Genomic DNA, 72,089 nt, shown 5'->3' with positions numbered 1-72,089 from the left:
TATGAGAATACGTGAACTAATACAAAGTCTGCAAATGGTCTCAGTAAAGCATATAAGAGATGTTTTTGTTTGTTGTCTGTGTTCGTATCCATGAAAATGCTAAAGGATCTCTTCATGCCAAATATTCAACAGAACGATTAGAAATTATTCAAAGTGTCCATAAAATTTCTGGCTTCTAGACGATTATTTTATGATGACTATTTGAAAGACTGTTAGTTGTCGTAAAGAAGACGAGAAAATGTTCATTTCATGCGTCAAACAAATGAATAAGCAATGATATCTTAACGTGAATTTTATTTATCGTTTTATAATACAAGTATATGTAGCTATAGTCTAATTGTAAAACAACGGGTTTTCAAAATTTCATAGCTAAATCGGTGTAAAAATTGAGCGAAAAGACCGGTCAGGCTAGGTACAAATTTTATCGAGAATAAAGATGTACAATGGGCAGGTTCAGGGATTGAAATTAGGGGGCGCCATTACAGGGAAAATTGGACATTTTTTAATTTCAATCTCTAAGGTGGTTCCTTGCCTTCTTTTTAAAATAGTAGTAGTGTAGTGGAAATATAATCATCATATTAACCGATGAATTGAAATAAAGGATCAACAATTATCCCCTTACCCCAAAAACTTAGGATTTAAAGGTTTGATTTCATTTCTAAATTTTCCAAGATAAGAATTGTCCCCCTACAATAAACGATGCGATGCAATGTGCCTGATTATATTTATATCACATGATCTTTCCAGGTGTCTGTTGTTGTTTTTATAGATTACTTCTAAAATTCTCGGGATTCATTGTATTACAACTTGGACAGAAATAATCATTGAATACGGCTGTAACCCCCTCCCCCCTTTCCCCAAACCTACCATATGACGAAAATCTTAACAAAATTTTACGATACTCAATGTAATGATCAAGTTTGACATCAGTTCTCGTGCAATCCGTGTACGTACAGATCGATGGCGTGGGACACCCCGCATTTTCTGTCTTCTAATTATAGAATGTCTCACTGTGCGGAATGTATACTGCAAAAGTCTCGATATTTAAAATTCTTCTCGGAAGTTTTACATATACCATGGGTTTTTGGGTTTTTTTTATCGTTGTCATAATAATTCTTGTCCAAAAAAAAATTAAATAAAAAAAAGAAAGAGATAATTAAAAGACGGTCATTCTTTATCAATAAGAAAACACTCCTCTCCCGCAGAAACGCGTGCGGCGTCTCCGATTTTATATCATAGAATGTTCGTGCCGGCCCATAATCAATTTACAATTTGGATATCACACACACACACACAAACACACACACACACACACACACACACAAACACACACGTACATTTGTCTTTGTGTACGTGTAACGCGTGCCAAATGAAATCTAATCTGTTTATGAAATGGCTATCAACTGTTTTCAAATCTTCTCGCTCGAGGTCGCATATGACGTCACAGATAATGGCGCGTAAAATATCGAAGAAAATATGCATATCGCAAGATTTGAATTTCATCGCTTTCAAACTCGAAAACTACGCAAACTGTTTCATTTAAAACACATGTAAAGTAGTTTTAGGCATGAAATGAATTAATTTTGCTGAAAAAATTAAAAAGTTTAAAAACATGCAATGTGTCCTTTAACTTCCCACCTGCAACTAAACACTTTAGAAATACATTGTACTGATATTTTTGTACGAAAATTTTATATTTTGTACTCAAAACAAAATTGGAGACATTACTCCTTGAATTTTTGCTTATCAAGTGAACACCCAACAGATTGATATCCAAGTGAACACCCAACAGATTGATATCCAAGTGAACACCCAACAGATTGATATCCAAGTGAACACCCAACAGATTGATATCCAAGTGAACACCCAACAGATTGATATTCAAGTGAACACCCAACAGATTGATATCCAAGTGAACACCCAACAGATTGATATCCAAGTGAACACCCAACAGATTGATATCCAAGTGAACACCCAACAGATTGATATCCAAGCGAACACTTTTCTTTCAACGCGCGATCAATTGAACACTCTGAAACAAACGGGCAATGGCAGTTGAACACTCTAACACACACGCCGTAATGGGCAAACACACGGGCAATTACAATTGAACACTGATGCACATGGGTAATTGAGCACTCTGACACACACGGATAATTGAACACTGACACACACGGACAATTGAACACTCTGACACACACGGAAAATTGAACACTCTGACACACACGGACAGTTGAACACTCTGACACACACGGAAAATTGAACACTCTGACACACACGGACAGTTGAACACTCTGACACACACGGGGGCAATTGAACACTCGGATACACACGGTCAATCAAACACTCTGACACACGGGGACAATTAAACACTCTGACACATGGGGGCACTTAAACACTCTGACACACAGAGTCATTAAACACTCTGACACACATAGTCAATTAAACACTCTAACACACACAGACAATTGAACACTCTGACACACACGGACAGTTGAACACTCTGACACACACGGAAAATTGAACACTCTGACACACACGGAAAATTGAACACTCTGACACACACGGACAATTGAACACTCTGACACACACGGTTAATCAACACTCTGACACACACGGTCAATCAACACTCTGACACACACGGTCAATCAATACTCTAACACACACGGTCAATCAACACTCTGACACACATGGGTAATAAAACACTCTGACACACACGGGTAATAAAACACTCTGACACACACGGACAGTTGAACACTCTGACACACACGGACAGTTGAACACTCTGACACACACGGACAGTTGAACACTCTGACACACACGGACAGTTGAACACTCTGACACACACGGACAGTTGAACACTCTGACACACACGGACAGTTGAACACTCTGACACACACAGACAATTGAACACTCTGACACACACGGACAGTTGAACACTCTGACACACACGGACAATTGAACACTCTGACACACACGGACAATTGAACACTCTGACACACACGGACAATTGAACACTCTGACACACACGGACAATTGAACACTCTGACACACACGGACAATTGAACACTCTGACACACACGGTCAATCAACACTCTGACACACACGGTCAATCAACACTCTGACACACACGGTCAATCAACACTCTGACACACACGGTCAATCAATACTCTAACACACACGGTCAATCAACACTCTGACACACACGGGTAATAAAACACTCTGACACACACGGGTAATCAAACCCTCCGACACACATAGTCAATTAAACAATTTGATACACACAGTCAAGTAAAGACTCTAACTCACATGGTCTCCATGTTAACACGTTTTTGTCTTTTATTTCTAGGGTGAGTGGGTGGGTAAACGTTTTCAGGCTTTTGTTTTGTAAGTCCTGTATTGGTGTCTTTTTCAATGCATTACTCTGTATTGCAAGAAATAAAGCATTGACTATATAAGTCTCGTCCATCAGTGTTCTTGAAATTTACTAGTCCGAAAGATTTGACTGGTTAACATTTCCTCGGACCGGAAAAAAATCAGTGTGTTTCATTATTCAACTTGATAAAAATCTTGAAATGTCTAATATCACAGAAATAAATTAAATTTTCAAGAACTCTGGTCAATCAAAAACTCTGAAACACACGGTCAACCAAACATTCTGACTATGCTGTTAACAAACCACTTTGTTGCAGAAAACAACCAGGAACGACAACAACAAACCAACAACAACAAAAATCAACACCAACAAAACAAACCGAAAACCAACAACAAACAAACCTTTTAATCAAACATGACCGATATATACAGGCTACCAAACAATTAGCACGGTAGACAAACAATTAGCACGGTAGACAAACAATTAGCACGGTAGACAAACAATTAGCACGGTAGACAACCAATTAGCACGGTAGACAACCAAACAGGCGAGACAAGTATTGTATTACAGATGAACGGTCTACGTAAACAATTAGCACGGTAGACAACCAAACAGGCGAGACCAGGATTGTATTACAGATGAACGGTCTACGTAAGGGGGTAGATGTGAACTTGCACCCAAATCGTTTTTGGTTTTTTCTATTTGTAATGATTATATTTAATATTTGATTTCAATATTATATTGTTTCCTAAGATTTACTCTAAAACCAGGTACGTAGAACCGGGGGGGGGGGGGGGGGGGGGGCACTTTTTTAACAACGTTCAATTTTCCTTTGTTTTTACTTACAAACTTAGTGATTTTCAAATGTAAAGTAAAACATATTGGCTGACTGGCCCTCCAATTTTGAATAGTAAGAACTGATTAATCTAACACAAGACGAACGCTCGCCCTCCCCCCAAAATTAAGATTTTGAATTCTAAGTTAAGGCAAGGCAATATATAGGTTTCCTTTCTTTATTTGCTTGATGTCACCTCCCTCCTCATAATTAGAATGGATTTGGGGGGGGGGGGGGGGTTGATGTTTTTTATTCTTTGTCATTTTTTTCTCTCGAAAATTGAGAAGTCGGATTCTCCGATTGTTTCGAAAATTGAGTAGTCAGCTTCTCCTCCAGCTTAGTATAGGTAATTGCGAGAATAGCTTGAATATAATCACTGACATTGTCCAGTAGATTTGCCCACGCGTAAACATGTTTGCGTGATATTCACCTCGTGAAGATACCAACTAAATTTCCCTACAAGCTTTTATACATCATTGGAACCAGGGGAAACATCCTTTGATGTCTGATTGAAGTTTTGATGTAAATAATGTTGTCGTTTACAAAAATTAGTGAATGCACAGAAAGATAATTCAAATTTAGTTTTCAGTGAGAGAGACATTTTACTAGTGCGATAGGAGATCTATATACTTAACTCCCTTTTTAACCAGTTCGATTGGATACAAGGTTCTGTTACCTCAACTCATCATGAACCACACAAGACATTTTAGGCTTCATAAAACTTACTGCTGCTGCTGGGTGAGTCGAGTGGGTAAGTCTTTCCTTGTCAGTTCATAGCCTCTACACTACCAAGACTCCTACAGTGCCTCCTCGTAGGCCAATCGGCGTATGGATATGCCCTAGCACCAATCAACGGTGCCTTAGCCCAGTTATGGGGAAATAGCTCTACTGCGTTGTAGATAGCTTTGGAAAGTCAAAGGCTATGGGAATAAAATCGGACAGAAAATCCGGGCAGATGGAACTCGTGAGTATTGGTAGTGCAATCATCCATGGGAAGGACAACCCAGAAAGAAACCCAGTCAAATAGAGTGGAGGTTTGGCGCAGGGCAAACTACCCTACCCAGTAAAAAGAGCCAGTTACAGAAACAACAAGTGTCATAAATGTTAACTCTGTCTGCGAAAACTAGCCAATATACAGGCGATATGACATCTTATAGGAGATCGAATCAGAGTCTCTTACAGAAAAACTTTGTGTTGGAACATGGAATGTTTGCACAATGTATGGAACATCAAAGACAGCACAAGTTGCTGATGAAATGCAGAGATATAAGTTGGACATACTTGGAATAACTGAATGTCGATGGGTAAAGTCAGGCAAGATCAGAATAAACAGTGGTCAAACCATCTTGTACTCTGGGCAATATGTCAAACATAATGATAAGCAAAGATAAGATCAGAACACTGCTATAGAATGGGAACCAATCAATGACAGATTAGAGAAAGATTCAATTCCAAGAAATGTAAACTTACAATCCCACAGTGCTATGTGCCAACAAATGATGAAGAAAAGGTGAAAGACGATTTCTATGAACAACTTCAGATACTTGTCTCTTAAGTTCCTCAGCATGACATGCTGCTGATAATGGGTGGCATGAATGAAAAAGTGGATGCTGACAACACTGACTGCGAATAATCTATGGGCAAACATGGTTATGGAACTAAAAATGGCAATGGGGGACGCCTAATTGACCTCTGCCTCAACAACAACCAAAATGATAGGTGGCACCATGTTTCCACACAAAGACACATAAACTAACTTGGAAATCCCCAAATCGTAGGACAACTAACCAGAACGATCACATTACTGTAAACAAGAAACTGCGTAACTCTTTACAAGATGTAAAAATATTCAATGGAGCAGATGTCAACAGTGACCACTACCTGTTGAAAGCTACTATAAAACTTAAGCTTCGCAGAAATCCTCAACAACAAGAAACAACACGAAGGCTTGATGTAGGAAAATTAAAGATTCCAGACATAAAAAAGCAATTCAACCTGGAATTGAAAAACAGATTTATGGCGCTTGAAGATATCTCTGATGAGACTGAGGATATTAAAGGAAAGTAGGACACCATCAAGAAAACATATGTTGAAATAGCTGTATAAACTGTTGGTTACATAACACAAAAAAAGAACAAAGAATGGCTAACTTCTGGTACATGGGGAAAATAGGCGAAAGAAAGACATTGAAGCAAAAAATTACCAACACTAAGTCTACAAGAGTGCAAGAACAACTACAAGTTGCGTATAAATAAAAAGACAAAGAGGTAAAAAGAAGTGCTAGGAGTAACAAAAGAAGGTATGTCAACATGCTAGCCAAAGAAGCGGAACAAGCAGCTTTACATGGAGAAATGAGCACTGTATACAAGATAACAAAACAACCATGTGAGAGAACTACAACCCATCCAGCTCTTGTTAAGGACAACGAAGGTCATCCACTGTCAACAGTGCATGAAAAAGCCAAACGATAGGTTCAGTATTTCCAGGAGGTATTGAATTGTTCAGAAGTTGATGAACCAGCTAGCCCTGAACCTGCTGAGAAAGACCTAGAAATAAACATAGATCCAGTTCGTCAGTACAACCTATCATTGTGTCAAATGCTGTCTGACGTGTTTCATACCGATTGTTAAGCCGTTCTTGGCACATTGATTTTGACTACGGATAACTCCGTTTACCTGATCAGGATATAGGGCTCACGGCGGGTGTGACCGGTCGACAGGGGATGCTTACTCCTCCTAGATACCTGATTCCACCCCTGGTGGTCCATGGGCCCGTGTTTGCCCAACTATCTATTTTGTATTGCTTATAGGAGTTATGAGATTGATCACTGTTCGTTATCTTCGCCTTTCATCCACCAACCTTAGAGGACGTACAAAACTCCATCAAATCACTAAAGAATGGTAAACCTCCATACAATGACTCCATCCATGCTGAGATGCTGAAGTAAGATATTGTAAGCTTATCAAAAATACTACTGAACTTATTCTTGTACATTTGAGAAAATGAAATCTTACTACATGACTGGAGTAAAGGACTAATTGTAAAACTTTAGAAAAAAGGATATCTCCAAATCTGTGTTAACTGGAGAGGAATAACACTTCTGGAGAGGAATAACACTTCTTTCAGTCCCAAGTAAAGTTTTCTGTAGAATACTTCTGAACAGAATAGAGAAAATGGTTGACATGAAACTGAGAGAGGAACAGGCTGGATTTAGGAGAGGAGGGGGATGTATAGACCCAGATTTTTGCCATTCGTAACATTAAAGAATAGTGCATTGAATGGCGAATGCCACTATACATCAAGTTCATAGATTTCAAGAAAGCATTTGACAGTGTGCACAGGGAAACATTGTGGAAAATAGTAAGATCATATGGAATGTAATCTTATGAGGGCATTCTACTCAAACTTTGAATGCAGTGTCATTTTGGAAAATACAATATCAGATTCATTCAGTGTCAAATCAGGAGAGAGACAGGGATGTATACTATTACCTATTCTCTTTTTAATGGTCATTGATTGGATTAAAAGACAAACAACACATGACAAAAAGAGAGGTATTCAATGGACCATGTCCAGTCATCTAGAAGACCTGAACTTTGCAGACGATCTTGCAGAAGTTTCAGGAAACGTCACTCATTTACAAGAGAAGACAAATAAACTGAATATCCTTTCCAAACAAAGTGGACTTAATATCATTACCAAAAAGACCAATGTGATGACAATCAATGCACCAGGAGAGCCTGTCATCTAAAATGGAGAACCTCCAGAGGAAGTAGATTATTTTGCCTACCTGGGAAGTATTATTAGTAAAGATAACGGAACTGAGAAAGACATAAAGACAATGCTCAGTAAAGCACACTGAGCATTTAATCAACTCCGGCCCATCTGGAAGTCAAACAAATAAAGTCTGAGGACCAAACTTCAACCTTACAACAGTAATGTCAAATCAGTCCTCCTGCGTGGGTCCGAATGCTGGCGTGGTATTGACAGTGATATGAGGAAAGTAGAGGCATTTCACAACAACTGTCTTAGAAAAATCAACAATATCTTCTGACCAAATAAGATCAGCAACGAAGACATGCACCTCTCACTAAGGGAGAGGGCTAAATAGGTTGTGCCTGCTGCCCAATCCTATTCATTTTTTAATAAAATATTGTTTAAATTGAAGACCTGCACCAGAAATGCAAAAGTAAGAGCATTGCATTAGAAATTAAGCAAAGAAGAATGAGATGACTTGGACATGTAATGAGAATGTCCCACAGCAGAACACCGGGGATAGCCCTCTATTGGACACCACCTGGAAAGAGAAAGAGTGGTAAGACCATACACCACCTGACGAAGAACTGTAACATCTGAGTTAGAGGAGATGGGCTACTCATGGTGACAAGCGCAGTTTGTGACAAAAGACAGGTAGATTGTGGCTACTTGTTGAAGCCTTATATCCCATCCGGGACGAAGAGGATAAGAAGAAATTTATGAACAATATACTAACAATTAACTGCTCAATGGAGGAGAGGATGTATAATGACCTATAAATATGTAAAAAGGAGTAGTAGACTTTGGCATTAAATTAAGGGTATTAAAAGATAAAGTCGAATACTTGATCAAATATTTTAGAGAAAAATTAGACCTTGACCTAATAAAAGAAAAAGAAGTTTTACTAACCTAGCATTAAGCAAAGGTTAAAGAAAAAGCTACAGTTTTTCCGAACATTGCCACCGATCAACGAAAGTGTTCGAGTATATATATAGATATATATAAACACACACACACACACACACACACATATATATATATTTTGCTGAGAATTTAACGAAATATACTTACAGATAAATAATCCAATATTTAAACAATCATGAAATATATATTAAATTCTCGTTTATAATTCCTTTAGAGCTTTTAAAACCATTTTGATCCACCTCAATGTTTTAAAATAGTCTCGAAACCAAAAACACATAGCAATTGCGCATGCTCAAAATCTGGTGTTAGGTAGATGTACTATCTCGGGTTTACGCCCAGTATTACGCTCCTTTGTGAAACGCGATTTATGCCGGCCTAAAATTTGGCGTAAATCAGTTACTCGGCCTAAGTTACGCCCTGAATTTACACCTCTTTCTGAAACGGGCCTCTGGTATTTAAATCACGTGACTAGACAATATCGGGGTATTTTACTCCCGGACGACTTGGCAGAAGAACAAATATCAACATACAATCAAGGAGGCCATGTTTGATTTACAGGTGAGACAAATTATATACACATTGCTATGTCACCAAATTGGTCAAAGTTATCTGTCCTACATTGATAATGATTTCATGGCACTGCATGTAACCCGCACCTGCATGTGTTATATTAAGTATGTAACAGGTTTGTAAGTTGATAATGAACAATTCCTGTATGGGCTCAGGAAATTTAATATCACAGTGAAGGATGAATATAACAAATAGTGATCAATCTCATAACTCCTATAAGCAATACAAAATAGATAGTTGGGCAAACACGGACCCTTGGATATAGCAGAGGTGGGATAAAGTGCCTAAGAGGAGTAAGCATCCCCTGTCGACCGGTCACACCCTCCGTGACCCCCATAACTTGATCAGGTAAACGGAGCCATCCGCAGTGAAAATCAGTGTGCGAAGAACGACCTAACAATCGGTATGAAACACGTCAGACAGCATTTCAACCGATGACAGGTTGTGTTGGCAAACTAGATCGTTATAACGCCCATAGAATTTGCGAAATGCTGACTTTAAACAAGACTGCTGGAACCCCTGCACCATCAACTTGTTTGTCAGTAGCCTGCTTCGATTTAAGGAGGTACTCTACATCGCCATAATGTCTGACTTCCTTTTAAAACATAGTTAAAATTATAAATTTCAGCAATATTTGTCTATTCATTCAAAACATCAACGCCCAGCTGAGTAACTCAGTGTGTTAGCACGTCGATTGCTGAACTGCAGACCAGCAGGGGTTTTAATTTTTTTTTCATATTGCTTTCTACTAAAACTGCACTTTTTGACTAAGTATAGTAAATCTGCAAGTTTTCAATTTCAGAATATTGTTGTACATATCATTTTTCATCCATATCAAATTTCTTTGGTGTAGCATACTTCCTTAGAAACTTACCATAAGCAGAACAAGCTCTTGCGTATCGAATCAGTTGAGAAATATAAACATCATATGCAAGGGATAATGGAATATTGCTACATAAATATGGGAAGCTGACGATATAGAAGCTGAAATCATCCCGTTTGTCATAAAGTTGAGTTGTTAGTTTGCCGTCAATATTTACTTTCAATAAAATATCTAAGTATGAAGCAGAAGTGGACGACTCTGTGGCGTCTTTTATTTCGAATTCACAGGGATATATCGAATCGACATATGAATGAAAATTATTATTGTTGATAGATAATACGTCGTCGATATATCTAAATGTCGAATTGAACGCCACAGCATGATATTTTTTTCTTCTCATGTAGAAGTTTTTGAATAAATTCTGCTTCATAGCCATCAGGAATATAAAAGCAGGTCAGCTAACAAAAGAGCACAATTCGTGCCAGACTGTTGGAAGACCTGATCACCAAAGACCACGAAGGTATTGTCAATGAGGAACTATCATATTTTTTTAATTTGAACTTCAGAGTACTTGTGCGTGGAATCAGAGTGGCGTTTAACAAAGTAATTTTTTGGATGACTGATCACTAGATAGGAATATTTGCGTTTTCCATTTTTGTTGAAGAAGCAACTGTCTATGATGTCAAAAAGCCTAGTCTTTAATTTATCGTGAGGAATGGTCGTATAAAGTCGTATTGATGTTGATTTGAGAAAAGTTTTGTGATTTCAAATTGACTAAAAAGTTCTTTAGAATTTTTTAAAATCCACATTAGATTTACACCACTTTTGTCATATGTAGTCGCACAGTACGTTTGAAGTTTCTCCTTCACAGCTGTTAGTATTTGCGTTGTACAAAGCTACGCATGTCACGTCTAAATGTGGGTTCAGCATTTTGTACCGTTCTTTGCAAGCCATATGTAGCGATAGCGGGCGAGGGAGTATTGCCGAAAACGTGAATGCACATCCTATAGTCCACTAACTCGTTTAGAAAGTCAATATCTTCATACCCCAGAAATCACAATTAATTCCTATGATGTAAAACTTATACGGTACCAATTTTGATGTACCAGATGTGCATTTCGACAAATATGATCCTTCTTTATTTTAAAGCAATGGAACATCTGTTGAATGTCCGTCATAATGCCTATTTTTTCAATTCTAAATTGCATCAACACCTAGAGTAAACTATTGGTAAGATCAGGTCCAGATAGTAAGACATTGTTTAAAAAACACGTTAAATTGTGCGGACGAGTCAAAATCATCCTAATGAAAGGTGAAAATAACAAACAGTGATCAATATCATAACTCCTATAAGGAATACAAAACGGAGTTGGACAAAGACGGACCCTTGGATATACCAGAGGTGGGATTAGGTGCCTAATCTGATTTGGTTTTTTGGGATGATACGCGCTAAAAGTTGACAAGTACCAGAATATTCCCTTTCATCAACGAGTTGTGCACGTTCCACATGACCAGCATCCATAATTTGCTGCATAAATGTGGTGGTATGTTGGCACTTTACTGGGTTCTTCTTTAGGTTCAAGTCCAATATGTGTGCCATTTTAACAGTTTGTTCTCTGTTGTCTGGGAGTCTCATTCTTGGTTCTTTAAATGTTAATGGTTTAACCCATTGGCCACTGTCATCGCGATAGAATTCTCGATCCATCATGGATAAAAACAGTCTGTCATCTACAGAAAATCCTGGTTGATCGTCGCGATCATTTGTCTGGAATACAAAGTCTCCAATAAATCCAATTTCGGGTATGCATGGTAAGTCTTCATCATGGTATTTCACCACAGGTGATTTTCCTTAACAACAATGGTACTTGGACATGGGTAACACAAAGTAGTTCTACCATTAGGCAAAATTGTCACTTTGCTTGCGATGATTGTATCTGATGTGTGAGTCACAACCTCTTCGATGACTACCTAGTTTTTGTGCGTATCGTGATTGCGATGGGACTATCCCCTGCTCAAGAACGTGGTGTGTATCTCCAAGATCACGACGAATCAAGAGAAGAATCTTCATGTATTTCTCAAGAGGGTACAACTCATTAGCAATTTCTGACAAATACGCCTTTGCCACTTCCGGAATCGGTATTTCTTGTCTCTTGTTGGGTATGTCATCACATTCTATGACAGAAGGGAGGTTGAGCTGATAACTACCATCAATTGCCTTGATTACTATCCGCTGCAGGTAGAACGTCCGCTGCATGAGAACAGTGTGTAGGTTTGGGATTCATTCTTTATCTATATCGAAAACATCGAAAAATTGTTTTACTGCTCTGCTCATCTGCTATAGCGTACATCTGGATAGAGTTATCTTTTTTTCCTGAAGGACACACTCGTACTGGAACAACATCCACTGAACATTTGTTCACGGAATAGGATATACTTACTATCTTCTCCCCGCCATCAGCAACTGAGTATCCAGCGGCTGCCGCAATGCTGTGTCCTTGATCTGGGTACATTGCTGTTGTGTGACGCGCATTTCCACAGAGTAATGGTTGCATTACAATTCCTTGAAAGATGCTTAGACACACAGCACTTGTAACAGAATAAGGAGAATATCCTTATATTTCTGAAGAAGAATTGCACGAAAAGCTCTGAACGCATTTAACGTATAATTCGATTTGTGTATGGGACACCTGGGATTAGTGTTCGCTTTGTTTTTTTTCATTTTCTCCCGCTAGTTCCGTCTTACAACTATGGACCGAAAGAGACCCTGTAGTTTTTTTTTAACTTTCTCGTTGTCCTCTTTTTACTGTAGAAAGTGATTTTTGAACATTCATGCTGAATAGTTAGATCATTTTTTAACAGAACTGAGTTCGCAGATGTAGTTGACTAAGAATACAAAAGGTGGATAGAGAACATTGTAATGTTTCTTATAGTTTGCGACTTGGGATGCCCATTTCTCTTGCAGTCCACGAGGAAGCTTATTAATGAATGGTCTCACAGTGATCCAATTTCTCCAGGAGTGGGAACAGTTCCTGTCACACGTGTGCACCACTACTCCATCCCAACTGTGCATCCTCGGATACATGAACATCCATTATGATGAACCGGACATGTCCAACACCAAACAGATGCAGAACATATTGGCTGGGTTAGATCTTAAACAACATGTAGATGTCCCCACACATGCAGCTGGACATACTCTGGACTTAGTGTTCACAAGGGGTGACCCTATGTACTCACTAGTAAAGTCAATCTCTGTGATTGATATAGGGATATCAGACCATTATTCTGTTACATGCCAACTCCATACCTGTACATTACACCTGGCAAACAAAATTCGGCTAGCTAGGCAACTGAAGCGCATCCCTGTGGACATTTTGGCACAACAGCTAGGAGAATCGCTGTTTTCCATCAAAGAGGGGAGCAATGTCGACGATCTGCTGCCAGATTTCGATTCCAAAGCAAAAGGGGTTCTGGACGGCATAGCACCCCTTCGAACCATCACCATCAAAGGCGACTCCCTCAAACCGTGGTGCAATGACTCAATCCATGAAGCCAGACAACGGAAAAGACAGTTGGAGCGTATAGACATGAGCTCAGGCCTGGAGGTGCATAGACAGATGCTTGCGGAGCAGATCCGAGCTGTGGTGCATATGATCAACTCCTCCAAGTCCAGCTATTATCAGGAAAAACTCATCACAGCGGACAGTAAAGAGACTTTTAAAGTTATTAGCAGTCTGGTGAATTATAATGTAGGGACTTACCACCGGCTACCAGTGACCAGACCCTTGCCGACGATTTTGTGCAGTTTTCTACAGCAAAGTTGAAAAGATCAGACAGGGTCTCGATACCTCAGATCTCCATGACAATACAGCTTCTCCAGACCTGTACAGACCAGTGCCTCATCTTGGTTCCTTCAAGATCCAGATGCAGGAAGAAGTGGACAAGGTCATCAGGAGCTGTGCTAATAAGACCTGTTCACTGGATGCCATCCCCACTGCGCTCTTGAAGAACAGCACTGTTCTCAATGTGGTGCTACCGACCATTACTGAGCTGGTGAATACATCACTTTCAACCGGGGTCTTTCCAAATTAGCTGAAACGTGCACTTGTTACACCACGTCTGAAAAAGCCTGGATTTGATATGAGAACTTTTAGTAACTATAGACCCGTATCAAATATCACATTCATCAGCAAGGTCATCGAGCGTGTTGTGGCACAGCAGCTTAATAGCCATCTCACCATGAATGGTCTACATGATGATCTGCAGTCAGCTTAAAAGACCGGTACCAGCACTGAGACAGCCATCCTGCGAATAAAAGCAGACGTAGAAGCAGTACTGGATGAAGGTGACGCTATGCTCTTGGTCCTTCTTGACCTAAGTGCGGCATTTGATACCATCGATCATACCCTCTTGCTGGAGAGACTACGTGAGGATGGCTGCATCCTATCGGTGAAGATCAACACCAGTGTGTCCTCAGATGTACCACTCTCCACCGGAGTGCCCCAAGGATATGTTCTCGGCCCCCTTCTCTTCTTGGTGTACCTTCTCCCACTCAGAGGAGTTATCAACCAATATGCCATAAACCGTCATGAGTTCGCAGATGACACTCAACTTTACAGACGTTTGAGTGAGAGAAAAAAACACTGTCATACGGACCTATCAAGTCAACATTATGGAGGAATGCATAGCAAGTGTCCGAACCTGGATGGTTGTGAAAAAGTAAATGATGGAAAAACTGAGATAATGGTGGTTGCTAGTGCCCACAACCAGTGCCGTATGAAGGATATCCGTCTGAAGATTGGTGAGGCAGTATTGACACCTAAGTCTACTGTTAAAAACCTCGGTGCTGCCCTGGACGCCACCTTATCAATGGAAATACAAGTCAGCTCCATGGTAAGGAAGGTGTACTTCAACATCTGGAGAATATCCAAGGTGAAACACCATCTCATCCAGGAAGCGTGTGCGAAAGTCATCAATGCAACAGTCATATCCCACCTTGACTATCACGATGCCCTCCTGCTTGGCATGACCGATCGCGCCCCATGCACCGACTACAAGTGGCTCAGAACAACGCTGCACGTTGTCTCACAAGAACATGCTACAGACAACATATTTCGCCGGTACTTCAACAACTACACTGGGTGCCTGTAAAGTACCAGCATACATGAGAGAGCTATGTCCTGTTTACCAACCACACAGGACCTTGAGATCATCACCCGACCAATGGAAACTGGTAGTGAAGAAATCATCAAACAAATACGGAAGGATGTACTCTACATCGTCATAATGGCTGACTTCCTTTTAAAACATGGATGAAATTATAAATATCAACTATATTTGTCTATTCATTTCAAATATTATAGCCTAGCTGAGTAGCTCAGTAGGTTAGCACGTCAACTGTAGAACTGTAGATCGCGGGTTCGAGTCCAGCAGGGGTTTTAAAATTGTTTCATATTGCTTTCTACTAAACCTGCATTTTTTATTTTTTTTTACTAAATAAAGTAAATTTGAAAGTTTTCAATTTCAGAATATTGTTGTACATATTCTCCACTTTTCATCTATATTAAATTTCTCTGGTGTTTCATACAACCTTAAGAAAGCTAACTCTAAACGGTTTGAAGATAAGAAAATATTGTAAGGAAATAATTCAATATCAAAATCCGAGCACGTTCCAGTCTGATTATCCCCCTTTCCTTATTACGTTCAGATTGACTGTGTTCATATCATTCTATATAATCAATAAATGGCTTATCTAATGGAATTCATGTTTAAAATATTGAAAGATAATTTTTTAGATTTTCATACAATGATTACTGTATTACTCATCGATTTCTCTGTTTGATTTCAGTGAAACGAACACTGTTTTTCATATCAAACACAGTACCCGGCAATACCATCTGTAGCACTGACCAATCGGATTGAATGCTTGTTTACGAGAAATTTAATACAGCATTCTGTCGTAAACAACAAAACATGTTCCGTCAATAATGCATGAAGTTTTGAAGTTCTATATGAAAGGCGAAGATAACGAACAGTGATCAATCTCATAACTCCTATAAGTAACACAAAATAAATAGTTGGGCAAACACGGACTCCTGGACACACCAGAGGTGGAATCAGGTACCTAGGAGGAGTAAGCATCCCCTGTCGACCGGTCACACCCGCCGTGAGCCCTATATCCTGATCAGGTAAAAGGAGTTATCCGTAGTCAAAATCAGTGTGCCAAGAACGGCCTAACAATCGGTTAGAATAGGTCTTCAGTACCCCTTGCTTGTCGTGGAGGCGACTAAATGGGGGCGGTCCTTTGGATGAGATCGCAAAAACCGAAGTCCCGTGTTACAGCAGGTGCGGCACGATAAAGATCCCCCCGTGCTCAATGGCCATAAGTGCCGAGCATTAGCCTAAATTTTGTAGCCATTTACCGGCAATGGTGACGTCTCCATCTGAGTGAAAAATTCTCGAGAGGGACGTTAAACAATATACAATCAATTATTCATTCATGAAACACAAAAACGATGTGCAATGTTTTGTGGATTCCATAAAATAAAAACTTCAAACATATGTATATACATGGATATATGTATGCCTTTTAAAATCGTTATCCCTCTGCGTATCAAGATATCTTAATTAGTGTATTACTTCACAATCAACTCGTCGTCATGAAGAGAATGTACAAAATGCATATCGTCAGTGTGGGCCGATCTAAAGAAAAAAGATTTCGTTCATCTTCTGCGGCCTGGTACCTTCGATGTTTTTGTTCTAGCTTGTAAATTCTTTTAACATTAAATATTTAACGAGTAAGCGAATTGGAATCAAGGTTTTCGAAAATGATAATGTATATGAAAAGTTCAAATTTTATATCCGACGTTTGAAAAATAATAAAGAAAAATTGATGGTATTTTTCTTCTTGCAGACATTGTGATCTATTCATGTGACCCAGACACCAGACATGCACCCCCAGCGCAGTGCCCAGAACGTCTTACTGTGTGATTCCTGTGAAACTGTCCCCCTACAGAGCCACTGTGAACTTTGTAATATAAATCTATGTACTACTTGTGTCAGTAAACACCTCTCGGATTCCTCTAAAAGACACAATGTCGTACCCTATTTACACAGAAAGTCTGCTACTAACCATCCAAAATGTCCAACGCATGTCGACAAACACTGCGAACTTTTCTGCGAGAAATGCGGCATTCCTGTCTGTTCTACCTGCGTCTCATCTGGTGAACACAAAGGTCACGATATATCAGAAGTTCTGATAAAATTCGAATCTATAACACAAAGCTTACAAAAAGATTTGGAAGAACTAGAGACCAGAATATATCCCCGATATGAAGAGATTGCCTCCGATGTCCAGACTGAGAAAGCGGAGTTAAAAACGAGTTACGGTAAATTGACAACAGCTGCCGATCAACGTGGAGAAGTCTGGCACCTAGAGGTCACCGCCATTGTCAAGAAACGAAAATCTGACATTGAGGAAATGAAAAGTAAACACTTGGCTGTTCTAGAAAAACAATCCAATGAAATTACACAGAGAATTACAGAACTAAAACAGATAATTCAGGACCTAAGGAAAATATTAAACTCCAATGACGTCTCCCTAGCGTCTACCTACGCATCTAGGAATAGCGAGTTCCGACAATTACCTCCTAAAGTCAAAGTTAAATTACCAAGCTTCTCTCCTTCAACAATAGATACAGAACAGCTCTATCAAATGTTTGGTTCTTTCTCGTCATTAACTATTACTAAAGAACAAGAGTACACAATGAAGTCACCAGAAGCTGTATCGCGTCCTCCAGTTAAGCTGCTGATCGGTGAACCACGACTCACTGCCACCATAGACACTGGGTATAGGGATCTATTCAGTGCTAGCTGTCTCAGTGACGAACAAGTCTGGACATGTGGGGATGACAAAATGATGGAGCTCCTCAACCTCCAAGGTAAACTTCTAACATCAATACAAACCGAGTCAGGAAAAATACCAGATGACATAGCAGTGACACGGGACGGAGATCTTGTTTATACGGACTATATTAATAAAACTGTAAACCTCGTGAAGAATAAACAGATACAGGCCGTGATCACACTACAGGGTTGGAGACCTCTCAATGTTTGCTGCACCTCTTCTGATGAGCTCCTGGTTACCATGATCAGTGATGATTACAATCAGTCCAAAGTTGTGCGTTACTCTGGCTCCACAGAGACACAAACCATTCAGCTTGATGGTCAGGGCTGTCCTCTCTATTCATCTGACAGTTACAGCAAATACATCAGTGAGAACAGAAACCTCGATATCTGTGTCGCCGACAATAAAGCTAAAGCAGTAGTGGTGGTCAATCAGTCAGGAAAATTCCGATTTCGATACACTGGTCATTCCTCGAATACCAAGAAATTATTTTATGCGCTCGGTATCACTAGCAAGGAATCATTTGATCCACGCGGCATCACTACAGACAGCCAGAGTCATATCCTGACAGCAGACTATAGAAATCACCGTATCCACATCCTAAATCAGGACGGACGGTTTCTCCGTTACATTCAGAATTGTGATTTACGCTGCCCATGGGGTTTATGTGTGGACATCAGAGACAACCTCTTTGTGGCTGAGAACACCATGTTAAGTCCTAAAGTGAAGAAAATCCAATATCTATAAAATACAGTGTTACTTATAGTGTTAATTACCAAACTAAACACTCTGCTAATCACACACCGGAACACCGTGTTGATTACATAAATATACATGTACAGTGTTAATTACAGAAGTATCTGATATGTATAACTAAAATTGGTATTACACAGTAAATGTCTGTGGGTTTTTTGTTGTATTTTATATGCATTGAGCTGTTGATAGATAGCTCTTCTGTTTGTTTATCATAACTTTTAATGTGGTAGTACAAATCTATTCTTTTTTATTAGCTCATCTGAGCTGAAAGCTCAAGTCAGCTATTCTGATCGCCTGTTGTCCACCGTCTGTCTGTAAACTTTTTACATTTTCGACTTCTTCTCCAGAACCACTGAGCCAATTTCAACCAAACTTGGCCAAAAGCATCCTTGGGCCAAAGAAGTTGACATTTACATGAAAGCTTTCTGACATAATGTAGATTCAAGTTTGGAAAATTCATGGCCTCCAGGGGTAGGTTGGGGCCATAATAGGGACTAAGGTTTTACATGCAAATATGTATGGAAAGTCTTCAGATATGGGCCAAGGTGACTCAGGTGAGCGATGTGGCCCATGGGCTTCTTGTTTCGCATGTATTTATTCATTTTTTGTTTGATTATATTTTTGTAAGTTTAGTAAATATTCTTCTGTCGGATTAAGTACGGCTTCTACTGCACATCGGATTGAGTTGATTTTCTTATGCGCATTAGATTGAGTCGATATTTTGTAATGCTAAATCTCATTTGTCATTAAGTATTTCCCAATAATCGTGATTCACCGTCAACTATAAGTTACCGTTAAAATTGCGCAAAACAGAGCAGAGTATATTTTCTTTCTTTAAAGATCTGTCCAGCTTGTATCAGCTGCATCTTGTGATCAATGTCTTATAAACTACAGAAATAAAACAACGTAAAGCCGAATCACGCCTTCTTCCTTGATGCCCGGTTACAATATGGAGCTGCGAGGAAAAAAAAAAAGATCATATCCAGACATTGACGACCCTGGAGTTTATTTTCCAAAGATAGCACAAAATGCAATTAAGATCTTTCGTGAAAAATCTACCCTAGGAATTTGTAAATCCGCTGTGAGTACTTCTCCCATTGAAGTTACAAGGTATTTAAAGTCCGATGCTTATACGGGGGCAGTGAAAAGATTCCATAGTGAGTAGTTGTACCTGTTTTTTTCAACGCGAAGAAAGCAGACCTACCAGATCGAGTCCATGAACTGGAAATGGAATTGTTGGAGGTGAAAAACAATTCAAAACCAAATTTTCGACACGGTACATCCGTTTTGAAGGTCATCTCCGAGGACCAGTGAATTTCACAACTGATGCCGAGCGTTTGGCGATGGAACTGTCACTACCTGTTACAATTCAGGTCTGTCGCGGCCGGGATTCGAACCCTGGCCTTCCGCATGCGAGGCGAACGATCTAACCTCTAGACCACCGTGGCGGCTATTGGAATTGATGCTCAGTATCATGGACGTTTCTTAAAAGGTGTGGTTTCCTGATAGTTAAAGGCTCTAGTGATGAATCTACAAGGAAGCGTAAAGAAGCAATTCCTGAAATTATAGGTATGAAGTTAACTAAGAACATACTCCAAGTATGCAGGGATATAATATTTACCAGTGACCTTGTCGGTAACAGTGTTTACGGAGAACAGAGTGTTCGATAACTTTGTTCATGGATTCGCTCGAGTAACCGGGACACTGCCTGCACGTATTCTAGCCAATACCACTATTATTATTCAATGTGCTGCATGGACGACGAATTGATGGTGACATTGTTGTAAATCCTTTGTCCATTGGAGCGCACCTACATAGACATTCCGGACAACACATACCCGTAATATCGCAAACAAAGGAAAAATCTGAGTTAGAGTTGCAAATATTAGTGATGAGGATATTTTTCACTAAACCATGCACTAGAATTGGTACTGTGTCTAAATGTGAAGTTGAGCTTGACAATTACTGCAAACTTTGTGCTAGATGATATTTATCAGAAGAAAGAGAATTTAGCAAATAAATATGTGTACTTGATTTTCTTTAATGTCCTCCATTTTTAAAATGGCTGCAAAAAATGCGTTAAATTTTCAATGTTTTCCGATCTCAACAAAAGTTGAGGATGGCAAATAAAATGATGAAGTAAACTACCATTTGCAAAATGATGAACATTCCATTTTGAAAATGGCATCAAATTTCATTTTCTTTTATATATTTATATATATATATATATATATATATATATATATATATATATATATATCGTTTAGATCCTAGGGGTAAACGTAAGGTTGGGTGTTATAATTGTTTGTTTGTGCTTTATATTAAATATTCTATACAATTGCATCGAGAGATCCACTCTCCTTATTATGGGCCGGCACGAGCCGGCCCATTCTATGAAATAAGAATTTGAGAAGCGTATGAGTTTCTGCGGGATGAGTGTGTATTTTTTTTTTAAGTTGGATTACTGATTATCATGATACGTTTTCATTTTGTATGTAAAGTAATTCGGTGGTGTTTTTTAAACATTTGTTTTTGTTTTGTTTTTTTGTTTTTGTTGTTTTTTTTTTTGTATAACACACAGGTCACGTGCGCTTATCTGCTGACCTATTTATAGAGGTGGCGTCATTTTTTTTTTTTTTTTTGAAAAATGCATAATTCCAAGGGTGCTAAAGAATGTTTTGATTATTGCATTGTACTATTTTGTTAAATATTGTCACAGGTTGTGCCAATAAAATTTTCAATCTTGAATAAATCTGATTTATTTCATAGCGAAAGGTTATGATATTTGGATAACCCAAATTAAATGTCACAGTTTTAATATGGAAAGTGTGAAATTAAATTAATGCAGTATTCATGCAACAGTCATTGGTTGAATTATTTTGCACATTAGAAAATGTTTGCTTAATATATTCAAGTGATAAAAGCTCAATATTTTCCAATAATGAACATCGTAAATATTCATCAAACTTATAACATCCAAGGAGCAGAATAACCCATATCTATTATTTTGAGGTCATTCAGATGAGGCTTGTAAGCCATGGTCCTGTGTCACGATAGGCGTTAGCACGATAAAGAGCCCTCACTGCTCAATTCGCCCGAAGGTGACGTCTCTATAAGAGTGAAAAATTCGAGAATGAGACGTAAAGCAGCATATAAACACATTATTCTGAGGTCACAATGGTTTAAGGTTAAGGTTCAGACTGCTCTTTAAAAAAGTCCACTGGAGAACCTTTGCCTACTGGACATACACGTAGTTCACAGATCTTTAAGGAGTAACAGATTACTGTTCATTTTGTATGTTAATGGGTCGAATTTGGACACTTGTCCAATCAATATGTTTACGAGACAGTTTTAGTTTATGGAAACAATGATACTCTCTTGGAAATTTGTTCGGCCCATAACTTTGGTGCGTGCACCAATGTTTCTTGTAAAATATCTTAAACACTGAATGACACAGCGACTGTGTGGGATTGCATCAGTGTGTATAAGTAGCGCTTTAGGAGCATAGCAAAGCTTCATTTTAAGGGAAGTCGTTGTGGCCGAGTGGACTTACGCACTGGTTTGACAATCTTGCTAGGCGGTGGGTGCCGTACGTCGCTGGTTCGACCCCGGGCTGGGGCGAAAATTTTCAGTACCTAGTTGTGATTATTTAGTGCTTTATATATTAATGAATTCATTTTCACATGTATCGTTTAGATCCTAGGGGTAAACGTAAGGTTGGGTGATATAATTGTTCATAATATTTTTTACAAAAGCAAACAATAGCATACACATTCTCCCACAAACATCTTGGTCTCACTTGTTCTAGTGATTTAAAATGGTCAAGTGTATACCAATGATATTGTAAAAAATGCGTATAATTTTTTTTTATACATCTAAGGAAACTCAAATTGACTTCATGTAGATACAAATTATTTAGATCGAATATGACTTTTGTTAGACCTATACTTGAATATGCTTCAGTCGTATGGGATGGACGTTCTGCAGAAATTGAAAAGCTAGAAAAAGTACAGCTCCATGCAGCTAGAATTGTAACGGAACTGCCAAATTCTTTTATCCAAAGAATCAGTATATTTAGAAACGGGTTGGGGCCACTATGTAAAAGACGGGAAATCGCAAAATTAATGACAATGTATCTTGTACCACAATATTTAGGAGATATCATTGACAATTTTTGAAAGGATACATCGCGCTACAATACTCGCTACGAATATGACTATATACCTATATACCTCCTAGAACTAAGCAAGAAATATATAATAGATCATTTTTTCCAGATGCCATTCGCAAATGGAACTCTAGCAAACGAAGCCAAGAAAACAAACTCGATCTGTCAGTCCCGCCGAAATATTTCTAATAATAACAATATTTCAATAGTGCTTAAACATTTTCTTCTTGGCAAAAGAATAGTAAATATAATTCATACTGAATTAAGACATAACTGTTTGCTTAACCATGATTTACACCGAAAAAAACATTTTCAATTCTCCTAACTGTCATTGTGGTATGAGAGAAGATGCATATACTAGTGTGAACAGATTTTCTCCCATCAACAGTCATAAACAAGAGGTCCGTGGGCCACATCGCTCACTTGAGTCACCTTGGCCCTGCCATTGTTCAGCTGTTGTGAATTTTGAATGACCTTTTAATATATCGGTTTTTAAAGCCTTTGTTTATATCAAGCACAAGTTTACCCTGATTTCTCTTTTCTCTATTACAAGTTGTTTTTGAAATAAAGGAAATTAAAACACAATGTGAAGTTTTTGACTGCTTAATGAAAAACCCGTAGTAACATTCATACCTAAGCTTTTGCAACGTGTAACCTAGCTAGCTACCATTATTATATTATTTACAACAGGGTCCCCTCAGATAACTTGCTGAGGATTTGAATTTACCAACAATAGATGCAAATATATACATATTCTACTTAGAAACGATTACATGTACATATATACATATAAACCTAATAGAAAATTCTCTAAGTTAATAAATCACTGATTGATGTGTACGGAGTTATCACGAGGCTTCTTTTAAACTAACAATCAAACGACAGTGGTTATTTCAGCCAAGTCACATCAAAGCGACCGCGGTGCTTTGAACTTGAAGCAACAGCGTTACATATAACACAAGCAACCAGCGTTGCTTATACCCAGTCTGAATTGACCCCTGTTTTCCCAGCCACTAATGTACAGAATTCATTTTTCAGATTCTGACCCTGATGTTCGGGCCATCTTAGAATCTTAATATTGTTTTTCTGGGAATACTGTTGGTTAAAATTTGCCATACTCACTGTTGTACTTGAAAGTCCTTTGGTATCCTTCAATTGCTTTTCTAGAGTCGTAATTCTTTTTTTCAGCAGTGTCACATTTTCCATGTTGGTGCCTTTGTCCATCATTATGCTGTCCACTTTGTCTGATTATTGTTGTCTGATCTTGGACAGTTCCTCACCATGCTGAGCTTTGTGAACCTCCAAATCTGTCTTTAGTTCTTCCATAATCTCTTCCCTTATCTCCTCCTTGATCTCCTCTTTGATTCCCGTGGGGATCCGGGTTAGAATAGGTCCTCAGTATCCCTTTGCTTGTCGTAAGAGACGACTAAATGGGGCGGTCCTTCGGATGAGACTGCAAAAACCGAGGTCCCGTGTCACAGCAGGTGTGGCACGATAAAGATCCCTCCCTGCTCAAAGGCCCTAGACGCCGAGCATAGGCCTAAATTTTGCAGCCCTTAACCGGCGGTGGTGACGTCTCCATATGAGTGAAAGATTCTCGAGAGGGGCGTTAAACAATATTTAATCAATCAATCAATCTCCTCTTTGATCTCAATCTTTAGTTCCTCTTTTACCTCCAGTATGACACTCTCTACAAATTCTTTTATATCCTCTTTGGTCACAAGTTTCTATTGGATGGACGACGAGTAACTTTAACGTCGTCAGTCTCTAAATTTTCATTGTCTCCTGCAGAAGAAATACTCCTCTGTTTGGTAGTTGGCTTGGTAGATACTACCTCTGCTGGAACAGATGACAACGATGGCCTTCCCTATCCATTGTATGTTGTTTGGCATTGTGTTTACCAGTTTTCGTATCCTTCAACTCCTTTGTGGCCATTGTAATACTGAACCATTGTACTGCAGGTACCTCGTCCACAGGTAGACTGGTGTGAACTTGTTCAACACTACTCAAAATAAAGACAAGATGCACACAAGTTTTGGAAAGAGTTAAATAAATCCAACTTCCACTAGTTTTTACATGGAAACACAGTTCCCATCAAAGAGGAACAGGCTATTAACATCTGACACAATCTTCAATTCATAAAGAACACTATGAATAACTTAACTTCACAAGAAAGAACACTATAAATAACTTAATTTCACAAGACATCAGCAGAGCCCTGTGTGCACACTTCCTTACAGTGCATTTCATTTGGCGCCCAACGTGGCGCAAAGTTATTCTGTACTTGTTGTGAAATCAAGTAGTTTGACAAGATGTCCACATCAACACTTGAAGGGACTGTTTCAGCACCCTTAATTGACTCCAGTGAAGAGGTGGTATTTCATCCTAGGCATCATTAATCTTAACACACAGTTAATCAAAAATTAGAAACTTCCCCATACGCATCTCAGAACATCGAAGTGCATATGATGTAGAAGGTGATGTTCCAGGCCAGAAGGGAGATAATTCCATTATCCTCCAAGAATTGCAATCCTTGAAGCAAAGTTTACAACATGAAATTAGAAATGTTTGTTCGGAAGCTACAGAAATCTGTTATGATATTCAGCTTAGATTTGGTAGAGATACTGCAGATCTGCGTTCAGATTTAGAAAATCGGCTTTTATGTTAAAACAATTTGAAAACTAACACTTCTACAATCACAACGGCAAATCAAATGAAGTTAGGCTGAACAACAACGACACACTTAACTCGCCACCTGAAATTTCACCAACAAACAAAATAACGACCGAGTCACAACCAATTCAGACAATTCATACACAAAATGTGCAGAGTTCAGTACAAACATCAAACCTCTCTCATGGCTCATCTCTACGCAATACAGGGGAAAATTCTTACTCCAAAACCTGGCACAATTGGGCAATTAATAGGGTGCATCTCAACCTAACCCATACAACTCACGTATGATTCACAATTTAAGGGTAACAACTCACAAAAACCTCAACTCTGTGATGGTGGTGAAGATTTAGAAGAATATCTTTCCCAATTTCAAATCATTTCTGATATTAATGGGTGAGACTATGATACTAAGTAGTTTAAAGGGTTCGGCTCACTCAATTCTCGGTGAGTTGAAAGAAAATGAACGACGAGACTACAACACCATTGTTAGATCACTTAACACAAGTTATGGATAGAGCGGTTTTTCTCTTTAGCTCGACTTCGGACTCGCACACAGGCAAAGACAAGTCAATTCCAGAATTAGCCGAAGCCATTAGAAAATTGACTAGATAAGCTTATTATAGTGGTCTGTTAGACATCACTGATATTTTGGGCATTGACCATTTCATTGACGCACTGCCAGATTTTGACATGAGATTGAAATTGAGAGTCACATCCGAAGACTATTCAGTGATGCTTAATTGCAAGTTATCAGTTTAGAAACGTTTGAATGGCTGATAGACAGAGAAGACATCCTGTAAGAAATCTCCTACCGCATACAGAATTTCCACATAAGAAATCTGCTGAATCTGTAAACAACTTCGGAATATGATTTCTAAGACAATCAGCATTGGGTTCTCCCGGGTAAGAGGAGACCTACACTCGTGACCAATGAATTAAAGCAAGTGCTATACACAGTTTAGAATCGGCACCACAAAACAACTACAATTACGGAGATAAAAACAATCAAAATGGAAATTAGAAAGACAACTTTAACTAATACCAAAGCCAACAACAGAAAAACCGGCAAAGGAGAGAACCTCAAAAGTCTTGGGCTCAGCATCCGAACTTGAATCAGCACACTCCCAGAAAAGAAAGTAAAATTGAGCGTACTGCAAACACTAGAAGCAGGGAAACGAGGAATTGTCGGACTCAGGGGTCAAAGGTCGACCCCAAATATAAAATGACCCAACGCTGTTGTTGTTAGAGAGTCTTGGTTAAAGAGTGAAGGCTTATTTGTAAAAGATAGAATTCAAAATGTAGATATTGCTATGTTAGTAGATATAGGACCCAGTGACACCTTATTGAGTGACAAATTTGTCAACACCTTGGCTGTTTCTAGGAAACCTACTTTGATACCTATCGCTACTAGTTTGATTACAGCAACTGGAGAAGGTACTCCACGTTCAGAGCAAAGTGAAACTACTTTGCCCATTGGTTCAACAAGTTATGAGCATAACGTTCTCGTTGCGGACATCAACAACAATGGTATATTAAGTCTAGATTTTCTTAAGAACAACTACAACATGGTCAATTTATCAACGAAAACTCTAAGTATTGGGTCAGGAGAGGAGATACCCTGTTGTGGATCTGCTGACAATGCTCTAGCTGCTTGTTGGAAGATTGCAGTTGGGGAGAACATTAAGATTCCTCCAAAATGCGAGATGATTAACCTGGAGATACAATCTACGAAAAAAATTCTAGGAAAATATGGTGTTCTTGGATCGGCACCGAAGTTTGTAGAGAGGAAAGGACTCTTGGTTACTAAGTCAGTTGTTGATGTTACCATGGATGTAATTTCTTTGAGGTTGATCAACTTATTAGATCAACAGTCCAAAGTATAAAAAGGTACGGTACATAGCTGCACCGAAGATTGTTACTTTCAGCAGTGTCCAATGTATTTCACTGTTTGAAACTAACCCCAAAGCTATAAAATCCAGGGTTGTACCGAACATCTTAAAGAGCTATTTAAGAAGTTGACCACATATCTAACTGTTGATGAACATGGACAAGTTAAAGAACTTTTTTGCTCGTATCAGCATTTATCAAAGAATTCATCAGATTTATGCAGAACATCCCTTGTTGAGCATGAAATCGACACCGGAAATTCGAAATAAATAAAACAAAGACCAAGAAGGATTCCACACGCCAAAATGAAGGAAGCAGAGGAGATTAACAGGATGAAAGCGGAAGGTTTGATAGAACCATCGCTCTGCCCCTGGTCATCAAATGTTGTACTAGTTAAGAAGAAAGATGGTTCACTGAGATTTCGCCAGTTTAATTACAGTACCATAAAAGATGCACATCCCCTACCTAGAATTGACAACTCCTTGGACGCACTTTCAGGGTCAAGATATTACAGTATGCTAGATTGAAAGTCAGGTTACTGGCAAGTTGGACTTAATGAGGAAAGTAGACAGAAAACAGCTTTTTTTACCCAGGGGGTAGTTTATGGCAATTCACCGTAATAGCATTTGGGCTTTGTGATGCGCCTGCCACCTTTGATAGGTTAACGAAAAAAGTCCTCCATAGTTAATCCTTTGATATTCACCTAGTCTACCTAGACGACATTATTGTTCACTCATATCATTTGATGAGCAAATACCCCATCTTCGAATGGTTTTTGACAGGTTATTAAAAGCAAATTGAACCCCAAGAAATACCAGCTTTGTCAGAAGGAGGTACTTTTTCTGGATCATATCGTTACTAAAGAGAGTATGTCTTAGGCTAACAGGGAAATCAGCTCGGTTTCAGTGGAATGATGAGTGCCAAAAGTCCGCGACATTTTAAAAGAGGCACTGATGTCATCCCCAATATCTTATCAGAAAGAAAAAGCCATCTTTTTCTTAGACACTGATGCCAGTGAAGTCGGCCTTGGTGATGTTCTCTCCCACGTGCAAGATAGGGGGGTTTATTTCGTACCACAGGGGCAAAGCCCGTTTTGGTCCGGAACTCTATGATCACAGAGTTCGGGCTCAAAACGGTCTTAGTCCCTGTGTTTCGTACTACAGCAGAACATTTTCAAAAGCTGAAAAGAGTTATACTGCGTCACTAGACGAGAGCTTCTTGCTATAGTGAGCCCATTGAAATATTTTCTCCACTATTTGTATGGATGTCATATTATTGTTGGGACAAATCACAGAGCATTAAGATGACCAGGTGGTTCGAGGTTCTAGCTTCATACGATTTTAAGATTCAGTACTGAGCCAACAGAAGTCACATTTAAGTCACATATCTTGTTTAAAGCAAAGATGTTCACACTGTACAATAGTTGAAAACAAGGAGTCATTGAATCTCCAAGGGGAGACAACTTCACCAAAGAAAGTACATGTATGTGTGACAACTCGATCAAAACAAAGAATTAAATCACCAAACTCAACGAATGAATTTCTTCTAGAACCACTAAAGAGCAACAAAGAAATGAATTCTTTCCTTGCTGAAGAAACACGCACACATATACACACGCAAGCGAGCGCGCACATGTGCGCATACACACACGCGCCCATATTTGACCCATGTTACCTATCTTCCTTAATCATGTAAACTTATTTATCAGAGCATCGTAACGCAAGACGAAATAAAATTTGTTCCAACGAAATTAATTTCATTTTTACAAAATAAAATTCGTTCTCAAGAAATTACTTTCCTTTCTACGAAATAGAATTCTCTCAATATTCACGGAAGTGAATTCAGTAAGTTCGTAACATTAACCCAAGTAAAAAATTAAAACTGAAATTCTATATTTTGTTAAGTTACACATAAGTTAATACAATTATTAGTATATCCCACAAGTGGTCATCTCAATACAAACTAACTATGCAGAACGAGGTATGAAGGTGATCGGCGGGGAAATAAGATATTTTGTAACATGAACTGGTTCTATATTTATGCCCCCTTCAAAGAAGAGGGGCATATTGGTTTGCACCTGTCGGTCGGTCGGTCGGTAGACCACATGTCATCCGCTCAATATCTTGAGAACAATTCACTTGATCGTAATGATATTTCATATGTGGGTTGGTTATGAGTAGAAGAGGACCCCTATTGTTTTTCAGGTCAAAAGGTCAAGCTACTCTGGACATAGGATGACACTGTCCGCTCAATATCTTGAGAACCCTTAGCTTGAAAGACATCAAACTTGGTACACTGGTACATCCCAAGAAATAGATGACCCCTCTTGATTTTGAGGTCACATGGTAAAAAATCAAGGGTCAAACTGGACATAGGAATATACTGACCACTCAATGTCTAGAGAACCATTTGGTTGACAGACATCAAACTTGGTACACTGGTAGATGACCCCTATTGATTTTGTGGTCACATGGTTAAAGGTCAAGGGTTAAACTGGACATACTGTAGTAATATATTGTCTCCTATATATTTTAAGAATTATTTGCTTGATTGACACCAAACTTGGTACACTGGTACAGCATAAGGAGTAGATGACCCCTATTGATTTTTAAGTCACATGGTCAATCCACTCCTGACATAGGAAGATATTGTCTGCACTAAAATATTTCAAGTTGAATAATTGGGGATACTACTATCAATTAAAATCATTGTCATTAAATGATGCATGTGTATAACCCTTTTCAAGATGTATAGTTCTGTAAACTTGAATACCAGTCTTTCACATAATAATCCAATATTGTTTTATGTAGTACAAGTTTGCTCAGATTGTGTCAAAACCCTGTGCATGCAAGTGTCTGTACCTTACCGGTAAATTTGCCAACATAAATAATGTAGAATAGGAGGTATGATACAATGATTGCAGGCGCGTAGCTGCTTATACGCAAGTACGCAACTGCGTACACATTATTTGCTATAAAAAAAAATAGAGAGAAATTATTTTTACATTTTTATGTCATTGCCTTAAGTGTAACTTTGCGCTATGTATTTCCGATTTATGATTAACTCCAATCATCATGTCTATTCAATCCAATTTGAAAAGCTTCTTGAATTTCAAATCCCTAAAAAAACCGAATTTAATGTTAAAGTCATAATTAATCAATAAAACGATGCTTCTTGTACTTACTAATATCGATTTTATGAGTTCTTTAATAACATAAACAGCCTCATGAAAACATTTTAACAAACAGTCGAGCTGTTTTGAGTCACGTGACTCGTTCGCTCAAATGACAGCGAAAATTCGGTTGACTACAATTGTGTGCTTATGTTATCGAATTTCGGAGTGATATTTTCTTTTAATCGATATTAGTTAGTACAAAAAGCATCATTTTATTGATTAATTATGACTTTAACATTAAATTCGGCTCGCAAGTATTTAAAATCGGCCCGAGAATGCCGCCTCCAGGTGCAGACGGCGAATTTGCAGTTTACATAATGGCGCCGGTTTTGACGTTTTCCTGGCACGGTAAATATCAAAATCATAAAAAAGCCAGGAAAACGTCAGATATTTCGGACTAGCACTTTGAGTGTATTTTATTATACCAGAATTATTACAGGTCTGTGTTGAACACGTATCCATAATTCCCTTATTAATACCTGGTCCAGCAAATGTCGAATCGATTTTAATGTACACCATTTATGTTCGACGGATTTGGAATACCCTTTGTTATTAGCAATATATACCATGTGTGTCTATACTCTACTCATACACCTGTCGGCAACAACTAAAAAATAAACCAACGCAGTTCGTAAAGCAAGTGTCAATTTAACATTTGGTGATTTGGTAATATCAAGCTTCCTAAAACAAATCTGTGATTCTTTTTCTGTCTTGTTTGAATTCGTTTGTTTCGAAAATTGACAGCCAAAAAACCCGTTGTATACTCAAAATAATTGGTGATTGTAATCAATAAAACCCAGGAGCTTCCGGGGGCGAAGACCCCTGGGCCCCCACCAGGGCTTTGCCCTGGACCCACTGGGGGCCTCAAGGCGGCCCCCAGACCCCCTGCCTTACTTTGCGTACACTTCATTTTCTGTCTGGCTACGCGCCTGCAATGAAAGGACTGGTGGTGTACAATGTATAGGTACAGAAATTACATGGATGTATCTCTACTTTGGATCTACGCAAGTTGCGTGCTTTTTAAAATAGTACGTACATACGTGTTGCATTTAAAATTTGGCGCCAGTATTTAGTTTAAAGCATTAAGCAGTGACATTACCCGGCTTCGATAATTACTTTAAAACAGGTGTTCCTTCATAGTCACGAAATTCTGCTCTATTTTCCATGATTTATTGTTTTAGTAAATATTACATCAAAGTCTCCAAATGGTTGCTTTCTACGAAACAGTCCAGATAATTATATCACGAAACGAAACTTGCTCCATTTGGGATTTGGTGAAACGTCACTTGAACCCCCCAAAAATTACGACTTGACAGGTGGGTCATCTTGGTATAAGCTACTGTTTTGGAATATACAATGTTTTATATTTAATTCAAAATTTATTTGTTTTAATAATGTATTAATTTCACTGAAGAACTTTAGCTACCATAGGCTCTAAAGAGAAATTAAAGTGGTGTTAAATTTACTCTGGGTAAAAATTGACCGCACTCCGTTCAGAACAGCCATCAATAAGAAAGTAGTCACGTTTTTGTTAATTGTGAAGTAAAAGGTAAGTATTCTTTAAGAATACGCAATACAACACATAGCTAATATCTAAATCACGTTTATTTGTACTATTTTATAGTTCTAATTAAGTATAACCGATAATTTTGTCGGAAGTCAAATTTTTTATATTAAGGAAATTCGAACTCGTTGCATCCGTGTTGCATCATCAACCGAATTTGGGGTATAAAGTGGTTTTTATTTACTATGTTTGATATAATACACATTCTGAGAACATAACAACAGGGTGAGTTGTGTAAAGGCTTATGTTTTTAAGGCGTGAAAGATGTAATGTAGTGGTCCATATGTTATGCATAGATTGTTAATCATTCTGAATGATTCCGTTATGCACAATTTAGACCTTTCAGTGATTAGAATGTTCTGTTGTTGATGTGATAATTGTCCAATGGCTCCGGTTTAATGATTGAATGGCCCCTTGTGTTTGTAATATAGCAAAATTAGTTTTGAAATAGGCAGATGAACAACAAATGTTACTTAAATATTGTAAATTTCATCTGTTCATAACAAAATACCTGCTATTAAAATGTGATACATTGACTCAACTTACAGATGATTTTGGATGCATTTATCTTAGAATTTTAAAAATTATACTGGGTTCTCAGTTACCATTATATGATTTATGTCTAATTTCCATCAAAATGAACATCTCCATATGAGTGAAAGATTCGTGAGAGGGACGTCAAACAATCAATCAATCCATCAAAATGGCTGGCAATTTAAAGAGAAAGATAGTTTTCAAAAGTCATTTTATGGCATCATTATAATGGTGGCATTTTAAACTTTTGTTTGAGGATCCAGAGACACTGAAAGAGGTTTTAAATATTAACTATTGTGACTTTGATTTTTTCATGCCTTGTTCTTTTTAATCATTGACAACAGAGAAAATTTACTTTGTCTTGTTATACATTACGAATTCATGTATGTGGGACATAATCATAACTGTTATAAGGGGGACAAACATGCCAACTTTTAAAAATCCCCTGGCATGTGGGATTTTGTGAGTGACTACATTTTTTCAAAGCTCTAAATTTGCGACATTATCTTGTGAAATAAATATATCTTGGAAAGAAAATATCAATCCAATCATTGGACATATATCATATATTAACACAACATCAAAAAATGAAGTTCACAAACAAAACTTTTGCATGCATGATATCTGAAATAATTAGCCAGAGAAAAAAAAACATAATCAAATAATTTGTTGTAAATTTACTTGCTGTATATCAAACTCATCTTTGAAATTCTAATTGACCAAATACATCACTTTAGATTCGGATGTATACTAAAAAAATTTAATTTGACGTACCTATTGCATAGCTTGGATGCTGTCAGCCATCCTGAAAATTGGGATGTCTATATGTTTGATGATGTAACTACATGAGTCATTGTTGTCATTCACATTTGATGTCAATTTGAAATCCATCTTTCTGATTAATTACTATCGAAACCTGTTCCTCATTGTTGAATAAACACCCTGAAACAGGTAGATCAGGTAATTTACACAGATTCACACATCCTGATACCATACGACACAGGTAAATTGCAATGTCTTATTGTTCCAATTTCGGATTTAAATAGCTAGCCACAAAGAAATGGCATGAGGTTTTTAATTCAGGTTGGTTGGGATTCGGGAAAGCGGGAATCATGCTTAAAATTGGGAGAATCCCGCCTAATTGAGAAAGTTGGCCTATATATGAACATAGATCATATGGACTCTCCATCTCTGAGTCATGTTCTTTTCTTGTGTTCCAGACTACACACAGCTGCAAATTGTTACCGGGGAGCTGATTCCTCATATTCTTCTGATAGTCTCTTTAACAATAGCATTATACTCACTGAAAGGAAAATGTATAAGTTTGGAGCACATAATTCCTAATATTAGGAAATCACAATGTCTTTTCTGTTTGTTTTACTATTTGTTGACTGTAACAGATACAGTGTTTTGTGATTGTGGAAATGTTTATTATTTTCAAGGTCACATTTAAAAACATTGGGATTTATTAGTCAAATCTGCTGTACATTTGGATCATTAAGATTTAGCTTCTATTTGGTCATGTTCAAAATTTACCTGGGACACCAGGTGGACCGGCATGTTTATTGAACTCTGTATCAATAATAATAATAATAATAATGTCCTCTATTTAAACAGGATAGCACAATTAGTTTATCGCAATTCACCTTTGAATTAGAACGCTTTGGCCGATATAGTATTGCGTTGTGTGACGACACAATTGAATCTGTTTGTAATACAATTGCGAAATGCAACAGAAACTCTCATTGGTCCATATGTATAAGTCCGCCCAAATTCCCTTAAACGGGAGTAGTCAGCATTTGAAAACATGACGGCCAGATGCTAGATGGAAAAAAAACTTCAAAGGAAGAAAGAGAAAAAGTTGTATTCTTGTGTTGTTGTCTCAAATTTAATATAAAAAAATTCCTACTATACTTGTGTCCAAACATACCTTCAAATATTTATTAAAGCCCCATACGACCCAAAAACTCGATCACAACTTTTGATGATTTTGTTCGTAGACGTAGCCATGTTAGGTAGCCAGTCAATTCAAATCCCGGTTCATTTTCATATTGGCACAATAGCGTCTAGATGTGTACTAATAACCCACAGATATTTAAGCTAAATTGTTTAAATAATATACCACCCCAGTCCTATTAAATGATAATTATTCAAATAGCTAAACTCACGGCAGTGCGGCTTTCATTAGTCATGAGCGGCCGCGCCGGCCGATCTCCATCTAATGGGCTTATGTAGCATTTTCGTTCATCTAGAGCTTATTTTACCTTTACAAAAACTGGTACAAAAATGTTTTAATTTCTATTAATTATATGTGTTGATAATAAATGAAGAGCGAATACATAACTTACAACCGATTTTATGAATAGATACCAATAGCAAGAGTTCGAATTGACCGGCTACCTAACATGGCTACGTCAACAAACGAATTTCAATCATTTGAAGCTGCGAGTTTTCGGGTGGTGTGTGACTTTAATGAATATTTGAAGGTATGTTTGGACGCAAGTATATAGTAGGAAAATATGTTAAGATTTTTTTATATTGAGTTTATGAGACAGCAACACATTTCAGGCCTCAACCGTCCGCAGCTTTTTGTGACCCGTAAATCGAAGGTTTTTATAAGAGGTGGATCTTTTCAGAGAGCTATGTAGTTCTCCAGCTACACTGAATCCGCTCGAGAAGGTGGGTGGGCTGTAATCGGCCAATGAAAACTCTTGTTGTATTACATCAAACATGTCATTCAAATTGTTCAATCGTCTCATTCAATTGTGTCGTCACACAACGCAATACTATATCGGGTAAAGCGTTCTAATTCAAAGGTGAATTGCGATAAAACTAGTTTACATTGTGGTCCTGAAAACATATATACAGACAGCAGTATTATACAGATACAATATAAAATAGTATATGAAGGTATGTTGTATACATACATGTATGCTATTTACATATTTAAAACTGAAAATAAAACAAAATAAATAAATAAAAATAGAACTGAAAATAATCAAAAACAAATCTATATGGTTTTAATTTCCCGAATGAAAAAAAAATCAATGAGGCAACATGTGAAATTATTTGTTGACTGCTTTTGCTGTTCCTCTGTTGTAAACCACAAGTTTATCTGGAATGTTCTCTTTTTCCAATATATCAAAATTACAGAATGGCATTGTCAACATCCCCCTCCCAAATATATTTATGTCTCCCCTCTTGCTAAGGAGACATTGTTTTTGTACTTTCTGTCTGTGTGTCTGTTTGTCTCTATCTATCTGTCTCAAAATCCTATATGGCTTATCGGATAGACTTGAAACTTTGAACAGTGCTTCATTGCCATTTGTAGATGTGCATATTGTCAGGACCTGAGGATCCAATGATTTTTCTAAAAGTTATAGTGGATCTAAGAGGGATGGAAGGTGATTTAAGAGGGAAGGAGGATATGAAATAGCTTGTGAACACTTCTCTTCCTATATGGCTTATCAGATGGACTTGAAACTTTGTATAATGCTTCATTACCATTTGTAGATGTGCATATTTTTGGAATGTGAGGCTCCAATTATTTTCCTAGATGTTATTGTGGATCTAAGAGGGGTGGAGGATGTAAAATAGCTTGTGAACACTTCTGCTCCAATATAGCTTATCAGATAGACTTGAAACTTCATTACCATTTGTAGATGTGCATTTTGTCAGGACAGGAGGATCCAACTATTTTCCTAAAAGTTATAGTAGATCTAAGAGGGATGGAGGCATCTTCACAAGTCAAGGGTTATTGATTTGTTACCTCCCCGGAAAAGGCCAAGTGATGTTCCAATTGGGATTAATGCGAGGTAACAAATCAATAATCCTTGACTTGTGAAGATGTCCACAGTAGGTGAAACAAGAAACTCCACTCTGACCACCGTTTTTACCACTACTTGATTTTGTGACCTATTTCATACCATATTTCCGGTGTATAATTATATAACTTGTATAAGTATATCAAAATGTCTCTGAACACACTCTCATAGTATTAGCTTAAAAAGAGATTTTTGAAAAATGTATTTTTTGCTAACATGATTATTAAACATGTTAAATTCGCTGGTCTTTTACCCTGCATTTTTAATGTTAAGCTGAATATGAGGTTTGAATCATAATTGTAATTTTAGTTCCTTTTTGTAATTTTTTACCCTTTAATTAAAGGCCAGTGTGTGCTGAGAGTATATATAATTAATCAAGTGATAAAAGTTTCTGCTTCCTCATTAATTTGCATATTTTGTATTTTCTTGTTTGATAGGTGTAGTAGGTTACACCAGCCATGGAGAGCAAGCTGACAGGTGCAGAGATTCGAAAACTGTTTGTGGATTTCTTCAAGGAAAAAGAACATTCTTATGTTCATTCATCATCAGTTGTCCCCCTTGATGATCCCACTCTTCTTTTTACCAATGCAGGAATGAACCAGGTAATAATGCCCAGGTGTTGTATTTCTGACAAATACAGATAAATATTTCAGAGAAATAATGAAAGATTAAAGTGTAATAGTTCTATTAATGCATTTCCTTTAAAGATTGCATCCTTTTTTAAAAAAAAGAAAATTAAGGAATTAAAACCATATCCCGTAAAAAAGTGTACGGTAAACAAATAACTATTTTTCTTACATTCTTAGAATTTCAACACCCCCCCCCCCCCCATTTTTTAGAATATGAGAAAAGTGTTTGATTTTTTTCCTTTAAAAGAAGGTTGGAGGTATCAGCTTTCAAAATATGAAAAGTATATTTAACATGTTTAGGTAACCCAAGGTGTCTTGTGTTTGAATCTCTCTTTTGTTTTTGATTAGTTCAAGCCCATATTTTTGGAGATAGTTGATCCCAATAGTGACATGGCAAAGTATGTGAGAGCTGCTAATTCCCAGAAATGTATCCGAGCAGGAGGAAAACACAACGATCTGGACGACGTGGGGAAGGATGTCTACCATCACACGTTCTTTGAAATGTTGGGAAATTGGTCATTTGGAGATTACTTCAAGGTTCGCTTGTAAACAGTGTAACAGTTTTTTGGAGTTCTGTATTCTTTGATTTTTTTTTATCCCCCCCAAAACAAAGTTTAGGGGGGTTATATTGGAACCAGCATGTCCGTCTCTCTGGCCACCTGTCTGTAGGCATGATTTTGTTCAGACTTGTTCTGAGAGACAAGGTGTGTGGATTTTTCTGAAAATTTGTAGTGTGCACCAGATATTTTTATCATGATTGGTTTTCTTCATTTTACAGATGTTTTTTCAACTTTATGGACTTAATCATTTTGTTTTAAATTTTGTAACGATACTTTCTTCATAGAGACTATTGCATAAGTAGTGTTAAATATAGGATCTAAAGAGAGCACACATCAAATGTTCAAAAGGGCACTTTTCGTCGCGGCAAGACAATTTCGTGGCACTTTCATTGTATCATACTATGATAGTAATAGAATAATCATTTAGCCTCTTTAAAAGTTAATACCTGCTGCCTTGATTTTAACTTTTCAATCAACCTTGTGAAGTAAAGAACAATTGTTTATATTAACAAATATTTTAAAAAATGTTAAAGAGAAACAAGAGGCCCATGGGCCACATCGCTCACCTGAGTCACCTTGGCCCATATCTGAAGACTTTCCATATATATTTGCATGTAAAACCTTAGTCCCTATTATGGCCCAAACTACCCTTTGCAAACTTGAATCTACACTATGTCAGAAAGCTTTCATGTAAATGTAAACTTCTTTGGCCCAATGGTTCTTGAGAAGAAGATTTTTAAAGCTTTTTCCTATATTTGTATGTAAAACTTTGAACAACCCCCCCCCCCCCACTTGTGGCCCCATCCTACCCCCCAGGGGCCATGATTTGAACAAACTTGAATCTGCACTATGTCAGAAAGTTTTCATGTAAAAATCAGCTTTTCTGGCTCAGTGGTTCTTGAGAAGAAGATTTTTCCTATATATTTGTATGTAAAACTTTGATCCCCTATTGTGGCCCCATCCAACCCCCGGAGCCCATGATTTAAACAAGCTTGAATCTGCATTATGTCAGGAAGCTTTCATGTAAATCTCAGCTTTTCTGGCTTAGTGTTTCTTGAGAAGAAGATTTTTAAAGTTTTTCCCTATATATTTGTATGTAAAACTTTGATCCCCCCTTGGGGCCCCATCCTATCCCCGGGGGCCATGATTTGAACAAACTTGAATGTGCACTATGTCAGAAAGTTTTCATGTAAAAATCAGCTTTTCTGACTCAGTGGTTCTTGAGAAGAAGATTTTTAAAGATTTTTCCTATATATTTGTATGTAAAACTTTGATCCCCTATTGTGGCCCCATCCAACCCCAGGGGCCCATGATTTGAACAAACTTGAATCTGCATTATGTCAGGAAGCTTTCATGTAAATCTCAGCTTTTCTGGCTTAGTGGTTCTTGAGAAGAAGATTTTTAAAGTTTTTCCCTATATATTTGTATGTAAAACTTTGATCCCCCCTTGTGGCCCCATCCTACCACCGGGGGCCATGATTTGAACAAACTTAAATCTGCAATATGTCAGGAAGCTTTCAGGTAAATTTCAGCTCTTCTGGCCCAGTGGTTCTTGAGAAGAAGATTTTTAAATGACCCCACCCTATTTTTGCATTTTTGTGATTATCTCCCCTTTGAAAGGGACATGGCCCTTCATTTGAACAAACTTGAAAGCCCTTCACCCAAGGATGCTTTTGGCCATGTTTGGTTGAAATTGGCCCAGTGGTTCATGAGAAGAAGATGAAAATGTGAAAAGTTTACAGACAGACAGACAGACGGACGCCGGACAAAATGTGATCAGGTGAGCTAAAAAGAGCATGGTGCAATTGAAAAGGGCATGGCTTTAGATTTAACACTAATAAGTTAAAGAGAGCTAGGGTATAATAGAATCATTGTTGTCCATCTGTCTGTAGATGTGATTTTGTCAGGTCAAGTTCTGAGAGACTAGTACATTGATTTTTCTGAAAATTTGTACACTGTTCACCATATAAAAATGTACATGTACATGTCATATTTTCATCACGATTGACCAATTTTTCCTAATTTTCATGTTTTTCTTCAAAGTCATTTTGCTTTAGAATTTTAATGCTGTCAAGGTTAACCAAAAGTTGGTTAAATGCAGTAAAAACACATTCGGTTCAGTTTGTATTTCCGGATTTCGGTTTAGTTTTGTGTACTTTTTACAATACCCCATTTTGTTTGCTTCACATGCTGTGATTGGTTCAGTATTTTTATCAATGCTATTCTAACCAATGAAATTCCATGTAACATTGGTAATAGTAAAATGAAACATTGCAACATGTAGAAAGAAAATCGCAAGGCTGGAAATACTTTTATTTTCTAAGAAAGGGAAAGTCAGAAGTTGTTAACAAAACAATCACAGTCTGCAAAATATTGAAGTCAGTGGTAAAGTGTTCACTTTGTAACCATGAGGTCATGAGTTTGAGCCCCACTCAAACCTGAGACATGAATATAGGTGGTGATTGCTCCTTTGCTCAACGTTTGGTATTAAGTTGTAAGAGTCACAGGTCTTTCGGATATGAATTTAAAAACAGAGGTCCTGTTTCGCAGCAGAACCCTTACTGCTATGGCCAAAAAGTGCCATGTGTAGGTCTAAATTTGAGTAGATAACCCCTATTGATTTTGTGGTCAAGGGTCAATCCATTCTGGACATAGGAAGATATTGTCCACTCAATATCTTGAGAACCCTTTCCATGACAGACATCAAACTTGGTATACTGGTACATCGTAGAGAGTAGAAGAACTCAATTGATTTTGGGTTCACATGGTCAAAGGCCAAGGGTCACTATGGATATAGTAAAATATTTTTTTCTCCTATATTTTGAGAATCAATTGCTTGATTGACACCAAACTTGGTACACTGGTACATCCTAAGGAGTAGATGACCTCTAATGATTTTGAGGTCATATGGTCATTTGAGGTCATATGGTCAAGGGTCATTTCACTCTGGACATAGGAAGATATTGTCCGCTCAATAATGTCTTCAACCATTTTGGCATTGTATATAACCCTTTTAAATTTCGTACCGGGGGGGGGATACTTGTTTATGGAACACTTTTTGATAACTACCTTTCCAATTATTTTAAAGTTTGGTATGAACATCTTTTGAACAAGGGGGACATCATTTTCAGGACTCCTTCATCCCTGGAACCTTAGGGGCAGGGCAAAAATTGACCAATATTAAAAAAATTTCCTTTACAAGCACACATCTATAAGAAAAACTAAATGCATAGTCATATTGAGCAGGAAGGACTCTACCAAAATTGTAAATTTCGTGATCTTGGGCCCCGGAGTAGAGGTTCTGACTCCAGGGTAGTTCATATGTAAAACATTTAGATGATGTCTTATTTAATGCTATTGACACTGAATTGAAATTGAATGATTGTTTAAAGGAGCAGGTAGCCCTTTACCAAAAATTTTTAATTTCCTGAACCCAGGGGTATGGGTTTTAGTACCAGGGTGGGCCCTAAATGGTTGTAGTGATTACATTTGAAAGACTTATTCTTTAATTTTGCTGATGCTATATATATAAATGCATATTTAGGAAAAGCAAAAAGGGATGTATCGGAATTGTGAATTTTGCAACTGCATTGTTCTGACTCGAGGGCAGGTCCAAAATAGTCATGTAGTAACATGTATTTCATCAGATTGGTACTTTCAGGGACATTCGTGTTTTAAGAATACATTTTTGTTTTCTACTGCTGCTGAATGCTGTAGAGTCCTTATTTTACACAAGTACTTTTAAATATGGCAAAATGACTAGTATACGTCAAATCGCATGAACATGAATTCATGTGTCGTCTGTTAATCAAGAGTGCTTAATGTATTTTAGCAACACAAAATTAAAAGGGGGTAATTTTATTTCACGAGGCTTAATTACGCAATAATAAATTCCTCGTGTACATTTAGGAATGTACAGTACTCAGGTGACTTATTCGTGTATATTTAGGAATGTACAGTACTCAGGTGACTGATAAGGCCAGTGGGACTTGGTTTTTTTTTTAATGGTAATTGTTTGCAAAGTCATGGATCAATCATTGATTTTTATTTCAATTTTAACCCAGACTGAATGCTGTGCATGGGCATGGGAGTTTCTGACTAAGAGGGTTGGCCTCCCTAAAGAACGCCTCTATGTTACATACTTTGGGGGGAATGAAAAGTTTGGACTAAAACCAGATGAAGAAACAAAGTCCATTTGGATCAACTTAGGGTAAGTCCTATTTCAGTTCAACATGAATTTTGAGTGATAAATGATTAATTTCACCAGAGAGTAAAGAAGAGAATTGCACAGGCACTCATGGCTTTATATGGATTTTTTGTGGGCTTTGAGTTATGAGGAGGTGGTTTTTGTTTTCCACTTCTTGTCATAATTTTAGATTCCTCATAGGTATAATGCACGATAGTATATATACTTGTATTTCTACGTGTTTGCCTTCTCTTGTAAAATCACTGGAATATAAAGTCTATTCTATGACAATACTTTTGATAATATTTTGATTGGTTAACATAATTCACAGTAATTCATATACTTTAGCCATACTTTAATGCGTTATGTCATAATGGTGGGGAATTATGCTTTCATTTTAATCCCATGGGTTAAATTTTCCCTGGATTTGTAAATGTTAAAAATTATTTTTCATCATAACTATCTCAACTTGTTGATACTGTCACATGTTTTAATGTATTCAGTGTTAATTGTGTTTAAATTGCAGATTTTTTAAATACATTCATGGACAAATATTAGCTTGTTTGAAGTTCTTTTAATCAGTGTTTGTATTTGTTTTTTATCACATGCAATTAAGTTATACATGTAGTACAAGAGATACATGTATGTATAAGCTCTTCTTTTATGAAGAGATGATTAGTGGGTACATGTAGTATAGATTAATTATGCATCTCCCAGTCAAGAAAATCGTATTTCCCTATGTTGGCCTTTGTAATTTTCTGATCTGTAGCTTTGACATTTGTTATTTTTTCATAAATTGCATAACTACATTAATTTCCCAGGGTCGGACAACTCATTAACTTGTATGAAATCTTAATAATTAGTTATACATGTAATTCACAGTAGTAATCACTTACATTTGGAAGAAAACTTGGCTTTTCACCGATTGACCTTTGGCTGACCCACAAAGGGATGTAGCTCACGGCGAAGTGTTGATACGTGTATAAGGGTATAATGTCATCTCGGTATATCGCCCCGGTATATTGCCACTCTCACATACCGCCATCAAAATGTGTAGAATGGATTTCCATACACGCTAAAAAAGAAGCCCTGATATAATGTCAAACTTGCCTTTCACCATCCACCACCCATTTTCAGATACAAAAAGGTCAAATTTTCAGATACAAAAAGGTCAAATTACCTTTATACATCCCCCAATAACAATGCCAACATCCAGGGATCAGAAGCCGTAATTAAACGTGATTGGTATGTTCGATGAATCGTAATGAATATAAATTTAGCATGTGTCATCTAAACAAGTACATATAAGTATAGGTAATTGCAATAATAGCTTGAATATAATCATTTAAAAATTATCTCTGACATTGTCCAGTAGAATTGCTCATGCATAAACAACATGAGGGTGCTGGTGCTGACAATTCTTGTTTGGGTGATACTCACCTCGTGAAGATACCAACTAATTTCCGTACAAGCTTTTATGATCATTGGAACCAGGGAAAACATCCTTAGATGTCTGATTGAAGTTTTGATGTAAATAATGTTGTCGTTTACAAAAAATTAGTGAATACAAAGAAAGATAATTCAAATTCTGTTTTCGGTGAAAGAAACATACACTAGTAACAAAGTAAGCTTTATGATTGGACAAAGAAATCATCCCACTGGACCAGAATTCCCTTTCGCCACTTTTTTGGGGAGTGGCGTGGCACAAATAATCACATGCTTTACAATTATTTCCATCATATTATATATTATTTTATTCATTACACTTATTTTAGCATTTTGAATCAGTTACATTACTTAATCATATCCAGCTACCATACCTAAACACTTCTTTCTGAAATAAAAATAAGTTGATTTGTTTGATAAATTCTATTATGGAAATCAAAATTCAGATAATAAATCATATAAATATAAACTTCATGATGCTACACCCCTCAGTGAAAACATTGTGTACATTGCCCGAAATGCAGATGTCACAAAACATCAAGCCCAATTTAGAGTCGTATCTCAACCATTCCCTATTAAATTTCCGTTTTTGTATGGAAGATTTTGCAATTTGGACAGAATCAGATGTTTGAGCAGGTGGGGTTGACTGTAAAGCCAAACATAGTTATTTTTTTAAATTTTAGACTGACTAGGGTCAGAAGCTACAAGTTTAGTGTCAAAATAGAATGGGGTGCATAGTCTTATGAGATTAGCATTTTTATACTGTTGCGCACCGAACTTCAAAGAAAATTATTTACTAAAATTGCTATGTCCATATCAATGGTGACCGACCGCATTGTTTATGAAATATTCGAACTAAAATCAAACACATCAAAATCAAAATCAAAATCTTGTAATCAACGAGTTTGACCGCAAAAACAAACAATTGATGTATTCATATATACATTATACACAATAATACGGCCAATTTAATTACCGGTCGGTTCTCTGGTTAAGAATTGACATTAATGTGGAGATGATAACACGATAATGAATAAGACTTTAAATGTTAAACAATTGACAACAGCAGGGTAAACAGCTGTCCGATGTACTTTATTACATAATCACCGACTTTTTTGCAGCCATAAATTACCTGCATTTGATCCAGGGCTTTATTTTATTTTCTTCAATAATCCATGTTTTGATTCTGTTACATTGATAGTCAAGAGTGTGATCCGACTCTCCGAGTCACCACACTGGTGATCTGAATCCATATCATGATGACATCACAATACATTACTGCATGTTTTTTTGTGTAAAACGATCGACTGTGTCACAAATCATTACTATATGAACTTGATCCAAAGAGTCGGATCACCTCAAGTTGATTGGCGCGGATCATCAAATTCAACTCAATGCTCATGTATCACATGTATATACTTATCTGTGTTATCGTGCAGTTCAGCTGGTTACATATAGCAGCTTCTGTTCTTCCTTTAAACAATATATAAATGTCAGGATAAACATTTATACACAAATATCATGTATGTCTCACCACATTCAATAATTCCACGATGGGAAACTACTACTAGGTAGCTCAAAAATAGCTGTTTTTGTGGTGTATTGTATCATAGGATTCATCAATGATTAAATGAATAATGGTAATTGCTTAATATTTTGACTGTTTCCTGATCTATACATGAACTACAGGGTCTCTCCAGAGCGAGTGCTGCCATTTGGAATGAAGGACAACTTCTGGGAAATGGGAGAGACAGGACCCTGTGGCCCCTGTACAGAGATTCATTATGACAAGGTCGGAGATCGTGATGCTAAAGCCCTTGTTAATATGGATGACCCCGAGGTCATTGAAATCTGGAATCTTGTGTTCATTCAGTTCAACAGGTAGGTCATTGTGGGTAGCAGTTGAGATACTTTCTCTCTCATTACATGTATTTGTTCTCTTTAGATAAGATAATTATAATCTAAAAAGAAATGTTTTCCTGTGGTTTTAGAGAATCGGAGACAGAATTGAATGAGTTGCCAAGGAAACACTGTGACTGTGGAATGGGGCTTGAACGCCTCGTTTGTGTAATGCAGGGGAAAACTTCCAACTACGATACAGATCTCTTCACACCTTACTTTGACTTTATACAAAAGGTAAGGACCATATGAAATCCTCCAAAACATAAATGAAATCCGTGTTCCAGCATTGTCGTGTTGTGATCTCTGGACTGTACTGAATATGGAATGCATAGTGGTCATCATTTTCTACATCAGAGAGCAGGTAGCAACAACCACGCTCGCTAGGTGGCGCGTCATGTTCTATTTTTATTTCTACAGGAAAAGTGGGACGAGGTTCCACCCTGTTTTTTACGGGCTAGTATGGATAAACCTAGAGCCTACGAATGATGCGAAGTTGATATGCATGAATAAATTATACTGAGGTTAAACATGGACGATAATTGCCCGTGTTCATATAGTATTTGATTGATTTAGATATCCAAGGAAAGATAACTCCCATTATTAACGTACACACAAGGTACCGGAAGTATACAATAATACAATGTTTATACATTTCTGAATGATGAGTGAATCTTTATTTTCATCAGAATCTTTTCCATCACACTCGCAGACCAGGTCCCCATACCCCTACCAGTGTCAATCTGTGACTGATAGTAGTGCGGTATTTAATTTGATAAAGTCTAGAGGAAATTCGAAATATGGTAGTGGCATTTTCTTCCTCACTGAATTAGCTGGATTTTTAGCGTTTAAAAGTGGGGTATGGACTGGGGGGTTAACAATGCTATTTGCCAAATTTTCAACAATATTGATTACAAGGCAAGGCAAATTTAAAAGGGGTCATAAGCTACAGATGATACAATTTTCACTTGCAAGTTGCACTGCCACTAGTTACACTTAATTAGTGACTTACTTGCAGATAAATAAAGTAACTTACAGACAAATATTTATTTATCTATCTTTTCATTTAATTTTTTTTTTAATATCATGGTTTGTACTTGAAGAGTCATCGCAATAAAGGGACATTAATTATTAGTGTTACAAAAAAATCTGATCATGCAGTTTTTAAATTTCTGAATTTTGAAAAAATAAATAAATAATAAACATTTCAACCATTTATTCTCAGACAGACTCTGATATCACTCAGCCCCCCGACTGGCCAGAGAGTTCTGCTTCTGTCAGTTCTGATGCAACTCAGCCCCCAGACTGGCCAGAGAGTTCAGTGTTTTGGTAAATTCTGATAATGATGCAACTCAGCCCCCCCCCCCCCCCCCCGACAGCTCTACCAGAAGTTCTTGGAAAAGACTTGCTGATGTTTAATAAATCAGTTTTCCTATTAATTTTACTTTTGCTCCTGTTCATCAGTTCATTAGGCTATGGCCCCAATCTGATTAAATTTAAGATCTTTGATCCGTTCCGTATACCTCTTCCTTTCTTGTATCTGTGAAGTCCAGAGGTGAGATATATTCTTTCCAAAACAACTAAGAATGTTCATGGAACAATTTAGTATCAATTGTTTTCCTTTTATGTTGTATGCCTTATTTCAAGAAATAACTGGGTCACTTTTTAATGTAAAATGGAACATTTTCCGTTTTTGACAACCTGACGGTAGGGGTGTTTAAGACACTATACCTCATTTTCTATAAGAAATTGGAGTAAAAGGAATCCAAATTTGAAATTAGCATACTCAAAATTGGTAATTACACCTGATTTTTATTGTTTTGGGTAATTTTTAAAAAATGGGTAGTGGTTGCTAGAGCAGGATAGCATCAGACTTGAAGCTCATTGATATCTTCAAGCTCCAGGTTTTAAGTACATTTTCCTACATTATATATATATGGCTATCTGGTATAATTTGCTCCTTTACACTGTTTTACACTCTCTTGCCTTTTATTTGAGATTTCATTCCTGGTTAACATGTTTTGAGTATACGTTCTGTCTGGTTTTCTTTAGAGTGTATGGAAGGACTAAAAATAACTCCACTGAGTCCTTATCAATATGACCTTTAAATGTAAATCACAGTAAACAGATATCAGAAATTTCATGAAGAGAAAAAAATGAACCACAGCCAATGAAATTTTGAACAGGCAACAAATTCTCCGCCTTACCAAGGGCGTGTCGGTAAAGATGATGTGGACAGAATGGACATGGCGTACAGAGTGTTGGCAGATCATGCTCGTACACTGACCATTGCTTTGGCTGATGGAGGCAGACCTGACAACATAGGACGGGGGTAAGGAAGGGGGATGTGTGCTGGCATCTCTCTTTTTCAGTTAGCTTTCATTTTGAATGGGCATTGTTTTTATGCATGGTTAAGTCCATGTAGCATCCAATTGAATGTTTAATCGATATATACCCTCATCTCTTACTGGTAAAGTCCACCTGGCATCCAGTTGAATGTTTAATCGGATAATATTGTTATGAAATATGTGTTGGCCTGTACCTGATATCAGAGGAAATTCAGATTAAACTTAACCTAGTTCCATTCTACTAGGTTACCATTAAATGATTGTTACGACATGTAAAACTGTCATGACATTTAATAATTGTTATTCCATTTAGAATATTATTTACAGAAAGTTGTAATACAAGCAACTTTACCATGTGTTGAAGATGCAAACACCGGATGTACATGTAGTTTGATTACATTCGATCTGGAGGTCGTCTCCACCGTTTGCAACCAGCCATGTTGATAAAAACACACCATAGCATATAGATATGCTTACCTATGCCTCTAATATGGATTTTCAGTGTTATCTTGCCTTTATTTCGTGTAAAGAACTCTGTGTGTTCCTTTTTCCCACTATACTTCGGGTTGAGTCTACTGCATGCTACCTTTTTCATAAACTGATCTCTGATTGGTCAGCGTAATATTTATGAATAGAGAGGTGCTGAGAAGGTACAGTTCTGTCAGTTAGATCCACCAAATATGTCACAAAAGCAATTGCTGGAAGATCCAGCGAAGGTGCAGAAGGTGATTACTTATTAATTTATCAAGGTGTATATATTTGACTCCGCACCTTTTCCAGTACCAACCATTCCCTTGTTTCGTACTGTAGCAGGTTGATCCGCCCCTTCCTTGTTACTGTTTACATTAGTTACGGTACATCTGCACCTTCTCGCCCCTGTACACCTTCTATCAATTCATTGAATACAAGGCGCATACACTTGCATCTTTACCAGAAACCAATTACGGGATAATGTCCTATTACTTAGGTCCATTTAAAGTGTTTTTATATTCATTTTACACATTATTTCTGACGGATTACTCCTTTGATATCTCGCGCCAGCTGCCGACCAGGACGTTACCTGTTTGCTTTACATATGTTGTCAAATTATTACAATAAATTTGTGTGTAATTAAAAGGAACTTTGTTGTCTTGTCAACTGATAAAAGGTACAGAGCCCACATATTATTTATAACGAAATGTTGTAGAATACAGGAATAGTCATTATTCATACCAGGTTTTAATACAAATATCACAGCATTTTTCGTTACAATATGTACCTTCATCTCTAACTGGTGAAGTCCACCTGGCATCCGATCGAATGTTTAATCAGATGATATGTAACCTCATCTCTAACTGGTGAAGTCCACCTGGCATCCGATCGAATGTTTAATCAGATGATATGTAACCTCATCTCTAACTGGTGAAGTCCACCTGGCATCCGATCGAATGTTTAATCAGATGATATGTAACCTCATCTCTAACTATTTCAAACTGTCCATTGGCTTACTTTAGCAGGATTCACATTTTACCCCTTTGCACAAGCACTCGACATTTAAGATATTTATAATTTTAAAAAATGTCTTCCTAATAAACAAAATATTCACAAGGTATATCAAGCCGCCATCTTTTTTTTTTTTTACCAGCTACATCAATGGCAAATTTTGGCGAAAAGTTCGATATAGAATGATAATTAGTATTAAAATGTACGCAAATAAGTACATATAGAGTAATCCTGAATTTTTAAATATTGCAAATATTTGTTGATATAGGTTCTTTAAAATCTTTGAGATATAGAAAATTTTGTTCCATGTTTTCATAATTGTAAATGTAGCGGTACAACTTTGATTTACTAAAGATCTAATATTATAATAGAATCCTTCATTTACAATAACAGCTATGTGTTGAGAAGAATTTTGAGGCGTGCTGTGAGATATGGAACGGAAAAGCTAAATGCCCGTCCAGGAATGTTTGCATCACTTGTGGATGTGGTAGTGAAATCTCTGGTAAGGGTACAACTTTGTCTTGTTATAAAAAACTTGTATCAAAAGATATTTACCAACAAATACAGAAGGAATTTTCTGTTTATTTCAGGGCGATGCTTTCCCAGAACTTAAAAAAGACCCAGAGATGGTAAGTTATACAATTTATCTCAGTGTACAGAGTAACCTAAAGAAAGTAAATCTGAAACCAGGGATACACTTATTGTTGTCAGAAGTTTGTTTCAGTTGGTTAGAATTATATCTCTTTCAGGGGAGACATACTTTCTGTCCTTCCGTCCGTCTGTCTGTCACAAAATCTTGTGAACGCTTCTCCTCCAATATGGCTAATCGGATAAACTTGAAACTTTGTACAATGCTTCATTGCCATTTGTAGATGTGCATATTGTTGGGATAGGAGGATCCAAATATTTTCCTAAAAGTTATAGTGGAACTAAGAGGGGTGGAGGATGTGAAATAGCTTGTGAACACCTCTCCTCCTATATGGCTTATCGCAATGAAATTTCAACATTTTTCAAAAGGGTCCTGTTGCTCTCAAATTGGGAAAGATTGTCAACATTTTGATCAACTTGGGAAAACCTAGTCATCATTGTAATTATTCTAAATATATCAAACAAGAAATCAAATACAAATTGATGTCATTCCTCTTTTATTTTACATATTTAACTTCTTTTCTTTAAGTTCTTAAAATTTTCGACTATTCTTTGTAAATCATCTAGAATTGATGTGTCTTTGTCATGTCATACATTGAACTTATTTTTCAACAAACACGTTTTTTGCCAGTTTTTATTATTTGGAAAAGTGCATGTTAAATTGGGGAAAAATTGGTAATTTTTGGGAGGGCAAAGGGCAGATATGCGGACCTAAAATGGGTCTTAAAAAATCACTGTATTGGATAGATTTGAAACTTTTGTACAATGCTTCATTGCCATTTGTAGATATGCATATTATCAGGACGGGGGGGATCCAATTATTTTCCTAAAAGTTATAGTGGATCTAAGAGGGGTGGAGGATGTTAAAATAGCTTGTGAACGCTTCTTCTCCTATATGGCTTATCCGATAGACTTGAAATTTTGTACAATACTTCAATGCCATTTGCAGATGTGCATATTGCATGGACAGGAGGATCCAATTGTTGTCCTTTAAGTTATAGTGGATCTGAGGGATGGAGGGTGTAAAATAGTTTGTGAACACTTCTCCTATGTGGCTTATGGGAATTCATAATGTCTATGTTCCTGCTCATGCTTTCACCTCCATACTATACAGTACATTAAGGGGAAGAGGTTTCATGTGGAGTATTTACAATTTGGGAAGCTGGGGGAGACATTTGTTTTTCATAAAAACAATCTCTAGATTCATTATTTTGTGTGATTTGTGAATTGATTGGCACTTTGTTGCCAGTAGGTGTTTATTTCTGGTTTTTAACTGAGTTAATGTTGAAAGATAATGCAGCTACACGGTTTCTCCTCTGGCTCTTTCTGTATTCCAGTAGTGTCCATCATATCCGTCTCTGTGGCGTTTCACTGTGTTGCCATACATCTTACCTGTTACCATATTATTGCTATGTTCTACAGGACAGGAAAAATCAGCAAAAAATACAATTGCAAGATATTCTTAAAAACAGAATTCAGATATTCTTTTTATCATTGTAAAGCAACTGCAGAATTGGAAATGCAGGGTATAATTTGCTGCCTTTTTGGGATCAAATCGCAAAAATTTCCAGAAAATACCCGCAATATGATCTCTTTCTAACGTGTTTCACAAATGATCTAACCATGTTTTTCTGGTTCATTTTACATTTGTAGTGTATTGTTACTGGAAAAAAATAATTCATATACAAGGTCAGGTAACCTGCACTGGGCATAAACCTTCATGGGTGGGAAAGAATTAATACAATGCTACCCGGTAAATGCTAATGTTTAATACAATGCTACCCGGTAAATGCTAATGTTTAATACAATGCTACCCGGTAAATGTTAATGTTTGATTTGAGTTCAACTCCTATTTTTCAGATCAAAGATATCATCAATGAGGAAGAATCCCAGTTTTTGAAGACACTTACCAGAGGTCGAAGGTTATTAGAAAGAACAATTGGCAAACTAGGGGAGACAACCTCTCTACCAGGTATGATTTAATGGAAGAAAATATGTTATCTTTCATCAAGTAAATGTCCATTTTAATTTTTCTTTTTCTCAAAAGAAATTTGGAACAATAATCAAAAAGTTCTTTTAGACATTGTCAGTTGTGTATAGTTTTATCATTCTGTTTAAAAAAAAAAAGGCCTAAACGATATGGTAGACTATCAACGAAAGTTTTGAATGATTTCTTGCCTGAATATTGTAGGTGACATTGCGTGGAGGTTATATGACACGTATGGATTTCCTGTGGACCTGACATCTCTGATGGCAGAGGAGAAAGGAATGGAAGTTGACATGCAGGCTTATAAAGATGCAAAAAAGAAGGCACAGGTAAACTGTAGTAAATTTATTTGTAATAAATATCGGAGGCCTGTTCAGCCGAGCGTGCGTCTGTAAACATCCCCAATATAATCCTCTGGTACTAGAGACGAGCACTCACGGGCGCCCACTCTACTGAACAGGCTTCAGATAAGATAGGTTTATTATGATGATTATATATATATTCCAAAAAAAATAAAGAAGGTGCAAGTAAATTTTGTGATGAATATCCAGGGATTTAGCAAGGTTCTTTTTACTGATGGTAAAGGGTACCATTTGCCCTTGTGACTAAAAATTAAGATTTCCCCTTTCACAGGTAAAATGCCCCTGTCAATGGTCGAAAATATATAAATTGGAGAACTTGCTTACACAAAACTCTTTGAATTCAAACAAAAATCCTTTATATGTATTCTGCTGTCATTTTCCACAATTATAAAATCCAACAATACATGTGATAATTATTGTTCAGTCATTTATACTCTTGCCCTGAGATATTCAAGATGAGAAGGGTGAATTCTAATTTCTTGTTACTTTTTTTGGTGACAAAATCTAGCTTAAAAAGAAATTCAATGTTACCCTCAACTACGAACACTATTTATAGTACTATATATAACGTAACAAATGAGAATTAGCATTTTGCAGCTGTTATTAATTGTATTGTCATTAGCAGTACACAGTTAATGAGCATTGTGTTTTACAGGATTTATCCCAGGGATCAGGTGGGACTGTCACTGACTTGATAGGACTGGATGTGCATGCTATCAGTGATCTACAAAACAGGAACATTCCTACCACAGATGATTCCCCTAAATACAAATACCAGGCCTCAGAGAGTGGCAGATATAGTAAGTCCGTGTCATAATTACCAGGCCTCAGAGAGTGGCAGATATAGTAAGTCCGTGTCATAATTACCAGACCTCAGAGAGTGACAGATATAGTAAGTCCGTGTCATAATTACCAGGCCTCAGAGAGTGGCAGATATAGTAAGTCCGTGTCATAATTACCAGGCCTCAGAGAGTGGCAGATATAGTAAGTCCGTGTCATAATTACCAGGCCTCAGAGAGTGGCAGATATAGTAAGTCCGTGTCATAATTACCAGGCCTCAGAGAGTGGCAGATATAGTAAGTCCGTGTCATAATTACCAGGCCTCAGAGAGTGGCAGATATAGTAAGTCCGTGTCATAATTACCAGGCCTCAGAGAGTGGCAGATACAGTAAGTCCGTGTCATCTTTGTCACCCAATGAAAGAGGAAATGATTTCCAATTTAGGAAGTAGATATATTTACAAGTTTTTAGCTCACCTAAGCTGCAAGGTGAAGTGAGCTTTTCTGATCACTTTTTGTTCAACATCCATCTGTCCTTCTGTTCACCCATCTGTAAACATTAAACATTTTTTACTTCTCCAGAATCATGGGGCTAATTCAAGTTTATTCAAATGAAGGGTCATGCTCCTTCCAAAGGGGAGATAATCAAGAAAAGGTAAAAATAGGTTGGAGTCATTTAAATATCATCTTCTCAAGAACCACTGGGCCAGAAAACGTTGAAAATTACTTAAAAGCTTCCTTATGTATAAAAATAGATTCAAGTTTGTTTAAATCATGGCCTCCGGGGGTAGAGTGGGGCCACAATAGGGGATCAAAGTTTAACTTATGGATATTTAGGAACAACCTTTAAAAATCTTCTTCTCAAGAAAAGTCCATGATTAGTCATATAGATATGCAAGCATCCCTAGGTAGTGCAGATTCAAGTTTGTTCAAATCATGACTCCCAGGGGAAGTTTGGGGCCACAATAGGGGATCAAAGTTTTACATAAGAATTTATGGGGAAACATCTTTAAAATCTTCATTTCAACAACAGCAGGTCCATGATTAGTCATAGTGATATGCAAGTATCTTCATGTAGTTCAAATTCAAGTTCGTTCACATTATGGGCCCCAGGGATAGGGTGGGGGCCACAAAAAGAGGTGAAAGTTTTATAGATAAGTTTATTCCAATTTTGGGCCAAGAGGGCATAACAACAAGACAGCTTATAAAGAAGGAAATTTATATAAAAAAACAAAACAAAACAAAAAACAAGTTTACAACATTAACTACAGATTACATGAACTGCAAACTACATGTGGATGTAGCATGTGGGGGAAACAAGTACATACATATATGATTTACAAATCAGGTGTATACATAAGTAAATGGACAATATCAGTGTTATACCAACATATGAATAATAAACTATGAACAGGGGACGTATTGTTTTTGTTGTGTCAGTCTTTCTTTCGGAAACCTTTAACCTCACTCATAACTTTTGAATGGTGAGTGATAGGGTTCTCATATTTCATATGTGCATTCTTTGTGACAAGACCTTTTGAATGGCACAGAAGTTTTTAACGTTATGACCTTGACCTTGGAGTTTGACCTATTTAAGAAAAAACCTACCCTATTCAATATTTCCTAAACTTTAAATATTTAAGGTAGAGCTTTTATATTTCATATATAGATTTCTTATGGCAATACCTTTCATTTGATTTGAGATCTTGACCTTCTCCAAAACAGCAAGGTCATGTTAGTCTTATGGATATTAAGGCATCTCAGTGTTGTGTGAATTCAAGTTTGGTTATGTCATGACCCTTTGGGGTAGGTTGGGCCACAATTTGGGGTAAAAAAAAAATTCATGGGAATAAAGATGGGGAAAAACATCTTTTAAAAATCACCACAGTTGCTCTACAGAAAGGCCATGTTGACTCAGGTTAGCGATCTTGGTTAAACTACTTATCCTCAACCATTTTCATGTCTTTTTCTGCTATATGTTTTCCTTTTGCTATTATGAACTTCTCTCTGAAGTTACCTACATTTGTACAATGTAAAATAACCAGTCACCAAATCTTCATTGTAGTAAAAGTATGGAATTACCCACAATTCAAATCCTGTATGAAAATAAATGACCAGTAAAGAGTGACATGTCTTCAAACAAGAAATCAAGTGAACATGGCTTTATTTTTGAAGCCACAGAAAATTTATTTCTAAAAAAAATTGTGATTGTAACAGTAAATAGTATAAATGTCTTTACAGCATTTGAACCAGCAACTGGTAAAGTGATAGCCCTGCGTAAGAATAAAGAGTTTGTAGAGGAAGTGTCGTCAGGGGAGGAGTGTGGTGTGTTACTGGACAGAACTAGCTTCTACGCTGAACAGGGAGGACAGATCTACGACACCGGATTCATGGTCAAAGAAAATGATCCTGTAAGCTCAGAAAACTGAAGCAAAATCTCTGAAAATCACAGAGTTTTCATTGTTTTAGAAACCAGATTGCAATTTTCATTGTTTCAGAAACCAGATTGCGCACATGTTTATTTGGTGCATGTACATTTCATGTCAATCAGGAAACTTGATGAAATTTTATTTCACATGTTTGGTTTTGTAAATTTACATGTGAAATGAAATTTTTAATGAGTGATTGATGTTGTTCAAGGGACGAAATTAATAGATAACATTGTGAGAACTACGGGAACTAAAATTAACTCTTTTCATGTGATACCCACCTGGGCCCCTAACTATCAAATTCTAAAAGCCTTCAATGATATTTGGTCATTCGTAAAATATAACATAAATTTCATAGTTTTTTCCTTTAATTTATGTATTTCATGTCAACGTTACAACTGTTGTTTCAGATGAATTGAGATGAAAACATTATCACAAAATATTTGGCACATTTCAATTTCATCTATTTCCAATAAACAATCCAATATGTCACTTTCATCTTCTGACCCATCTGAATCCTCCCTCTCTGTCATTTTGAACCCGCTCATTCTGTTTGACTCCAAGTTTTGACCTCTATCTTCCTTACTTTTCTCAACTCATCTGACTCTATCACTCTCTTCATATCTACTATAGCCCTCCATGTATTTACTCCAACTACTTCTTTTCTTCTTCCAATCTTTTTCCTTCTACTTTCTCTTCTCTTTGTTGCATTGCATAGTCTATATTTACTTTCTGATGCCTTTTAAATTCAGGCTTCGTAGACCTTCAGAGTCTCATTTTAAAATGTTTTAATTGCAAGAGTGAAATGAAATGTTGAATTAAAATAATTTTTTACTTCCTTTTTATTTTTCGACTGAAATAACTAGTTAACAAAGCTTTTGACTACATCATGTTCCATAAAAACTTCAAAATACGGTCTTATTGTCAGCAGTAGTTGATTTACATGCTAGGCACACCATACTCGTGTATGTGTCCTCAAGCCATTTTCTATTTGTTTTCTATTCAGACCTGAACAGATGCCACCGGTTTTTTTTTTGGTTTTTAGCTCACCTGAGCTGAAAGCTCAAGTGAGCTTTTCTGATCACCCGTATTCCAGCGTCCGTCCGTCCGTCTGTCCGTCTGTAAACTTTTCACATTTTCAACTTCTTCTCAACAACCACTGGGCCAATTTCAACCATAGTTGGCACAAAACATCCTTAGGTAAAGGGAATTCTAAATTGTTAAAATAAAGGGCCAGGCGACCTTCCAAGGGGAGATAATCAAGAAAAGGTAAAAATAGGGTAGGGTCATTAAAAAATCTTCTTCTCAAGAACCACTGAGCCAGAAAAGCTGAGATTTATATGAAAGTTTCCTTATATAATGCAGATTCTAAATTGTTAAAATAATGGCCCCCGGGGATCGGATGGGGCCACAATAGGGGATCAAAGTTTTACATACAAATATATAGGGAAAATCTTTAAAAATCTTCTTCTCAAGAACCACTGAGCTAAAAAAGCTGAGATTTATATGAAAGCTTCCTTATATAATGCAGATTCTAAATTGTTAAAATCATGGCCCCCGGGGGTCGGATGGGGCCACAATAGGGGATCAAATTTTACATACAAATATATAGGGAAAATCTTTAAAAATCTTCTTCTCAAGAACCACTGAGCCAGAAAAGCTGAGATTTATATGAAAGCTTCCTTATATAATGCAGATTCTAAATTGTTAAAATCATGGCCCCCGGGGGTCGGATTGGGCCACAATAGGGGGTCAAAGTTTTACATACAAATATATAGGGAAAATCTTTAAAAATCTTCTTCTCAAGAACCACTGAGCCAAAAAAGCTGAGATTTATATGAAAGCTTTCTTATATAATGCAGATTCTAAATTGTTAAAATCATGGCCCCCAGGGGTCGGATGGGGCCATAATAGGGGATTAAAGTTTTACATACAAATATATAGGGAAAATCTTTAAAAATCTTCTTCTCAAGAACCATTGGGCCAAAGAAGTTCACATTTACATGAAAGCTTTCTGACATAGTGTAGATTCAAGTTTGCAAAAACCATGGCCTCCAGGGGTAGGTTTGGGGCCATAATAGGGACTACGGTTTTACATGCAAATAGATATGGAAAATCTTCTGATATGGACCAAGGTGACTCAGGTGAGCGATGTGGCCCATGGGCCTCTTGTTTTTAATACAAGTAATTGTACTTTTCGTTCCTCTTTTAAATTCAGGGATTTTGATCCCTTTTAAAAATCTCCACATTTTAATCATCATTCAATAACTTAGATGGAAAATGAAAGTAAAATAGTGCTAATATATAAAGGAGGCATATTACGGAGTCAATGCACATGTATTCAAACTCAGAAACAACAGAGAATTTGGAATTGTAAAACAAATGCCATTTGCAATTGCTAATTTTAGTCCCTAGAACCACATTGTCATAAGTTCTATGAATGTTAACAATAGAGAACATTATGAGAACTCTATTTTTACAAGTTTGTAATATGAAATTTTGCATGGATAGATCATCACAAATAAATTCAGATGTACAGTTTGTATTGATTAGAATATTTCAAAGTCTCTACAGTTTGTGTTGTACAACAACTTATGATTGTGTTCATTCTGTTTAGGAAGTGGAGTTTAATGTAAGAAACGTCCAGGTCAGAGCAGGGTATGTTTTGCACATCGGTGTAATGGAGGGAGTTCTACGGATTGGAGATATTGTACAGCTCAGTATTGATGAGGTGAGATCAAATTAAAGATATGTCAACAGGGATCAGCTACACCATAAAAAAAGAAGAAGCAAAACTGAGGGGAAATTTGGGAAGTGTGATTCTGTTCACTTCTGTTTTTAACTGATTTCTATAGGAAAACTTATATGTGTATCATGACATACCAGTAATAAATGCAGACAATAATGAAATGCCTCACAGAAAGAAGTGATTTTGATCTTACTCGGGTAGAACATATTTAAAGGTCCCAGGTAATTATTTAGTGCACGACTACCAGAAAACAGCTTTTATTCTTGTTTGAGAAAAATCCTCATCGCCTCCTCACATCTATTGATCACTGGGAACCAATCATTATATTAAATAAATGATCAATTGTTTAAGTCAGATCACTCACACGTATTACTTGGCGATTTATGACAAAAAGTAGTGGTAAGTAAAAATTGCTTACAGTATTTGAAAGCACTCTTAACATTATTCAGGAAAGAAGATGCTCAGTGATGAAAAACCACACAGGAACTCACATGCTGAACTTTGGACTTCGAGAAATACTCAAGGAGGCAGACCAGAGGGGCTCACTGGTTGCTCCAGACAGGCTGAGGTTTGACTTCACTGCCAAGGTACATGTATTAACTAGTGCTATAAGTCAGGAAATTAACATTCCATAAAATTGCCACAGCAATGTAGAAGTATGTGAGGAGTGGCATTTCTTTCTAAACTATCGGGAGAGGATTTTACACATTGTAAAATGTGTATGTTCTCTTTCAGGGTGCCATGAAAGTATCAGAGGTGAAACAGGTGGAAGAGGTTGTGAATAAAATAGCCGACAAAAATGGAGTGGTGTTTGACATGAATGTCAGTCTGGCTGTTGCTAAGGCGATACAGGGACTACGGGCTGTGTTTGATGAGGTTTGTCTCAATTAATTTATATTTTTGAAAGTGTCTTTGATCATATTTTTTTTAAACACTTGAAATGTCAATATCATTTGATTAACTGCCAATATGAGTGGGATAAATGAAAGCACTATTCTTAGAGAATATATATATATGTATGTATGTATTTGTGTGTGTGTGTATGAACATGTAATTCATGGGAAGGGTTATTGAAAAATCCCCATAAAGATGAAAAATACTAGCACATATACATGAACAGAGTAAAGCCCTGTTGTGTTGCTATGGAATAATGAGACACTTAATTTTCTTCCTCCTTAGGTATACCCTGACCCTGTCAGAGTATTATCGATAGGAACAGATGTTAAGGACTTAGTGGAGGACCCTATGGGGCCCGGTGCCTCTGTTACATCAGTGGAATTCTGTGGAGGAACGTAAGTCTTGCAGACTGCTGAGATTAATGTACCAATCTTATACAATGTACATGTGAACCACTTTCTTAAATTGCAATGAGGAACTTATCTATTTTGAAATTTGCTGAAAAAAGTGCACATGCATTTGAATTTTCTCTGCAGGCATTTGAAAAGAGCTGGACATATAGGAAAGATGGTAATCGTATCTGAAGAAGCCATTGCTAAAGGAATCAGGAGAATTATTGCTCTTACTGGATCTGAGGCACTGAAGGTAATTCTGCCTGAAATAATTAACATCAGCATACTTTTGCGGATTGTTCTTGGAAATAGTGAATTTAATAGTATATATTGTGAAAATTTCAGACAATCCATCAGTACAAAAGTGTGTGATGCATTGTACCTTGTTTAAACCACCCCTGCACAGAAATAATTTGGATTTTTTTTTTAAATAGTAGACTGTTTTAAACTTCTTTCTTTTGTGTATCTGTCTAACAGGCATTACATAAGGCTGACGTTTTGGAGAAATCACTATCACAGTTACAGACTGAGGTAGAGGAAGGGCTGAAGACGAAATCTGTCTCTGAAAAGGAGCTCACCCGCAAAATAGTGTCCTTTGATGATGTGAGTGGTGCATGATATCTTTAAACAAATGATGAAAACAATTTAACAGTACAAAGAGTTTCCCAAACAAATTTAGGGAGACTTATTGATTTGATGAGGGGTGTTTGGGATGGTTTCCAGATGATGATATCAGTAGTCATTTTGAAATTCGTAATTGAACACAAAGTATTCTCACTTTTGTCATTCCTGAGTTATGTCCCTTAATAAGGCCAATTCAACTTAATTGATAGATTATCATCCCCGCCCGCCCCTAAAAAATTGGCCATCCCCGAATTTTTTTATTTTGCGAAACTTGCAATTTCCAGAATATTTTCATGTCCGACTCCGGTATTTACACTTCTTGATTACATTTCTGGTATACCAACGTGAAAAGCCACGTGACGAAAATAGATCTATATGGTTTTCATAATTTCTCACGTTCTTACAGACGTAAATCTTGAAGAAGTTAGGTATATTTATGTTTTATCCTTAAATTAAAGCCTAACCTGGAATTAGTCTATGAAAATAGCATAGATTGATATCCATCTGCCATTAAATGATGCGGATCTGTTGAAATAAAAACTCGTTTGTCTTTAATATTTTTCTCAGAAAATAAAAATAAGAAAATAAAATCCTCCCACCCACCCCCTACTTTTTGCTGACCCTGGATGATAATCTACTAATTAAGTTGAATTGACCTAAAGTGGAATATAGCAAAAGTTTTGGTATCTGGAGTATAATGTAAACCTTGACCAAATGATGTAAAACTTGGGAATTTTATAAAGGCCCTATAAACACACAGCCTGACTCTCTTTCAAAATTTACCGATAAACCTTTTTGTTATTCTGGAGGATGCTATTTGATAATTGCATTCTGGGATACCAGTCTCCGTCTATGTTAATCTGGATCAGCTTTATCAGGAAATCAAGAAAAATTCTGTTAAAAATATCAACCAAGTGTAACTCTGCTCAAGTTTATGACCTAGTCTGAATTGGTGATCTATTTACATGTTAGGCTAGCAGTAAACATCAAAGTACATGTATCAATGACTTCATAGTTCGATAGACATGCACTAAATATAGGTGATGAAAAATGATTTACGTAATTAGACTAACAGAAAATGTTAAAGTTTCGAGTAGATGCTATTTGTCACAAACAGCTTGTTTACAAACCAAAACAAGTCTTCTCCTTGCTTTCATTTTCGGATTACTTGCCAGTTTGAATGCCATTACTGTCAATGGAGCAAAATTTTTAAAAACAACTTATTTCAATGGCCTTTTGCTTTCTGACTACTACACATAATCAATTTCAATCCAGAGGTCAGGTGGAGGGTGAAGACCGAGACTTATACCCTTGAATAGCATTTCATATGTTGCCAAGAACAAAAGAATGTTGTGTTGAATCATCTAACAAAATTACTACTACACTGTACCATATCATGAAATACTAGCATCTTGAAATATAAAGTTAACATTTCTGATGGCAGGAGGTTTCTCAGTCTGTGATATCTTATTGGAAGAAAGATGAACTTAGATCTCATGTGAAAAAACTGAAGCAGAAAATGGATGAACTTGACAAGAACAGGAAAGCTGCCGTAATGACTGAGGTAAGTTTCAGATTGATTTATATCTGGCTCAAGAAATTTTAGCTTTTAATTAAGTGCCTATTGTTATATTGGAAATTGTTTTATTCAGGTGGTTGAGCAGGCAAAAAAGATGATTGAAGATTGTCCAAACCAGAAATTTGTTGTGCATGAATTTAAAGCAGATGCCAATGCAAAGGTACTGGTAACTCTTGAAAAGATGTCCTGTTTGTGCTCGGTTTGTCGTGTCAGGGCAGACTTTCATGTTTTTGTATTAATACATTTGTGACGTGTTTTAATAGGCCCTGGACGCCGCTATGAAGCAATACAAGGCCCTCAGTCCTGAAACTGCTGCCTTATTTTTCACTGTGGATCAGAATGCTGGAAAAATTGTATGCATGAGCTGTACGCCAAAGGTAGGTTATCTAGTAAGGTAATTACCGAGTTTATGTAATTACATGTAATTATTGGTACTGAGTTTATGTAATTACATGTAATTATTGGTACCGAGTTTATGTAATTACAGGTAATTATTGGTACCGAGTTTATGTAATTACAGGTAATTATTGGTACCGAGTTTATGTAATTACAGGTAATTATTGGTACCGAGTTTATGTAATTGCATGTAATTATTGGTACCGAGTTTATGTAATTACATGTATTGCTACCGAGTATATAGGGTGGATGAAGTAATTCCAAATCTGCATAAAAATCCAAAAGAATTCAATTTTTATAGGAAGAGTAACAATGGTTGTTTAGGATAGATACATAAAATACATTCCTTTTCATTGGTTCACCAAAGCTAAAGGATCAATTGAGTTTTTTTCCTGGCATTTGTCTTTTTCATGTAAATATTTCACATTTTTATCTTCTCAAATAACTATTGGGCCAGTTTCAACCAAACCTGACAAAAGTATCTTTAGGTAAAGGGTACATGTATTCAGGTTTTTTTCAAATGATGGACAATACCTCTCTTTAAGAGGAGGTAATTAAGAAACCGTTAGTGTAGAAAAGGTATGGTGTTTTCAAACTTGATGCCCCCACCTGCAGTAAAGTCAAATATAGGAAATCCATCAAAATATAGCATTGAATGTGGTATTCAGATTGTATGTTACATGCATTTAGTACAATGAAGAACTCAACAACAATCCTTTATATATTTTAACAGCCATAAAATAAATACTTACTGTACTTTATTATAGTTTCATCTGAATCAATAACATCAATGAAAAAAGACTGTAAAACTGGTCGTAAGGCCAATTAAAATTAATTTATAGATTATCATCCCTGCCTGCCCCTCGAAAAAGGGCCCACCCCAATTTTTTTTCATTTTCGCAAAAATTACAATTTCAAACAACTTGCTTCCCAGTGACATGAGTGAATGATTAAAGTCACAGAATGTTGGTTTTATATCTTCTACCAAGGATTCTTTGAATGTTAACTTGATTAACACTTTGTGTGATACCTTTTGTAATTAATTTTTTTTATCGCGGGGAAATTAAAGAATTATAGCCTCCCACCCGCCCATTTTTTTTGTGACCCCGGATGATAATCCACTTGTTAAGTTGAATTGGCCTAACAGTAACTTTTTTCTGTGAAAGGGACACAACTCCATCAAAAATCAACGAAACGGAACAAAACTCGAACTGTGACTCATCAATATACATCTGCATACAAAAAATCATTTCAATATCTTAATGCGTTTAGATAAAAAGTCTTGAAAACTGGTCATAACAGTAATTTTTCTATGTTAAAGGGGCACAACTCCATCAAAAATCAACAAACCGGAAAACTCAAACTTGATCTGTAACTGATCAATATACACCTGTATACAAAAAATCATCAGCTTCTAAAACAAATCTTGGGACAAAGCATCCTTGGATAAAGGGGATTCAAGTTTGGGTGTCCCTTCTACTGGGAGATAATTTCAAATTAATGAAAATTGAGTAAGATGTGTAGAAAAATCCTCCAGAGGACCTTTGAACCTGAATAGCTAAATCTTACGTGAAAGCTGAAGTCTTTCAATCAAAAACCATAGTAGTGACTTCAGTTTTGAAGGGAAATATGTTGGAAAATTCTTTTAAAATTTCCTCAAGAACCACAAGGGCAAAATTTGTCAAATTAAGATGTAGTCATCCTCATGTAGTTTAGATTCAAGTTTGGTCAAAGCATGATCCCTAGTGTCTGAAGTTAAAAGTTTAGCAGACGGAAAATTTTATGAACAATGACAGGGGTACAGTATCTTAAATTTAAAATATGCAAGCAGCTTCCTGTAGTGGATTCAGATTTGTTCATGCCATGATGCCCGGGGCTATATCCTTAAGAACTTCATGGCTAGATTAATACACATGATAATCAGGGCTCTATTCTTAAGAACTTCATGGCTAGATTAATACACATGATGCCCGGGGCTATATCCTTTAATAAGAACTTCATGGCTAGATTAACACACAGGTGTACATTTACTCTTGTCACTCAGTACATCTTACAAGACCAGGTTGTGACCACAATTAAAAGGGGTTCATGCTACTGTGTAAATTATAGTTAAAGAATATGAAGACAAATTTTAAATAATAATAAAACTGTTCAGATGAGGAATATGGTCCATGGTACCTCTGGTTTCAATGCATTTTGTAGAACTATATCTTACGATGGTGCAAATATTGATACAGTTCCTTTGTTTTTTTTAGTCCAGTATAGCTTCAGGATTGACAGCCAATGGATGGATTAGTGAGATTGTCCCCCTCATCAATGGTAAAGGTGGAGGGAAAGAAGCCTCTGCTCAAGCTACCGGCACAAACACAGGCGCTCTTAAAGAGGCCATGGACATTGCCACCAAGTTTGCAGAACTCAAGCTCTCTTGATGAAAGAATCATGGATGTTTAAATTCGATACTGGGACTATCTCAATCAACCCACAGAATTTCTTGCAGTATTGGTGCATATGTTATTAAACCATTTCTAAACAAATTTATTTATCAATGTTTCTTTACTACAATTCTAAATTATTGTAACACTACACAATATTATGTACCAGGTATCTTTTGCCTGATGGTGATGCACGGTATTAGTAAAGGATTAACCTGCAGACATTTACAGCCTTCTTGTCTGAATCATTTCATTGAACTTTTCATTCGATGAACTATAGATCGTTTTGCAACAAGGCAGAATTTTTTTATAATACATTTCTACAAACATTGACCTAGATAGGTAGAGCTTTGGAGATCTCTGTACATTTTGAAAGTCAAATAAAATTCTGTGAAATGTGAAGGAGTTTTTAGATAATTTCCAACAAGTGAGCTTTTCTGATCACATTTTGTTCTTCATCCGTCCATAAACTTTTTGCATTTTTATCTTCTTCTCCATAACCACTTGGGCCCATGTCAATCAAACTTGGTGCAAAGCATCTTTGGGTGAAGGGGATTCAAGTTTGTTCAAATGAAGAGCAATACCCCCTTTAAAGGGGAGATAATCACATAAATGCAAAAATAGGGTGGGGTCATTTAAAAATCTTAAGAACCACTTGACCAGAAAAGTTGAAATTTACATGAAAGCTTCCTGACATAGTGCAAATTCAACTTTGTTAAAGTCATGGCCCCTGAGGGTAGGGTGGGGCCACAATATGGGATCAAAGTTTTACATGCAAATATATAAAGAAAATCTTTAAAAGTCTTCTCAAGAACTATTGGGCCAGGAAAGTTGAAATTTACATGGCAGATTTCTGGCATAGTGCAGATTCAAGTTTGTTAAAATCATGGCTCCTGGGGGTAGGGTGAGGCCACAATATAGGATCAAAATTTTACCTGTGAATATACATGTATTGGGAAAATCTCTAGAAATGTTCTCAAAAACCACTTCCCCAGAAAAGTTGAAATTTACATGAAAGATTTCCAACATAGTGCAGATTCAAGTTTGTTAAAAGCATGGCATCTGGGGGTACTAGGATGGGGCCACAACAAGGGATCAAAGTTTTACATGCGATTACATAAGGAAAAATTTCTCAAGAATGACTGGGCCAGAAATGAAAGCTTCTCAACATGGAGTAGATCCAAGTTTGTGCAATCTAGGGTAGGGTGGAGCCACAATAGGGGATAAAAGTTTTATATATGCTGATATAAAGGAAAAATCTTTAAAAATATCTCTTGAACTATTTAAGCTAGGGCTTTCATATTTTGTATATACACTGTACATTCTTTACGGTAAGTCCTTTCACATGATGCAATGGTGTGTGACCTTAACCTGGAAGTTTCACCTACTTTGGATAAAAATCTGACTTATACAATACGTAGAATTATATCTTTAGCTCATCTTTTATATAAATTTCGTATGGCAAGAGCTTACATTTCATATTGTGTCCTTTGACCTTGAACTTTACCTACTTTTAAGAAATTATATAGGTTTATCAACCTCAAGTTAATTGCTTTGCAACATTTGAATTCATTTCAAGTCTATACTACTTTTATCATAAATTTTAAAAAATATTGACAATACATTGGATCAATAGACACTGTCAAATGATGCAGATTTGGAGCTTTTTGATGAAACAATCCTTTAGCCACAAAATATAGTCCTTTCCAAACCCTTTCAAAGAACAGGGTACGATTGTGTACTAAAAAGGCCCAAAAATTTCTGTTTTAAATGTGTCTTGAGTAAAGCTTAATCTGTGTTAAGCAAGTTAAATATATGCCAAGTATACCTAGTATCTCAACATATCAAATTGTTGCTTATTTGGTAGCATTATTATGTCATAAATAAGACTTTTTCGCACCTTTTTTCAAAAAGAGCTCAATAACTGTTAAATTTCATCCAGATTATTGCTTAGGAAAAGGTGTGCCCATCTGTCGAGCAAAATAAAATTTATATATATTGTGTGTCAACAGAAGATGAAAAATGTGTTTGAATATATATTTGCTCGACGAATGGGCTGTATGTTTTCTGGAAGGAAAACCCCCTGAATTTATGGATTTTGGCATTTTTGCAATTTTATGCCAACTTCACGCTCCTATTGTATAACACAAAGCAATTTTTTTATCAAATTAAACGTATTTTGGATGCCAGATTTTGGGACTCCGACTGAAATCATCCATTTTCTGGGTAAGTTGACTGTAGAAACTGTACCTGCTTCTTTGAATTGACCTAAAAATAATGTTTATATGGGTTAAAGTAATAGATACAGTATATCATGTTTTGACCAATGACAATACTATTGAAACAGTACCAACAGTTGGAGCACCCTGCGTTGTTGTGCAAATCAGAATTGAAACTGATAGTCGAGTTTTGGGAGGGAGGTGGGTGTACTTGTTTTCAAGCAATCTAATTCCAATGCCACCATGACTTCTTGTTATCAAAATCACGGCCTTCTTTGCATATCATCTGCATTCATAAGTTTCTCAATATTTCGTTGTTGAAAAATTTGGATCTGGAATCAAATTCGAATTTTGTTCAAGCTGACCTTTCAACACTTAATTTTTAGCTCTTCTGAGCCGAAGGCTCAAAGAGCTAATCATAAGGCCATGTCTGGCGTGCGGTGTGCGTCAACTTTTTGGAAAAAGGGCTATATCTCAAGAACCCCTTGGCCAATTTTTGTCAAATTTGTCACAGGGTATCCTTGGCTCACAGGCTTTGATTTGTACTAAAACTAGGGTTGTGACCCTTTAACAAGGGGAGATAATTAGGAAAATGCAAACAAAAGTAGTGGTTGCTAAAAAATCTTCTCAAGAACCACTGGGCAAATTATCACCAAACTTATGCATAAGGATGAGGATAGGTTGTAGATAAAAAAAATTGTTCAAGGCATCATCCTGGGCAAAGGGTGTGGTCTCGAGGTCACTTCAAAGTTGACCTTAAATTTTGTCAGTTGATGGATCATGGGACCTTGAACTGCGTCATGTGAAAAGTATGTCACCATGGTTCTGAATTTTATGGCTAATCATTTATGAATACATTTTAGGTTGTTATTTCAGATACTGAGAGGTTTAGAATCATCAAACCTTGTAAGTTGATGCGTCTAGAGGCCTTGAAACATATTTATTTTTTAAAAAGTAGGTCACAGTGACCTACTTTTTGAATTTTGCAAACATTCAAATTTCACATTTTCAATTTCAGATGCATATTTTGGACACTATGAAAGCTAGGATCATCAAACTTTGTCAGTTGATGCATCTTGAGTCTTCATAGTTTGTTGACCAAAAAGTAGGTCACTGTGAGCTACTTTTGGAATTTGATGGCTATATTTTAATATTTCAGAAACTATTTGACTTACAATTATCAAACTTTGTCAGTTGATGCATGTTGAGTCTTCAGAGTGTGTTGACTAAAAAGTAGGTCACCGTGACCTATTTTTGGATTTTGACGGCTATATTTGAATATTTCAGATACTATTTGACTTACAATCATCAAACTTTGTCAGTTGATGGGTCTCGAGTCTTCAGAGTGTGTTGACCAAAAAGTAGGTCACCGTGATCTACTTTTGGAATTTGACGTTTATATCTGAATATTTCAGATACTATTTGACTTCAATTATCAAACTTTGTCAGTTGATGTATCTTGAGTCTTTGGACTGTGTCGACCAAAAAGTAGGTCACAGTGGCCTTCTTTTGGAATTTGACGGCTATATTTGAATACTATTTGACTTGTCAGTTAATGCATCTTGAGTCTTCGGTGTGTCGACCAAAAGTAGGTCACCGTGACCTACTTTTGGACAGTTACATTTAAATTTTCAGGTACTATTTGACTTAACATCATCAAACTTTGTTAATTGATGAATCTTGGTTAGTGAGAATTTTTGCCTGTTCTACAATGTATCAGAAGAGCGATTCTAGGCCCATGGGTCTCTTGTTTATGTTTTCAAACAGTAAGTTGCAATGAATTTGAACTTATAATTCATGCAATCTGGACGGTGTGTATGTTTTGATTATAAAAGTACTTTGTATCATGGAAAAAACTCTTTATTTGTAAGAATTTTATCAAACAAGTAAAATATACGTGAACAGTAATAATCAAACATCAAGACTTGGGCTTCAATGGAAAAGGTTTTTCTGTCTGTTTATTTTTCATCTGTTCTCTGTAACGTTCCTTTGCAAAGTTCAGCTCACCCAGAAGTTCATCAACTCTGGCCTGTAAAATGACATATTGGATTAAGTGGTGAATCTTGATTCTTGTGTACTAGTAATTCTAAAGTATTTACAGCTAAAATGATACACTTCCCTCAAAATACCATGCATATCAATTAGAATTAATCTAAAATAACATTCTCAACATAATATTGTAACAAGGATAACTTAATTTTATTTTGTGTGTTTTCAAACCTTGGGGAAACAAAATACAAGAACAAAGAGGTATCATCATTATGCTTTATTTGTCTCCATCATTTTAATTACAAAATGAAACAATTGAAATTTTGAGTCCATTATCATTGTATGTACTAACCAAACCAAAATAAGCAAAACTATCAAACAGAACCAAGCTACAAATATCGAACATTTAACCCCATTCAAAAGGACAATAAACAAAGACATAGACTTACTGCAACTTGTTTTTTCTCTGCAAGCCTCTGTTGTTGTTTTCTTGTTAGTGGGGTAGGTCGTCCATCTGTTCAGATGAAATGTTTTAATTTGATTTGATTGTATAAATATACAAAGTTCTAACAACTTAGAAAACCACTCCCATATACAAAATATATTATATTATACATGTACATATCAAGATTGTCGTACCACAAAAATATGATAATCATTAGAATATACTATTATAATAATATATGTAATATATGTATAGGTTTAGGTATACCAGTATGCATAATTAGTACATAATTATGTTCCCCAAACGAAGTTTGGGAACATATTGGTTTTACTCTGTTTCTTATTATTATTATTATTATTCTTTCTTTCTTCTTGGGACTTTTTTGTCCACGAGTGTTCTCAGAAACTACTCAAGGGATCAATATGAAACCTATTTAGGATGATAGTATAGCATATGTAGATGTGCGGAACGAATGTCATTTTGTACGAAAATGCATGCATGTGCATGCACGAGCATTGGACTTTTTGTTTACAAACTTTGGAATCAGTCTAACTTTTTTATTTTTCAATGAAATCGTTTGCTATTTATATCGTAGATATAACTTGAGACCGTTAACTGTTTGGCATCGTCAAAATTTCAATTTTGCACGCGCATGCACGTGTGCTTCAATTTAATTGGATAATACAAAACCGTTTATAACATTCATGCCAATGAAGGAAATTTAATGATATTTACAGGATAGGTAGACATGCCATATATCTACAGATCGATGTAATAAAAATTGCAAACGCGCATGCGCACGCACGTGCATTGTCTTTTGAAGGTTCAATTCTTTCAATGACCATAACTTTTTTGTTTTTTGTCAAAATCTTTTCAAACTTGTATTGTATATGTATCTTGATATTCTTAACAAAAGTGTATAGTCATAATTACCATCCGGCACGTGCATGCACGTGTGCTAAGTTCTGATTGGACGATTTTCAAATCGCCATAACTTTCTTATAAATGATGGAAACAATATGAAATTTATACTGTAAGTATATCTATCAAATGGCTATTGAATGACATCAACATTGATGCTGAGTCATACTCACGTGCCCGTGTATGCACGTGCATAGCTTTTCTTTCATTTTTCGGGTACTAAAATGGTCATAACTATTGAATTAAAAACTGAAATGAATTCAAATTTACCCTGAGGATTTAAGATATGAATGTCTGTGAAATGGTGTCAACAAATTTTCCATTATCAAAATCGCGTGCGCGTGAATGCACGTGCATTGTAATTTTTGACGTCTAAATTTGAGTATTGGTCTATAACATTTTGAGATTGCAATGAATAGGTTTGAAAATTAGGTTGCAGGTATGTTTTGGGCCTGTCAATTTATTAATAGTCTCAAAATCACTTCCCTGCACGCGCATGCACGTGCGCTTAATTCTGATTGGACGATTTTGAAATCCCAATAACTTTCTTAAGAGTGAAGCGATCGATACCATATTCATATAGTAAGTATATTGTTCAAATGTCTATTGATTAGCATCAACAAAATTGTTGTGTGGTACTCACGCGCACATGTATGCACGTGCATTGATTTCGGTGTTTGTAGTTTTGAGTTGCCGTTAATTTGTCGTTTTTCATTGAACAGTTGTGAAACTTCTATTGTACTCATATAGTAAGACTTCTAATGTATCGAGATGGTCGAATTATTTATATGCACGTACGTGCACAAAACTCTCAGATCTTTATAACTGATTTGAACTAGTATGAAATGGACTGAACGTTATAAGATAGTTATATATTCACATGCTACACAGTTTGCAATGGTCAAAACAACTTGTACTGAAATAAAGGTCACCACTTACTAAATGGGGGAATGTTTGGGGAACATCTGTAACGGTCCCCGTTACAATAAGTACTAGTTAGACATAATATGAAAAATATTTTATATATAAATGATATGTTGGTGTGATAAAACCTGTTAGAGTTCTTAATAATAATAAAATCAAATGCGTAAACTTTTTCAAGAAATCTTTTAATAGTTAACTTGCATAAAAGACAATTTTACACCGAGTAAAAGAAACAAAGCAATGTTACCTAAGAATGTGTAATCGGGGAGATCTGTCAAGGGACCATACTTTTTACCATCCAATGCTTTACCGTTCCTGTTTAAATAAAGTTCTCATATTACATTACTGATTACTCCCGGAGATTCAATCAATTCTAAATGAATCATGCATTCCATCTATCTATAATTCTACATTGTGTTCTCCGTGGTTCTAACAAACCAATCATCAAATTACATGGTTTTTCCAGATTTTTTCTGTGGTTTTTTCAAGGTCAAGCAAGTGATCAAGAATGAGCTGATCATGATCATTTTCATGCTTATCTTTAAGAGATGTTTAAAGAATTATGATGATTGGCGACTAAATGATGATCTAAAGATGTCATGTTAGATTTTCAAGTTAAACTTTTACACAATTATAAAAGATAGGTTGAAAATCAAGCAATTTCAATCAATCACATATCCTAAAACCTTTCTTTTCAATGACTTTCAGATTCAAAGACTTTATATGACCTGTACAAACATGTACTCACACAATTATTAACTTGTGTTTGTTGTTAACTTATTCAAAAACTTCACCCCATCTGTATATACCTAGCTGCCCCCAGCCCTCTTAACATTTCTGTCAAATTTCATGCCAGTTTGATGCAAATGTAGCAGAATTTATGTTCACAAACACCCCCTATATCAAAATAACTAAGTCAAAGTTATGGCAATCTAATCAAAATCAGATGTTAGATCCGCTCACATACTCGCATACATTAGATTGAAGTTATGGT

The 72,089-nt window shown here is 36.6% G+C and overlaps 3 protein-coding genes across 7 annotated transcripts in view; 2 read left to right on the top strand and 1 right to left on the bottom strand.

Moving 5' to 3' along the window:
* Positions 1-9,177: 9,177 nt before the first annotated feature.
* On the top strand, positions 9,178-20,980 carry LOC125648212 (tripartite motif-containing protein 2-like). Its single transcript, XM_048875177.2, has 2 exons — positions 9,178-9,449; positions 17,198-20,980. The coding sequence occupies exon 2, from the start codon at positions 17,234-17,236 to the stop codon at positions 18,935-18,937; it is 1,704 nt and encodes a 567-aa protein (XP_048731134.2). The 5' UTR covers positions 9,178-9,449; positions 17,198-17,233; the 3' UTR covers positions 18,938-20,980.
* An 11,115-nt stretch (positions 20,981-32,095) lies between these two features.
* Positions 32,096-64,999, top strand: LOC125648190 (alanine--tRNA ligase, cytoplasmic-like). Of its 4 annotated transcripts, none has more exons than XM_048875167.2 (23): positions 32,096-32,168; positions 37,212-37,376; positions 37,752-37,940; positions 42,028-42,173; positions 45,285-45,476; positions 45,587-45,731; positions 47,681-47,826; positions 49,718-49,826; positions 49,915-49,953; positions 51,833-51,944; positions 52,164-52,288; positions 52,977-53,121; positions 55,341-55,510; positions 58,146-58,259; positions 58,727-58,864; positions 59,013-59,153; positions 59,457-59,569; positions 59,711-59,819; positions 60,044-60,169; positions 61,635-61,754; positions 61,843-61,929; positions 62,033-62,146; positions 64,421-64,999. In XM_048875167.2, exons 2-23 carry the CDS (start codon positions 37,233-37,235, stop codon positions 64,592-64,594), a joined length of 2,898 nt encoding a protein of 965 aa, XP_048731124.2. In that variant the 5' UTR covers positions 32,096-32,168; positions 37,212-37,232; the 3' UTR covers positions 64,595-64,999. The 4 variants fall into 4 exon arrangements, with proteins under 4 accessions (XP_048731124.2, XP_048731110.2, XP_056011998.1 ...); XM_048875153.2 differs by having other exon boundaries at positions 32,141-32,401; XM_056156023.1 differs by lacking the exon at positions 32,096-32,168 and adding an exon at positions 32,425-32,578.
* Positions 65,000-68,654: 3,655 nt separating this feature from the next.
* The window catches only part of LOC125648221 (39S ribosomal protein L52, mitochondrial-like), a 9,422-nt gene continuing 5,987 nt past the window's right edge, over positions 68,655-72,089 (bottom strand). For both annotated transcript variants that reach the window (XM_048875197.1, XM_048875188.1), the window contains 3 exons: positions 71,343-71,410; positions 69,255-69,319; positions 68,655-68,845 (listed from right to left, as the gene is read on the bottom strand). In XM_048875197.1, the coding sequence (XP_048731154.1) occupies positions 68,735-68,845; positions 69,255-69,319; positions 71,343-71,410 (244 nt within the window). In that variant the 3' untranslated portion in view covers positions 68,655-68,734. The remainder of the gene's footprint in view (positions 68,846-69,254; positions 69,320-71,342; positions 71,411-72,089) is intronic.

Source organism: Ostrea edulis, chromosome 1, assembly GCF_947568905.1.
Source record: "Ostrea edulis chromosome 1, xbOstEdul1.1, whole genome shotgun sequence".
NCBI lineage: Eukaryota > Metazoa > Mollusca > Bivalvia > Ostreida > Ostreidae > Ostrea > Ostrea edulis.
This window is presented reverse-complemented; position numbering and strand designations above follow the sequence as displayed.

Excerpts from the sequence above, each read along its gene's own strand:
- LOC125648212 (XM_048875177.2), top strand. The coding sequence starts at position 17,234 with ATGCACCCCCAGCGCAGTGCCCAGAACGTCTTACTGTGTGATTCCTGT.
- LOC125648190 (XM_048875167.2), top strand. The coding sequence starts at position 37,233 with ATGGAGAGCAAGCTGACAGGTGCAGAGATTCGAAAACTGTTTGTGGAT. Across the intron at positions 58,260-58,726 it reads TACAGCTCAGTATTGATGAG|GAAAGAAGATGCTCAGTGAT; the intron begins GTGAGATCAAAT and ends AACATTATTCAG. Across the intron at positions 59,820-60,043 it reads CTGGATCTGAGGCACTGAAG|GCATTACATAAGGCTGACGT; the intron begins GTAATTCTGCCT and ends TCTGTCTAACAG.